The sequence below is a fragment of the Mustela erminea genome, chromosome 4, assembly GCF_009829155.1.
Source record: "Mustela erminea isolate mMusErm1 chromosome 4, mMusErm1.Pri, whole genome shotgun sequence".
Classification (NCBI taxonomy): domain Eukaryota; kingdom Metazoa; phylum Chordata; class Mammalia; order Carnivora; family Mustelidae; genus Mustela; species Mustela erminea.
This window is the reverse complement of record NC_045617.1, coordinates 31,971,037-32,043,125: the sequence shown is the minus strand read 5'-3', so window position 1 is coordinate 32,043,125 and position 72,089 is coordinate 31,971,037.

Genomic DNA, 72,089 nt, shown 5'->3' with positions numbered 1-72,089 from the left:
ACAATGTCAAACTTACCCAACAGTTTTGTGCTTTTTAACAAAATAAACAAATATTCAGCCAAGGCTATTTTTGAAGATTTTCTGATAAATTAAAGAATAATAAAAAATTATTCTTGGGGCGCCTGGGTGGCTCAGTGGGTTAAGCCGCTGCCTTCGGCTCAGGTCATGATCTCAGGGTCCTGGGATCGAGCCCCGCATCGGGCTCTCTGCTCAGCAGGGAGCCTGCTTCTCTCTCTCTCTCTGCCTGCCTCTCCATCTACTTGTGATCTCTGTCAAATAAATACATAAAATCTTTTAAAAAAAATTATTCTTGCTAATTAAGGATATGCAGTGTTACATATTTATCTTTCCTATAATGCCAAGAGTAATAGATTGGGTTTTCCCTGTTCATTCCTTTCCTTCAAGACAATCCATTTCTTTTCTTTTCTTTTCTTTTTTTTAAGACAGTCCATTTCTGGGGCGCCTGGGTGGCTCAGTGGGTTAAGCCACTGCCTTCGGCTCAGGTCATGATCTCAGTGTCCTGGGATCGAGTCCCTCATCGGGCTCTCTGCTCAGCAGGGAGCCTGCTTCCCTCTCTCTCTCTCTGCCTGCCTCTCTGCCTGCGTCTCTGTCTACTGTGATCTCTCTCTGTCAAATAAATAAATAAAATCTTTAAAAAAAAAAAAAAAAGACAGTCCATTTCTTATTAACACCTATGATAGGTTCTCACTATGGTACATTATTTGCTGTCTTGAGAATAACTCTTTGTCTACCTTCCCCATCACGAGCAGGTGGTCAGACCAGAGATCATCAAATTATCTCCATGCCACCTACCTCTCCTCTCTCAGAGGTGCTTTCCTCAGGAAGGTGAACATGGAGTGAGGGAGGCAAACAACCTTCAGAACTCTCTGCCGTTTTCCTAGCCATCTCGAGCCTAAAGACTGTACTGGAGTTACAAGGTTTGGCTTACCTACTTGAATCTGGTATTTGGTATCCGCCACCAGAGAGAAGTCCATCAGGAAGGTCAGTTCTCCTTAGGTCCATAGACTGGATGGACTTAATGTATTTGATTGTAACATAAGGGGCAAGAGAGATTGAATGCCTCTCATGTTATATGGAAAAAAAACTAGAAAATATAGTAACAGTGTGTGATATCCAAATACCGAAAACCTGGGGTGACCACTCGCTTCGGTTTATGTCTGTTTTCACAACATAATTGTTCATAGAGCCCCCTTTCACTCTTAAAAGCACCCCTATTTGGAAAATAAAGTATATGGCCACCCTCCCTAACCTGCAGAAAAGATGAGCAAAGCAACTGTGCATGCGACCCACTCAGGCCCATTGCCTCACTTCCATCCATCATACTCATAAAAGCTGTGTATGCTAACTGAATGCCGCAGAACCATAATTATGATTTCCATCGGGAAGTGACCATTGATTAGGAAATGGAGTTCTTTTTATTGGAGTAGTGTAGGGCTAGCCAGAGGTTAATGGGGACAAAAACAGGCTGGCCTAGAATCCTTGATAGATTAATACTAATTTGCATGGTGAAGGTTAAGTGCTATGTGGGCTGCCAAAGGAAATACAAGTGTCTCAGAATAATTGTGGATAAACAGGAAGGTCAGAACAGAAACAGGGGCAACCTGTGTTCCCTTCCAGCTCATGTCCTCAGGGGTGAAATGGTCACCTCTCTTGGGGGAGAGCTCCTCAGTTCTTGACAGCTCACCTAATGCTGATAGCCTAGGAGGATTAACAGGAAATCGCAAAACACATGTTTTTACAGTACAATCATCCTTGCCATGTCCTATGACCAGGATGGGAGTTTAAATATCTAACACAAGGCACAGATGAGTCAAATGGATGCTCGCTGGCAACAGTCGTGAGCCATTGTGTTCCATCTGAGAATCATTGCTGCCGAGGAAGGCAGACAAAGTCTGACCCTGCCCCTTGCTCACCACACTCCCCCACTCACTGTGCTCCAGCTACGTTGGCTCCTTTCCAACTTCTTAAAAAAGTCAAACTCTTGCCCACCTCTGAGCATTTTCTTATTTTCTCTGGCTGGTATGTTCTTTCTCCGGGTTCTGCAATGGCTGATTTTTTCCCTTCTGTCATGTGTCAGTGTAGAAGACAATTCCTTAAAGTGGTCTTCCAGACAATTCTATTTAGAGAGCCATCCTCCCAGAATATTCTCTACCAAGACTCTCATTTACTCCCTTCATTATATGCCATAAGGTGAAGTTATCTTGTTTATTTGATTCCTGGGTTATTGTTTGTCTCCACCGTGAAAACAGCCACTCTTGTTCTTGTTGACCGTTACAACACTGTGGCAGAGTTTGGTACACAATACTTGTTGAATGAGGAAATGAATGAATGAATGAATGAACAATGTCTACAGAAGAATAAACATGAGAGAGAGTTACCCGAAACCAACCCTATCAACCTCATCTTCATGGAGCCACAAAGCACTGAGCAAAGAAGAATTAGCACAGCCAAAGGACCTCCTTGCTGGATACGTAGCATAAATCCAGGGCTGAGAAGTGAAATAGGAATGAACTTCTTCCCAACATGTTCTGACCATGGATTAAAAATCACACAAAGTAAAAAAAAAAAAAAAAAAATCACACAAAGTCCAGCAAAATATGTCTACTGTCCCCATGTTGCCAAGGCTCCAGTCACACAAGAGAAGTGTTGAGAAGGGGAGGGTTGAGTCAATTACCAGAGAATTCATGAATGGGGGGTGGGGGCATATGAAGGAAAGGAGGGGAAGGAAGGGGTTTTAAGGAGTCTGAGAAGGATCGAGAGGGCAATGCTCTGAATAAGTCAGATTTACAGTCTATTCCAAACACATTTGTTGCCCCAGCCACTCCCCACTCTACACTGCACAGATACGCATTTTTTAAACCTGAGTAAGTCACTTGAACCCTTCAAGCCTTAGTTTTTTCTCATCTAGAAAATGATGATGGGGGCTACTTCCTCCAGGTCCTACCAAGAATTAGCACTCTGCAGTTGAAGAGGACTTGGAACATTAAGCAACAAATAGTCCAGTTAGGTGGCCTCAAGTGGCACAGGGGATAACCCAGGAAACTTCCGGAAGACAAATGCAGTTATCCATCACGTTACACCAGCTCCCTCCCAGCAAAGAGGGGGAAGTGCCACAGTAATGAGAATGAGCTATCTGACCTGTCCCTGGAGATGAAAAAGCATTTAGGTTTTAAATGTGAGATTTTCCTGAGAAGGAGAAACAATTTTAATCATATATCAATACAAAAGTATTCTATCTTTTGTCAGGATTTTACAGAAGTGAGTATGACAGTCCCAGCAAGGCTGGGTAACAGAATTGGACTTCGTGTCAACTGAAGAGGGGGCTTCATTCTGTCTGCATTTTCAGGATGAATCCTCACAGAGCTATGAAGTTGCAGGTAAAGAGAGGCGAGTTTATTAATGATTAAGTTTGTTTAAAAATGGAGTTCCACATACTTGCTTTTGAAGGACATGATCTGTCTTCCATTCCTTTGTCGTCATCACCATCATCATCATTGTCATCATCATTTCCAGGACATGATGACGAATTCTCCAAGGTCCAGAGTGACATGGCTGTCATCGTTATTATGGACAGCACGTGATCTTACAATGAAGTTGTGCTTGGGTACAAAGGGTATGATTTGATCTGATCATAGAATTATGAATTGAATCATTTCTCATTTAAGAGATGTTAGTGAACCAATGGCTTTTCCAACACATTTAAAATTTAGCTTCTGAATTTGCATAATGAAAAATGAAGCAGCATCTTCTCTCCCAAATGTTGACATCGCCTTCATTGACTCATGTGCCCCTAGAAGAATTTCTAGTGTGCCTTCAGATGTGCTTGCTCATGAATTAACATATAATAGAACAAAACCAATTTCAAAAGTCTCAACCTGGAACCTTAACTGTTTGGGAATGGAGGGTCTATTCACATGCTAAAGTCATCATACAGTGTCCTAAACTTGTGAGTGACAAACAGCTAGAAAGATATTCTGAGGTAAGCATACACCATTGACAATCTGGCCATGGTCTGAGGACTTAGAGGTGGGGATCTATCAGGGTATTCCCATGGTCCCTCTTAGTGGGTGCCTGTAAACTCATCTCTGTAGGTTCCCACAGCTAGCACTAGACCTTGATCAGAATCACCAGCACCTTCCCTCTTGGGATTTTCCTCATTGTGTGACATTTCTGCTCATAACAGCAAGCAAGGCTTTGCATTTAAGTATTTTGTTGGAGTGTTGTCTGTAGGTAACTGTAACCCATGGCTAACCCACCCCTTATCTATTGCACCAGGTTGTTTTCATTCCCAAGCCCTGTAGCTGATGGCTGGACCTGCAAATGCCCCAAACCACAACCCTTGCCTGAGGGGGTCTCGAATGTTCTCCCCGAGTCTGTGTGACAATGACATTTTCCCCTTCTGCTTGGAGAAAACTTTGCATTTGCCTTCCTTCTATAGGACACGGAGGATCTGTTAATAAAGACAATTCTCAGAATCTGTTCATCTGTGCTCATTGGGAGGAGGGAAAGCAGGCTGAACATGGGGCCCCTCCAGAGTCAACCCAGGGCCAAACCAAAGCTTGTAACAGCACATATTCATTCTAACCATCTCAACATTTCAAGATCATTATATAGCTGTCTCAAATTATACTGAACTTATTTTGTTTCCCGGCTATTGGTATTTTATTTTAAAATTGAAAATGGGCTAACATGCTTGCTTAAAAGTTTTAATTTTATCATAAATAATAAACTAATCCATTTGACATCTTATTCCAGTTATTTTATTTTTTAACTATTACTGCCTTGAAATGAAAATGCCTTGAAAATGAAAAATATATACCCATATAGAAAGTTTAGAGAACACAGAAAAGCTAAAAACCAAGGTAAAAATAAGTCACTCTGAATCCCACCACCTCAAATTGCATTTCGATGTATTTTCTTCCCTTCTTTTCTCCCTCCATTCATTTTAAGGTAAATAAACAAACTGGCTCAGAATCGAATGAAAAGCCCGCTGCATTGTAATCCTTTTATTGGAAAAGGAGCCACGAGAGAGCTCAGCTCCACTCACGAGGCCCTGCTGCTACAGCACGACAGGGATGCCACCCCTTTAATAAACATATCCTGAGCCCCTTCCTTGTGCTCAGCATGCTGCTCTGTGCAGGCAACAGGGAGAAAGGGCACGGTGCCTGCACGGTCCCCTGCGGGGGCGGAGGAGGAAAGGGACACCACATGGCATGAAGAGCCCACCACAGAGGTAAGCCCAGAAGGGAGGGAGAAGAAAAACTTTCTGGAAGGGATGGCACCGGGCTTGAGTCTCATAGGACTAGGAGAAGCTAGTCAGGTAATGAAGAATGCCACAGAGACAGAGCGAGCTGCACATGCAAAAGCTTTGCAGTAGACGGATGGGCAGATGCAGGGAACGGCATGTCCTTCTAAGCACTGGGGCAACTAACAGGTTGACGAGCGGGAGATACGGGAAACTCAGTAGCTTCCTTCTGAAGTTTGGAGGAGCTGAATTTCTTTTACCTGCATTGCTCTGTGTCAAAATGCGAGGAATTGGCATCAAGACAGTATTGATTCTGGATGGGAAGCTGTGACCTGGGGACTTTCTCCGAGTCCTCCATGGACCTGAATCAATCATTCTTAAGGGGGAAAATGTCCAGTTTGATTGAAGACATTTACTAAAAGCTGTCTTAAAGGGGTTCATGGGTGCCTCAGTCTGTGGGGCAACCAGCTCTTGATTTCAGCCCGGGTCACCATCTCAAGATTGCAGAATTGAGCCCCGGGTTGGGCTCCTTGCTCAGTGGGGAGTATGTATAGGATTCTCTCTCTCCCCCACTGTGTTCCCATCCCCCCACACTCCATCTCTCATGCTCTAAAATAAAAAATAATAATAAATAAATGCCAGTTTAGAAAGATAGCAATTTTGATCAGATTCTTTTCTCTGTTGAAATCTATTGATCTAATCATCTATAGAGCTAACACTTCCTTAGTGCAGAAGCACAGATTTCTAAATTATCCACTTTAATAAAAAGTCATGTAGAGGCAAGAGAATGAATAGTGTACCTAACCTCTAGTATATGTGTGGATATATTCCCTTATTTATGTCTCCACCAGCCTTCTGGTCAGAGCCAGTGCTGAATGCTAAGACTCCCAACAAATCAGTAACGGGTGACTAAGAGGACATGTGAGACCAGGGATGCCAAACAGGCTTCATTTTGCCTGCCAGATTCTGATGATTGGTAGGGACTGTCTACCAGTCAAGGGTCAGCAAACTTCTTCTATAAAGGGCAAGATGGTAGTCGTTTGGGATTTTACAAGCCATGGGGTCTTTCACGGCAACTATTCAACTCTGCAGTTATAGTATAAAAGCAACCACAGATAATACATAAACAAATGTGTCTGGCTTTGTCCCAATAACACTTTATTAACAAAAACAGGTAGGGAGCCAGATTTAGTCTGATGACTCCTGGCCCAGAGCACTGAATGGAGAAGGACCTAAGGCTATATTTCGGCTAAGTGGTAAGAGTGGGGACACAAACTTGCAATCTCCATGTTATACTAACTCCTTAGCTTGGGAATGGACAGTTTACTCCTAATTCTGGCTCTTTCTCGAGTTTACAAGGTAATTTCAAGGCAACAGATTAGCCTCTTAAATTGGTTAGTGTTCTTGGTTGCAAACCAACAGAATCCACTCTAACTAGTTTGAGGCTCAAGTCATAAACCACACAGCAGTTTCAACACAATAATTAAGGATCTCAGGGCTCCAACAGAGACCCCTAGAGGACCAGTGCCTTCACCCTGGTGCTGGGCAATGAATCCCCTCTCCAGGACACCACCTCAGGTTGTTCACTTCTGTGTCCAAGTCTCAGTTTCTTGTGCATTTGAATAACAAATCTACATCACGTATCTATTCCTCAGCTGAAGAGAACATCTGGAAATAAGGGTTTGGGATTTTGTTGAGAAAACAATACTCACAGAACGGGAAACCATCAAAATTTAGAAATGGCACATGAAAGGTGGGCAGCTAGGGTGGACAGAAGCCCACACGATCTCCCAATCTGGATCTCTTCCCTGTTACAACAGACTGCTCAGTATGGTCATTTATAGGTGACATAACAGTTTAAGTCCTGAAATAAGAAAAAATACTTGACTTTGACATAATTGGTTATTCTTAAGCTTCCAGGATTCCAGTGTAACGTGGGAGCAGTGTTAAAATGCATAATAAATATATGGCTTAAAACTTAAATTTATCCCGGACGTTGACTTGTCATTGATTACTTTTCTTATCCCACCTCAAAAAGTAGCTTCCCACATACTAAAGGATACAGGAAATTGGGGGAAATACAACTGCTCTTCATAACAGCAACATAAATAACAAGGACCTTCCCAGGTGTACTTTTACTATATCAGAAAAACAACTGATGGCATTTCGCTCTCCCTGTCATTTTTAAATCTGTCTTTTCCTTTTTCTTTTTTTAGCGTCAAGCAGGCCAGAGGTCCTGTTACCATGTGTGTCCCCTTTGCGTTCCTGGTAAGTGTGGTTTATACCTTGACAACTTTATCACCTACCGTCAGCCTTTTCCGTAAGCCAGACAGGCGTATTATTGGAAGGCGGTATGTCGGCTCTTTGTGTGCCTTGATTGCTGTTCTCATCTTTGTCTACAAAGGAGGCTCTTTTATGGTCTTGACTCACTAGACTTTCCTTGGGTCTTTCCAAAAGCTTCTCACCTTATAACTTACAATTGTAGGCGTCTCTCGCAATTCAAGCAGTCAGGTAATTGTCCAGACTTGGTGAAAGCACCTCTTCTCTCATTTTTTAATGGAGGCTTCTCTTCACTGCTCCCTGTACCGAGGAATTGCTGCTCCTACCATCAGTCATGACAGCTTCTGGGGTTAAAAATCCATCATACTGGCCTCCTTCTTCCAGTCTCACCAAACATTCTTCCGGAGCACATTTCATCAAACTCAGAAACCAGCCGCTGATACTCTTTAAGAAATCTGCAAAATACTTATCTGCTCCATACAATCAACCCTGCTTACTGAATTTTAGAATTGTGGGGAAATCACTCCACTTATCTAAAGACGCACAAAGATTATTCCAAATCATATCTGTCTTGCTCATTATTGTGTCTCCAGCAACAAGCCGGGCCTGGCACATAAGGCTCAATAAATACTTGTTGAAAAGATAAATAATGGAAATATTAGATTCTAAATGTCTATATAGATCATCCCAAATTGTTCTTCTGATCTTTTGTGTTCTCTGGCACAAATGTCCATGGTGTCCAGTATTAGATATAAATATTATGGAAAGAGAAATTACCATCAAAAATTTTTTAAATCAAGAGAAACAGAAAATTATTTACCAAAAGTCTAATGACTTGGTTAGAATATTGTATTTGTAGATTCACTAAAAGCACCATATCCAACTTATTTGCTATAAACGATTGAAACAAAAAGTGTCAGGAATCATTTGACCTGTCCTTACCACCCTCAAGTCAAGGAAACCAAAACTCTAAATAATTCATTCTTTTGCCATTGTTTTTGAGCCACTAGATACAGGGTATGGATTGTTCATTTTATATTTTGCAGTCCAATGTCTAGAATACCTGCATTATTAGTGAAAGTTTGTAGATGGGTTTCAGAGTTTCACAGGTTAATACCCAACATGTTTGTATCTGCAAACTATGCCAACAGGGAAAGAGTCCATTGTTGGCATCATTTTCTCAAGTAAGATAGTGACCAAAAAAACCTCTGACCTAAATGTAAAGAAAGCTAGCTCTACCAGGTTTTCTCTCTGTTTGAAGTGACCCCAGCCCAAGGTAGTTTGAAAAGAACCGGCAATGGATAGCATTTCTGGCTTTTCTGGAATTCTATAGTTTAGTAGTTTAGAAGCATCAAAAGCTCGAGATGTTAACTAATTTAAACTAGTCACCAAAACCAGTTCTCTGGAAGGTAAGGTGCAAGAAATCATGAATCCAAGTCAGCCAGAAAAAAAATGACCTTTCTAAGGTGAGATTTAATCTAAACCTAAAAATTCTGCCCAAAGTGCCAAACTTTCCAGGTGGCCCCCTGCACTAGCCAAGACTGTGAACGTAGAAAACATCAAGGAAGTCAACAGCTGAAGGCACAGTTTGGCGTGTACGACGCGTGCATTTCAGTCCATGCTGATGGCGCCCAGTGGGGTTGTTACAGGAGCTGCTGGGAATCACATGACTCTCCAAGGACATAGAAAAAAGGACATGCCGATGTAAAATTTCAAGTAAAAAGGAGAGCTGATTGTCCAGAAGGAAAAAACAAAAACAAAAACAAAAACCCAATAGCTCCATACTTAGTAATGGCAGTCCTTTTTGAGTAAGTATAGATAAAAGCTCTTCTCTTCTTAGAGGTACACTGAGCCCTTTCCTGTTTCCAAATGGTGTCAGCTTGTCTCTGCAACCGAGGTGTGTTGCAGAAATGAACCTCATCTCACTCTCTCCAGCTTGGATCACTGTACTCTCCCATCCAAGGTAGAGGAAATGTGTACGACTCTTCTTCCCCGATCCTGCACCAACCTACAGCTTCCAAAGAAGGCAATTGCTTTGGCTGGAATTGAAACATATCTTTCTCGTGTCCACATTCCCAGCCAAGAAGTGCTCCTTATGAAATATACTATCTATAAAGATTGGGGGAGCTCAGAATCGGGTTTTCCAAACGTTTGTTTTAATCTAAAATAACACAGAGGGAATAGCCCATGCGTTTTACTACCTATCAGGATAGATGTACAACATGGTTTCCTCAAATAGAGCACATTTTTAAAAAATAAAACCTCAGAGAGAAAGAGTTTCTCCTCCTAAACAAACACAGGCAGCGAAGTACAAAACCCAGTATTTCTTTCAGCAAAAAAAAAAAAAAAAACCTAGGGGTCACACTGAAAGGTGGAGAGTGAGCTCGGAAGAGAAGGAGATACAGAACAGGTAATTCTTGATTTGTAAAATGCAAGACAGGTAGAAAGACAATTTGGGAATGAAGAGGTCAAAGGGCCTTAGCTGGAAAAATGAAAACCAAAGTTAACTAGTATTTGGATAATTAGCCCAAACAGAGTAGTTCCTGAGTACAATGAGGTTTTATATTTTCGATTACCCAGAAAATTGCCTTAAATTTCCATTTCCCGCGACAAGTATAGATACGGGCAAAGCTGTTTACTGATGGGGGTAAGGGGACGAATGAATAAGAGAGACTTAAGAGTGGGGAAGTTTCTAACCGCTTTAAACAATCATTCTGCATAACTTAACACCAAGAGGATAATTTTGTAAGTGGAATATTTCTGTAGCATCCCATAAAATTCAGAGGGAAAAAATAATAACGGTGAGTATTAAAAAATAAAGCTAACCAGGTGTCGTTTCATTTTACATAAAATAGAGATTGCATTCCCAGCCGGCTCGAAGTTAAGACAGCTATTTTCCATTTACTACGCCCCTTAAAGCAGTTTTAAAAGTGCAGCCTCTCTGCTCAATTGTAAAATGCCTCCTAGTTTTTTGAAGGAGCGCTTTGGAGGGTGAGAAAGATTCAACTCTAAAATGGCTAAAAGACAGTTTTATGAATCTCACCGTGTCTACAAGATGAGTATTCAGGCCATTATCATGTGCTTATATTTCCAGGATGTGAACGGACAGCTCCTGACTCTGTATTGATGACTGCTTACTACGAAGGCCCCTTTTGTGCCACACAATAGGTAACACATCTGCAAATCCACTTTCAGAAGCAGGAAAGGCAGCTGTTCAAATTACACTCTTCCTGCAGTAAAAGCGCCCCCCCAGTCGTGAGCCCTGTGAGTACCGCTAAGAAGTCATCTTCCCTGATCCCTGTTGATGAGGTTCATACATATGTGTGGTCTTCTGAAAATATCATTGAGGCGTGTTGCCAGTCTTCTATTATTAGCAAGAATTCCACCTCTTGTAAGGCAACAGAAGCTAAACCATTACAGCTTATAGACCCCCCCCAATTCCTACCTATTAGGCAACCAGTCTCCCATTGGGTTGGAAAAGGCTGAAATTTGCATGCACATAGAGTTTAACCAGAAATATTTCATTTCAGTAGAAGAGGACATCTCAAGGTGGTAAAAATCAAAAGTTTCCCATTCCTATTCAATCAGCCTCTCCTGGGACAAAGGCCTTCCATCTCTCCCTGGCCCACTGCCCAGCAGGTCACCAGGATCCTAAGGGTCAGTCCTGACTGTGCTTAACGTTACCATGCAGGAGCTGGGCACCGCAAGTGTCCCCAGAAGAAGAACCTTCAGAGCAGCAGGTTCTCTGTAATGACAGGGGGGCCCTTGGTTCAAAGCAAGGGTCCAACACAAACCTGCGTGGAAATCACCTGCTTCCTAGGAAGTGGGTGCCCAAACAGCAGCATTGACAAAATGGTGGCTCAGGGATTCCCTCCCATGTTTAATTTGAAACCTGTACTTGTTTTCTGTGGTTGCTATAACAAACTGTCGCAAGTTAGGGACTTAACGCTCTAGAAATTTATTTTCTCCCAGTTCCAGAGGCCAGAAGCCAGAAATCAAAGTTCCAGGGGAGAATCCTTTCTGTTCCAAATCCAGCTTCCAGTGGCTCTCAGCCTTCCTGGACTTGTGGCTCCATCTTCGAGTCTCTGCCTCCAGGATCACAAGTGCTTCTTTTGTCCATGTTATCCTTCCCCAGTGCCCTCTCTTATGAGGACATTTGCGTGGCATTGCAGGATTCACTCAGATAATCCAGGATAATCTCCTCACCTCAAGACTCTTAACAATGATATCTGCAAAGACCAATTTTCCGAATAAGGTAACATAAACAAATTCAAGGGATTCAGATTTGGTAACAATATCCAAGACCTTAATTCTTTCTCTTTTTGTTTTATTTAGTTATTTGGTCTTTTTTGGATTTTTTGTTTGTTGGTTTGTTTTTTGGTCACAGAAATAGAATTTAGTAATTCATCACTTCCATATAGCACCCAGTGCTCATCATAAAAAAGTGCCCTCCTTAATACCCGTCACCCATCTAACCCATCCTCCAACCTCCTTCCTCCGTCTACCCTCAGTTCATTTTCTATCATTATGAATCTCTTATGGTTTGCTTCTCTCTCTTTTTTCTCCCCTTCCTGTATGTTCATCTGTTTCATTTCTTAAATTCCACATATGAGTGAAATCGTATGGTATTTGTCTTTCTCTGACTGACTTATTTCACTTAGCATAATACACTCTAGGTCCATCTACAACATTATAAAAGACAAGATTTCATACTTTCTGATGGGTGAGTAATATTCCATTGTGGGTATACACCACATCTTCTTTCTCCATTCATCTGTCAATGGACACTTGGGCTCTCTCCATAGTTCGGCTATCGTTGATAATACTGCTATAAACCTCAAGGTCCATGGAGCCCTTTGAAGCTGTATTTTTGTATCCTTTGGATAAATACTTATTAGTGCAATTGCAGGATCACAGGGTAGTTCTATTTTTTAATTTTTTGAGGAACCTCTGTACTGTTTCCCAGAGTGGCTGCACCAGTTTGCATTCTGATCAAAAATATAAGAGGGTTCCCCTTTCTCCGCATCCTCACCATCATCTGTTGTTTCCTGTGTTCATTTTAGCCATTCTGACTGGTGTGAGGTGGTATCTCATCATGATTTTTATTTGTATTTCCCTGATGATGAGTGATATTGAGCATCTTTTCATGTGATGACACCTTAATTCTTAAGTCACCAGAGTTTTGAGATTTGGTGCAATTGCCAATGTGACATTACTGATTTATTTAACATTTCCCTCCAATCTATGAGAAAAACATTGGGCGCCTTGGTGCCAGGTGACTTGAATGAGTTTGGCTAGGCCTTGTCTTGCCTTCAATCCTGCCACTCACCTTTACTCTCTCCCCCATTGCCTTCTCTTTGCCCAATACACCAGCACCGTTGCTGTTACAAAGAAGAGGAGACCCTATAAAATGCTTCACCCCTTTATGTTACTTCTCTCCTCTTTAAATGAGTAGACAAGGAAAGGAACCATAGTTCACAGAATCTGTATGCTATAGTAACTTAGTTTTACTATCAATCTGGCAATCTTGAAGACCAAAAATTTCTACTGCCTGTCATAGTCTGTTTCATCTTTGTTTAATCTTCTTTCTTCTTTAATCTCAGATGAACCAGACTAAGAGAATGTGGCCACTATGTTGTTTGAGCCCATTGCTCTGCCAAATCCTGGAGAACTGGTAGATACTGGTTTTGAGGAAAAACATAAGGCCACATCTCCCCCCAAAAAACCCCCGCAAGGAGTAAACAGAAAAGGATATTGTCCAAATTTAAAACTGTGTCCAGCTGAAATATGAATTCAGGGTCAGGCCTTGCTTTTCAACACTCATACTACAATAAAAGAAGAAAAGGGAGTACAGCTCAACAACACTGCATTAGAAGCACTACATAACTTAGAAGAACTCAACTTAATGCACCAGGCTGCACATAGAAGGAGAGAACATTTACATCATGGTGATGTTTCCACCTACCATTCCACTGAGTCAACATTTACCTCAATTAGCATGAAATGGGAGATGCTAATTTCTATTTCCTCAGGTAGTTTGGTCTCAGTATCCTATTACCTCCCAAAACACGAGTATCTTGCTACAGTGCACATAATTCTAGAATTGAAAGATATGTATTGTCATGCAACATCAACCCTTAAAGACAATCCAACTAATTTATTTTAAATGCATATGTAACACATATGGGATTACATATTATATTATTATATTTATTTATTTTCTTACTGAATTTCTCATTATTTTCAAGGGTAATGTTGAAAACTCGTGATTTTTCATTGACTTTATCACCTTTGATAATTACAACTCAACTTTGACAAAAGCAAAAGCATTAAATAGCTACAAGCAGAAGATACCAGAAATAGTATCACACAATTTAAGAGCTTTTTATGAAACTATTTAAAGTATTTCTAGCACCTCAGCTATAGAAGTCATTTTAGAGGTTGTTTCACCCAGATTACAGCCTGTATCAATCAGGATAGGCCATTCTGCTACAGCAGTACACAACCTCCATCCCCCTGGACCATCCAGGGTTTGTCTCTGCTCATGCTACATCTCCTGTAGGAGAGCTATGGTTCTCTGTGCCATGTTCATTAGGGCCTAGGCTGACCACACATTAATGGTATAGTTGTGGCAAATAGAAAAGAGGCAGCAAGCTATGCCTTTTCTCTTGAAATTTCTGTCGGAAAATGGCAGATGTCACTTCTCTTCACATCTCATCGGCCAGAGTAAATCATATGATCACTCTTGCGTTCAATAGCTCAGAGAGGTGTAACTCTCCTGTAGAGAGAGGAGAATGGAAAACTTTGCAAACTTCCAAAGATCCCTTCAATATTTCCCCCAAATGGCCACCCAACCAACAGTTAAGACCTCAACACCTCTCCAGGAAGCCCCTTCTACATTCAATCAGTTCTAAGTTTTAGAAAGTTCTTCCTTAGGTTGGTTACAAATCTCCTGGGAGCTTACACCCCTTGGTCCTCTTTTGTGTTTTGTCAATGGGAACAAATTTATTTATTTTCTATGGGACAGCTCCCCAAAATCGGAAACAACCAAACGCTTCTACTATTTTTCGTGTAATAGGACATCCCATCTTTTCTCGATAATTTTATTTTTCCAACTCCCTATTCTGATAATAAATTTCCTTAGTATTCCTTCTGTCTTGTAGAACTTTTTACACATTTTGGCTAGAAGTGATGTGTTTTAACCATCAAATTCACTTCAGTCAGTTCAAATACCTGTCATAAAGCCCATGGTCTCCCTCCCAATGTCCAACAAGCAAGATTCAGCAGGAAGATACATGGTTATGGCACCCTAGGTATCCGTGTTCCGTGGCACTGTTTGTACCTCATTAGTAAACATTTTCTTGAAATTATCTTGGATACTCATTAAATATTATCAGCTACTTAGAACAAAGGATAATTATGAGTTTAATGAAGCGTGCACCAGCTTGCTCAAGTCTAACGTTTGTTTCTCTGCTGGGACCCCATTTTACTTTGCACTTATCCTTCAGCAAAGCTACTCTACAAAGTCACTTTGGCAATAAGAAGTATTTAATTAGATTAATGAATTTTTATCGCCTCTCCTAGGGATTAGGCTTGTTAAATCCTGGCGACCAAAGAACAACAGATTTTTTATTACTGAATGTTTAGGGATGCACTGGTTGAGCTGCTGTGTCGGTCCTCATAAGTCAGCCTGCTCTGGGCAGTTCTACCTGGCATCCCTCGGTAGGCTGGGGATATTTGGCAGAGACAACCTATGCCTTCAGTTAAATCACAGAAATCAAAATGCAAATGAAATCATGTGCACCCCAAACAGGGCTTTCGGCAGCTGTCTTTCTGTCAGAGGCTTCTGACTTATTGTACCCAGACAAAATGGACCCGTCTTCCTCCATTTGCAGGTGTTTGGGAGGAAAGGGAAGACCCTATGCCCAGTACATCGTCTTCTTGAAGGCAAGGGAATCCACTGATATTTTCCTAAGTCGTTGGAGTCATGTTTACTAATAAGGCAGGAAGGGGGTAATTTTTTTCAGGAGAGTTGTGTTCTCAGGTTGGTAAGCAATATACATACATCAAACAGTGTGGTGTCTTTCATAACTAATCCTTTGAAGGATGGTAATATCATTCTTCTAGAAACTTCCAAGCACTGAAAACAAAGTCAGCCACGTTTCTCCCCCATTGCATTCCTATGAGGCAGTTCTCCAGCATCGGCACCTCCACTTAATAAATGGAAAAAATGAGGCACAAAAGCACAGAATTGGCCAAAGTTGTAAAAACAAGTTGGTATCACAGCAAAGGAACAGTCTTTTGACGGCAAGACTGATGTTCTTTCAGAAGTGTGTAAATCCAAATGTAATCACAGAATCCTCTCTCAGGCCTTATAAGGATGCCTCGGGAAAAGAGAAAGGAATCGACACAGGGCCTAAAAGGAGATCAGAGACTCCCTGGAGTGACCATTCTGGATTAGCACAGAGAGGGGAGACTAGAAACGTGGAGGTGTGGAAGGGAGGCTTCACAGCAGTTCGGAGGGAAATTCAACCAAATTATAATCACGGAGGGCATCTTTAAATTTCGTCAACTTGTAAACATTTAGGTGACCCTATAATTCAGCACACAAATGGGGACATTTTTAAGAGAGATGAAGATTCCATTAATAATACACCAATTGTGCCTTTGTCATTTCTTTTCAGTTAGCCTAGAAATTAAAGTTTTATGGTCTTTTAAATAACAGTTCTCATTTAAACACTGTTCGAGTGTTCCAGAAACCTCACATCTTTTGAAGGAACCGGAAGAGAAGTAAAAAGATGAGCGGAGAGAAGGGTTTTTGGTAAGAATAAAAATGTGAACCAGGTTCAGTGCCAGTTCTCTCCTAAGATCAGCCTTCTTTCCTAACACATCAGGTAGGAGAAACTGCCTGGGAATAGACTGTACAAGGCTCATTTATAATCTAATTTCTCTCTTCTTTCCAGTTATATTTTTTAAAAGCCAGTGTTCCCTGCCAACCATGTGCAGGTGACCTGGCTAACGCAGTCACGGAAAAGGCAACATTTAGGGACTGGACGTCCCTGCAGACACAGACATTTATCACCACAGCGTCAGGAGTTTACTCCCTCATGGAGAGAGTTGGACAGGACGCCGGCAGAAAGGAGGAGCTCCCTGGTGAGGTGACTAATGGAAATAGCCCCACGGAGGGGGGAGTCTTTTTAAAGTTTCCCTTAAGGAGCCCAGAATAAGGACCCACACCTGCCTCTAGACAAGTTCTGTTCAATAGAATTTCCCAAGATGACGGAAAGTTTCTAAATCTGTACAGCTCGATACAACCGCCACTCACCTAATGTGACTATTGAGCACCAAAACACGTGTGGTGTGACCGAGGAACTGGGCGTGCGGTTTTGTGTGATGTTAATGAATTTCAAAGTCACGTGTGGCTAGTGGCGACCGTGTTCAACAATACAAATCTAGACACTCAAGTCTGTTTTGTAGGAATCAGTAGATACTGCACTGGTTCAAGTTTCTAACGCCTAAGAGCAGTGTTGCCCGTTGGAAACCATCTTGTCCTTAAGTAGAATAAGGGTCGAGTCTGGAGCTCAGCCCGCTAAGAAGGGAGCAGGAGACGGGAACCTTTCCACCCTTACGATGATGACAGCTGATCGGAACAATGATCTGGGGTCAACATCACAACCTTAAAGAACAGACTCTGAAGGGGGGAAATAATGCGGTGCAGACACGCCCGCGAAACCAGAAACATGTGGATCTGCCAAAGCACGGAATGCTTGAGCAAGAGACTAAATGCTGTCTTTCCTTTCTTTTCTCTGCAGTTAAGACACAGTTTAAAAGAGCAGAACGGTTGCCTTTGTGCTAATATCATTTAACGTTATGTGTGAGTGGCAGGTCTGATTCATCAAGGAAGCAAGATCTGTCCTGGTTTGGATGGCTCTTCTTCCAGTGAAGACAGCTCAGTGACCACGAATTGAGAGCACCTTCCTCGCCTTTCAGAAACAAGGCTGGTGTCAGACTGCCCCCTGCTGGACAGAGAAGGAAGGAACATTAGGTACCCTCTAAAGGACCACCACCCACCCTCCTACTTCCTACAGGAATGTTCTGTTTCACTCCCAGTTCAGGAAACCATCGCTAAGAGCAGTTTGGATAAAATTACAAGGCATTTGCCTTGGTCACATCTTTTCATTTCTTCTAGCTCTTGGAGAGGGCACAGCGCTGCTGAGGTGACCCACCAGAGGGAAATGTGGACCTGCTTCTGCATCTTTTTATGGAAGGCTTACCCCTCATTACAGTGTCTACTGCTTGGAAAAGGAACAGCACGTGCTTTGTGAGAAATCAAAGCTAGATAAATTGTGGGGGAGTTGAAATTAATGCAGCTCATCCACACACATTCAAAAATCAGTGCAACACATGGGCATCTGTGGATTGACTACTGGACATACCCATCCCCCCCCCCCCACCCAGCCGACAAACTAATGCTATGAATGCAGGTATTGGGACTTTGGGGCGCCAAACCCACATTTGCAACATTGATACAAATACTTTGCTATTAATGCAGACTAAAGAGACAAATTTCCTTTGCTGTGAAGGTGCTTCCTAAAGTCCAAAGTAAAGCCACCTGGATTCCTGCACTCCCCTGACCTACAGGTCATGATAGACACTAAATGCATCACAAATTCAGAAACAAGGGTTGGGTTTGACTTTTGAAACTATTTAAATTTCATTCAACTGTTCTGTCTTTCAGAATTATGATATTTTCTTCTCTATTTTTCCCATTTCCAAAGTGGAATAAGATACAAAATTAAATATAAACTCAGTTAAGTTAGAAATAATTCGTCTTATTACATCCTTACCACGGAGAAGCCACCGCTAGGATTTCATCAGAATAACTCACATCTGTGTGAGCAGCACAGATGTGCCTGATGCCCTTCAGCTTCATTTACCTCACTCCTGCCCCTGGCCCTTAATCATATGAGCCACATGGCCCTGACCCTGGGGTTAAGGACAGGTTACAGTGAGAGAGAGCAGTGTCTGGATACCGTTTGAGTAAACCTAGCACTAATTAATAAACACTGGATGAATTTCCCATTTTGTTCTTTTCCCTGATTTGGTGACAATTAGACTTTGACTATATCCCAGACCACCACTGCTGGAACCCTAGCCTCATTTAAATCAAATTTAGTTTCTGAAAACAGGACACATGGCTAAAGCCATCACAGACCAGCCATCAGACCTGCTGCAGGGTGTGAAGGGGACAAAGCAGAAATGAAGTAATGCTCTACTTGTGCCTGCGCTAACAGACCCCCAGCCGTGCCGCCTGCCCCGGTCCTCACCGGGTGGCAGAGCCAGACAGAGGTGATCTCTCTCATCTCTGGGCTCTGTCTTCAGAGAAGCGGGGAACACGGGGCAGGCAAGGGAACACACAGATGATAACAGTAAGGCAAACGAAGACACCAATGCTAACTTCAGAGTTACTGCTCCTTTGAAGAATAAAAGAGAAGTCACCATAGATGAATAATCCTGCTAGAACACGAACGAACCTCAGGAAATGCCGAACTTCACAAAGGGTAGCTCTCCCCCAAGTTGTTCCAACCCCTCTTAGCTCTTGTCTCATTTGGACCTTCATGGATGGGTGCTGTTCTCTGACCTGAGGCCCACGCGGACACCCACGGCAGGGACACACACCTATGTGTGCCCAAGGCTCCAACAACCCTGTTCATCTGACCCAGTCCCACAGGAGGTTTTGAAGGTTCCTGAAGCACGTCAAAGTATCTTTGGGAGTGGTCATTTAGTCACTCGGTTATAAACTCACACACAGGTAATAAACTAAGAAAACCTACAGCAACTGGAAAGGGAAATGTAGAAAGCAACCTCTCCCCCATTCAGAAACTGGCTCCTCGGCCAGCGTTAGCACAGGTAGGCTGGGTGGGAGTGAGGTGAGTCTCTTCCTTCCTTCCACTTGATTTCCTTCTGCATGAAACCAGAACAGGAATAGCTACTTTCCTTGACAAACATATTTTGCTATTGCTTGGAAAATGCTTTGATGGTGCAAAGTGATAGGAGGTCCAGTGACAAAGCATTACAGGATTAGACAAGCCAGGACAGGGCAGGCTTCCTGCTTCCCAGAAGTCAGTGGTGCTCTCACGTGTCCTATTTGGACCAGAGCACTAGACCTACTCACATGCCCCTCTCACTTCCACCCAGATATTCTATCACTAAAAGAAAGAAAGAGGTACATGATCATGTGTGTCAGGAACAAATGCCAACAGCCAGTAGGAATAAGACCACCGCAGTACACAGACAGCCTTACCCAAAGGTCCGGTAAGATATGCTTAAAGAGTAGCAAGCTACAACTTGTTTTCCCACCAAGAGCTTTTTACTAATGAAGGCTATTTACCTCTCTCCAAATACATTAATCAAAACTATTGTTCATTTAAAAATAAGCCCTCCAAAGGGGAAAGCATCCAGAAGAGAAAATATTGTATTCACCTCTTTAAGATCTAGGGTGACAATAAGAAGACATAAATTTTTAAGGTGTTTCGATAGAAATTCTTGAGATAGATTTAAATTCATGAAATGATAGATCACTAGCTAACCAATCTATTATCCTGGCCACCTTAATGATTGATGCAGCTCAGTCTGGTTTTAGCTGGAGCACTTAATTGTTTTTTAGGGTTTTTTCCCCCCCAAGACTGATTTCCAGGGACCCTATGAACCTCAGTTCAATTCATCCACTCTTTACCAAACTTTCTGGTAATGACAACTAGCATTTCTTACATATTTACATTTACATATTTAAAATAACACATATTGATAAGTGTTAGCTTACCAGGCTAGCACTTTACATATATAAATACATTCGGTTCTCAGGACAGCCCTGTAAAGTAGGGTTCATAATTATCCTGCTTACAGAGGAGGAAAAGAGGAAGCTGGCCAAGTTACCTAGTGAACACAGGCAGCGTCGGAACTGAAACTCAGCGGGTTCATACGTGGAATCCAGTTATCATTAATATACAGATGTGTGTATACTCGGACAGTCAGGTCTGTAGTACTTAAGAAATGTGGGTGACCATTTCCAAACCCTCGAAAGGAACGGACAGTCGATCTATACGCGTTGACCATCCTAACAGCCAACATAAATCTGATCTGTTTGCTTGTACTTGCCTGTCTCCGGAAGAAGAACAATTTAATACACTGAACATCCTCGCTACCACCCGTAGGCATATTTGCCCCCAACACAATCTGACCCGATGTACGTTAACTAAGGCGTCTTAATGCCTCACACCAGTCTTTGACAAACTCTGCCCTTGAAGTTTGATTTAGTATTGCCGGTTTCTGATTTAATACCAAAAATAATTTCAACCCAATAAATCTGTTCAGAGAGGAAGACTGAGGGGAAAAAGAAAAAAAAAAAAAAACAACAGGTTATGAGGGTATCTTCAATGTCTGATATTACAGATACAAGTTTAATCAGACAAAGTTTTCACTCAATTCGCTGCAATGGACTCACTGTCAATGTTCATCTCTTCCGCTGTGACTGGGATGATGTTAATTTCTCCTGAGTCACGTGTGGAGTGACCAGGGGCAGAAATACAATCAATCCACCCAGAAATTGGATCCGCAACGGGACCTGGTCCTGGAATGGAAATACCACAGACCCTGCTTAGAGCTAGGGTTTGGACAACATCTATTCTGCTTGGCGCTGAGACTCCTTTTCCAAAGAGTGGAAAGGGGAGAAAGATGAAGTAGAATCTAATTTTGAGAAATAAGGATTAACGGTTCCATTATTCATGCTGTTTTCACTGTATATATTGAGTTAACAACGTGTGATTTTACTGGATGAAAATGTGGGCCCCATGCAAGGAGACTGTGGCCCAGATCAATCCCCACCGCGACAGTAATGAGTGAGGGTTCGTGTCTTGTCGGCGTGAGGCTATAAACAGTCCTGGGTTTTGAGCTGGTATAATAAGTGGAGATTGTTCCTGGACTTACTGGGGAGCACAGATAGTTTCTGCCACAGGAAAAGCAGCCCCCCCCCACCCCGAGGCAGAGAGGCTCCGCGGCGCTATCTTCCCTGCTTATCTCCTGGTAATGTGCGCATTGCAGGCCCCCAGTGCAAGCTCCTGGCGGGGAGCGGGGCTGCACACTCCTCGGGGTGGGCCGCCTGCCTTCCTTCAGTTATTTATTTATTCTTGCTCCGCACTGTTTTGTCAATACTCCAGAGGTGGGCGTTTCACCGCCCCAACCCCCTCCACAACCCCTTCCTTTCCCAAGGGCGAGGGGTCAAGGGAAACAGAAATAGTTCACAAGCAGAGGAAACCTGAGAAACTCAAAGGTAGATCAATCCATGGTGATGGGACCAGGAGTAGAGAAAAACAAGCAATAAACTCACTTCGGAGCTCTGTAATGAGTCAGGATCTAAGTCACCCTCCCCAAGCCCAAGGTGAGCTCGCTAAAGACAGGCTGAGGACAAGGGAAGAGAGGTGGCAGGTTCGTCTAAAGCTCATGAATGCACTAGGTAGCTGGGAGGGAACGGGGACTTCACCTCAACATGAATTGGCGTCCTAGATTAAGAGAGAGAGAGGGACTTTTCACTTTCAAAGCTACCGTTGGCTATCAAGTACACACATTCTAAAACTTAATGACGTTTTAAGTGCCTAGTATTTACCATTAAAAACCCTGCCCATCACCATTAAGGTGGAGATCAGGTCAGGCAAGATCATCCCCAGAAGCTAAATCTAGGGGAAACTTCCATGTGGGACAAGATGTTTCTGTGGCTTCAAAGGGCTCACCCACAGACCACTTATTAGTTGCAAGGGAAATTCAGTAGTTACATGAATGGAGAAACCAGGTGATATCTTGACTGAGTGCTCGAAAGGAACATCGCCAGCAAGGGGAGATGCCATGGTTTGCTTCTGGATGTGCCCCCAACATCGTCTAGGGGCCATTCCAGCCCGGAATGCAGAGGTAACCTCTGACCACCTGAGAAATGTTCTATCGAGGAAAGATAGGAAAGGGCCTGCCTTCTTTAAAAATGCCAACGTCAGAAAAGAAAAAAATAAGTAAATAAGGCTTTGGAAATGTTCTAGAGGGAGGCTAAAGAGATACAACAACTCATTGTACTACCTCTCCCTGCACTGGATCCTGTTTTGAGGGGGGAAATGCTATCAAGGCCACAACTGGGCCAATGAACCAAATTAAAGTATAAGCACTAGCTTGTATCAATGTTAAATTTCCTGAAGCTGATAGTTGTCCTGTGATTATGTAAGAAAATATCCTTGTGCTAAGAATACATGCAAAAGTATTTAGGGATAAAGGACCATAATATATGTAAATTACCCTTAAATGGCTGAGAAAAAAAATAGTCTGAGTATACACACATTTACATATATCATATTACAGAGCATAAATGCATGTACACGTAAAGAGAGAGCACAAAGAAGACAGTGAATGGGGTAAAATGTTAACAATGGGTAAATACCAGTGAAGACTGGATTGTGGGTTTTTTTGTAATATTCTAATTCTTTCAAGTGTTTTGTAAGTTTGAAATTATTTCCAAATAAAAAGATTTTTTAGAAAAGTTTAAGCCTTGGGGAGCCTGGGTGGCTCAGTGGGTTAAGCCTCTGCCTTCGGCTCAGGTCATGATCTCAGGGTCCGGGGATCAAGTCCCGCATCGGGCCCCCGCTTAGAGGGAGCCTGCTTCCCCCCCCCCCCGCCTGCCTCTCTGCCTACTTGTGATCTCTCTCCCTCTCTCTATCAAAATAAATAAAATCTTAAAAAAAAAAAAAGAAAAAAGAAAAGTTTAAACCTTCAAGTGAGCACTGCAACTTCCTCTCTTCCTTCATTTGAAGAGATGCTCCAACCGGAGGAAATTCCCCAGAGATGCACAAGCCCATTTTACCCAGTTTCCTCTGCCTCTGCTCTACCTGACCCAACACATCCTGTTCTCAAAATCGCCCCCAATCTCCAACCAATAAAGAGGTTATTGATAGCAGGCATGCACTATCCCGACAAATTTTCATGCATAAAAGAAAATCAATAAAACAAAACTGCATGCTATCTTAAGCTGCATACACTTCAACATGGGGATTCTCAAGCCATTTTACATTTGGAAATTTCCAATGATGGTCATATATGTCTTACGCCAGTATCCGAGCACAGACATCAGGCATCCAATAGACAGCATCCTGGAAGCATTCAGTCTAAGACATTCAGGGCAGTTTGAAGAAACACATTCTTGTACGTTATCTTACCATGGCTTTTTGATTTAACTAAAAATGTTTTTAGTGTCTCTTCACCAAGAGAAATATCCAGGTGGTTGGCAACTCAATCTAGACTTTCACTTAAGTTATCGAAGCTAAATAAAAACCTAGCATTAGTTTCCATTGGACTAAATGAATAGATGTCCATCACCAGTTCGTATGGTGAAAGCAAGAGCACCAGGGAGAAAGAAGATTAGCTTTAGGGAACCCCGCTGAAGCCCTGGGGTGTTTATCAGATCTCCCCCTCCTGGTGGGTCCTGAACCTGAACTGTCCCCACCTGCACGAGACTGCCTGCTGTGTGTTTCCCTCTGCTCTCAATCTGCCCTTTCTGCTCAGGCTCTTAGCCTCCTGGTCACCATTTTGCAGTAAGCAAATACCTGACATTCAATGTCAGGTGCAACTTCCTGGACTTCCCCTCCCCTCAGGATCTTGGTCCCTTAAGACCTTGCGGCATCCGTGATTCTGCAGGACCTTCCAACCAATGAGTATTCACATGTGTGTACCTGTCCTAGGTATTGTCACCGGAAGAGTTAATAAAATAAGACGCTCTGCCATTGCTGGATGCCAATGCTTGGCCAGAGAGAAATTTGAATCTTGTTAGGGCAGGTGTGAAAAAAGAAAAATCAAAGATGGGAAGGCAATGACTTTTACAGACATGGAAGCAAACGTAGCTTAACAGCAATAACAACAATGTTGGCAGAATGTAGTCCATTGTTCAACCTGTGACCCTGGAGCTTTCTTCCTCACACTCTTCCTCCTCCAAACAGTGGGATGAGGCTTTTGAACCCTACTTAACTTTAACTTTGCACCCCCAAGGAGGAGAGAGAGAGCCTCTCAGCGAGTTAAGGCAGCTTTTCTAACTGCACAATGTCAATAATAAAAACAGACATTTCCTAGTACAGGATGGTATGAAATAGCATTTCTTGAGCACCTACTACATGCTGGGCACCATGGAAGCACTACCACTTTTAATCCTTATGCAAAGTACTATTAGTATGTCCACTTTTACAGAGGAAGAAACAGAGACAGTGTCTTTCCCAAAAAGCACAGAACCCACAAAGGGCCAAGCCAGGCTCTGCCTGGCGAGGTAGTGAGGTGCCTAATTCACATCTTGTAATGGTGAAATCCTTAGCCTTTGGTCTCCGTCAGCTGGTCCCCTTGAATAGGGCCCTCCCTGTGTGCTGGTGTTTGGTCCCAATGTCCACTCGCTATGGGCTGCCAGCCCATGGCCACTTCCTCTCTCTTCTGCCACCCCAGCACCCCCCCCACCAAAAAAAGGGAAGGAAGTGACACGTGACTCCTTGTACACACCAGATGCTGGGACTGGCCCTTCACACCCTTTATCTCATTTAATCCGTGCAACCTCCCCATGAGGCTGGTTTTATTATCACCATTTAATGGTTGAGGAAACAAGAGACCACATGGCTCGATAGCTTGCTTCTGTCTCCCTCCAGAGCCTATCATCTGTTCACGGAATCGTGCTGCTCCGCTTGGGGTCTAAAAGACAGGCCGAGCTTCCACGAAGGACTATTTCTGAGGTGCTCTAAAATCAGTTTCTCAAAAAATAAGAGGTCAGGTCCTTGACTGGCAACAGATTCTCATGGGAAAACCCCTTTTCAAAGGGAGCTTTTCTTTTGTAAATGAGAATCTTCTGGAAAATGATGAATCCTGCCGACCGTACAACAGAGTAGTCCGACCTAAAATTCACCTAAGGAAAGGCTTCATTGCTATTTCAGCAAATGATGGAAAACCAAAGATTGGTATAAGACACACTACATCGTACTGGCTACCAGAAGACGGAATTTAAGGCGCGTGGCGCGAATGATTCCTTTCCCCCGAAGCTGCCAGCGCGGCCCCGAGGACAGAGCCTGCTGCTCTAGACTAGACTGTCAGGGGCGGCTTGGATTTGTTCTGCAGCAAGCAGGTATCAGGACTTCCCTCTCAGGAGGCTGAGAGGAGCCTGAACAAATGTAAAGAAATGGGAATTAAACTCTTTTCATGCCTGGTTATAACGAGTGATGTCTGGGGACTCTTTGACAAGGAAATTAAAAATCTTCTGCGTTTCATGGTTTAGTGAAAAGAACACTCACTTTCAAATCAAGGGTGGCTCCACCTCTTACCCGCTGTGTGACCTTGAACAATTCGCTTAACCTCTCTGTGTTTCTGTACCGTGCCTGGTAGTACTCTCACTATAAGGATACTATGAAGATACCGAGGGCCGGGGAGCCTCACCTGGCACATACAAGTCGCTGAATAAATGCTGGACTGCACCCTCCCCTCCTTGTGCTAACCTAGCAGAACAGAGTCCCCAGAGTCCTAAGAGCAGGGGTTCCCAAACTTGACCGTGCAAAGGATCACCCAGGACACTCTTCGAGACAAACATTTCCTGGCTCTGATGCAGTAGGTCAGAGGGGAGGAGGCCGAGACATGCAGGCCGACAACAGGCCAGATTCCTAAGGTCCCCCAGTCGGAGGGACAGTGCCCAAGGCCTTTCTAACAGGGCATCTTCTGGGGACAAAACCACACCTGAACTGTGCCTCTCTAAGGTAAACACAGGAGGCGACATTTTCTCCTTTCCTTATCTATCTGTCTGCGTCGGTGAGGGTACCCGGCAGTCCCTGCCGGCTTCATTCTGGAGTGTTCCGAGTGACATTGGGGCACACTGGCCTGCAGAGTGTCCTGCCAGCTCCCTAGCACCCTCCCCGTCTGGCCAGATTTATGCCATCAGCTGCTTCCAAAAAGCTAAATCATGCCTTAGACATGCTGTGTAAAGGAGACCTTGAGGCAGAAAAAGTTAAGTGGGAAAGAGAATCATTCTGTGGCAATTAAAGCCCTTTGAAATGACTTCTACTTCTCCTCCTTATTCTAAAGGAATATTATCATCCACCTCAATGCCTGGGACCTTTTTCTGATGTTATTTAGAAAATAAACATCGAGGTATTAGTGAATGCCTGGCGTTATCCCGTCATCAAGTTCTGTTAAAAAAAAAAAAAAATCTGTGTTTCATTTTGGCCAAAGATTTTTGTTTATTTGCTTAACCAAACAGCTGGTAAATTAACATAGTCGACCTCCTTTACTTATTCTGTCTTCCATTCCCTCCTGACTGGTAAGAAGGAAAATAAACAGTCGCTAGTCCATGACAGGCACAGGGAGATGAGGAGGAGGACGAAGGGGAGCCTGGGCGAGAATGTCAGAGTATAGATTCCTCCTGATTACAGAGGCAACACGCAGGGTTTTCCGCGTGTGTGCAGCTGCAGACCACTTACAGATCCTGCTTGTATTTCCAGATCTTCGTCTTGACTGGGGGTTAAATCAATACACTGAAGCCAGAAGCGCAAAATGAAGGGACCACGTCAAACCTCGGCCGTGGATGCAATCCCTCCAACCACGCACCTGTCGGCCGTCAAGCAATGCACTGACCTCCCTGATTGTTCTTGAGTTAATTCCACCTGATCTATGGGTTAGCTGGTCAGCTGTTGCATGATGACTAACCCAGGACTCTAACCAGCATCTACGACAAGGAAAGGCAGCGGCCCCGAGGAAAGCAAAACAGAAGCGCACCGTCCTTGTGAGACTCCCTTAAGTCACAGAGAGAGAGCCCATCTCCTAAGGACCCGAGCATTTTTTTCTTTCTCTCGATTTCTCCTCCTCCCCCTCCCTGCCCTCTCCTCTTGCCTCTCGCATTCACACGTGCTACTTTTCCAACAGAAATTCCTCTTGTTCCAAAATGCCCAAATCGGCGCCAACTTCTTCGCTTTTGTTCAGCCCCAGTGCCTTCTCATGTCCATCCCTGAAATCGTACCCTGAAGCGATCACTTGTTGCTGCAGGACAAAGGCAAGCGTGGAAAAGAATGTAAAATGAGGTCTGTGAGTTCTCTGAAAATTTCAGACGCCTGCTGAACGCAGCCCTCTCCGGATTGTAGGCGAGCAGAGAGCTCCCCCTGACGACCAGCTCGGGAAGGGAAAGCAAGGCGAGCAGGACGTTTCCCAGGTGCTGCATTTCCAGACTGGAAAACCAATCAGTGCACTGATCAAACGCTGATCTTACTCAGAAAGTCTTGCCCCCCTTGTACCCCCTCCACTGTCACCCGCAAATCTCCCTCCCATCACCAGCAGCCCCTGCGTGAGAGTCCCACTTGTCAAGGCCACCCGCTGGAGTGCCCTGGCCCCCCAGGAAAGCCCGTGCCTGTGGCACAGGGAGGATCTTCCACGGGGAACCTGGCTTCGAGGGCGTCTCCTTGTCAGGAGTGCCAGACTGCCATGGCCGACTCTTGGGAGCTGTTTGAAAAATTATAGTTTGGGTCCTGAATTAAAGGATTGCTTTTCTCCTGAAGGCCAGCTGTTGGCTGACTCCAGTGCCAAGAAGGCACTCTTCGAAGTGTTCTCCCGTGTTTCTTTAAATCATCGCTAATCCTCTGGCTGAGAAGCAGCCAGCAAGTCTCACTGGGGATTTGTTTGCTCACTGATAGGGCAGGACCCCGATATCTGCTGCGCTCAGGAGCACCTTGAGAACCAGAGAAAAGCAAACAAGAGCAGCTTCCACATCCAAGGAACACGAGTGTCATTTGGCGAAGCGGACAGAAGCCTCCGAGTCACTCAGGGTCTCATCCCAGCCAGAATGAACGAGGCCGTGGCCCCCATCCGGCCTTCCTCTGCCCCTCCTCCTCTTTCGGACCCGACTCCAGTCCGGTGGGTAGGACCCGAGGCCCCTGCGCCTGACGTCCTGCCTCAGGGGCCCATGTCCCACGCCCCAAGCCTCTCCTCTACTCCAGCCCTCCGGCAGGACATTCAGAACAGTCACCTGCTCCCAGAATGGCCACTAGGGTCCAACGCAACTAACGCACGAATCCAGAGGCCAAATCAGGGTGGTCAGAGAGATTGTTTTTTGAAGAGCATGCAGTATTTTCAAAAAGTCTGAATGATCAACATTTAAAAATCAAGACACTCCAGATAGCAATCCTTTTAAAAAGAAGGCAAACCAGCTGCCTGGAGCCCGATGTCTCACACTCACAGGGTCTGAGTGGCAGCTGGCCCAAAGAGGGGCCTGGATCGCACCACTCCAGGCCAGCTCTGCACTCACCTCACCCTCCCCACCTCCCTCCCACCACCGGCAGTTGCCGGCCCAGCCTGGAGCTACTGGCCTGGCCCCTGAGGCACTGTGTTTGCAACCATGAATTAATCAAATATATAACACATTAACACAGATTAGTTTATTTGGCACCTCTCCCAGGTAACATCTTAACCCAGTTAAAATGCCTGTCTACCGAAGATTCCTAAGAAGTGATTCTAATGAAATCTGATAATGGGAAGGTCAATGGGGGGGAATATTCTAGCTTCAGAAAGCTTTTCAGCACCTTCTAATTTCTCAGTGACATTTGGGTGCTTGCCACATTTTCAACATAGGACCCACTTTGTATTATCTGGTTGATTTGTTCAAAATTAGTTCCACGTGAGAAATAAAAATAGGGAACACAGAGTCACCTAAAGTCCTTTTTGGAACGAAGCAGGCTGTATCCATAACTACAAAAATGTTGAGATGGGCCTGCACCTGGGGACTCAGAGAAATCAGAATGATTTGTTTGTATTTTTTCTGTGTTTTTTGTGTTTTCCTTCTGATTGGCTTTTTAAGGGAATCCGTATCCATAAGTCAAAGATGTTGTCTTCGGGCAAATGTTGGGTTGTTTTCAGCTAAGAAAATAAAATCCATGCAGGCCAGCAGTTACCGCAATGACAATCACAGGGTTCAAATACAGACAGCCAATGCATTATTTTGGAAAAGAAATTGCAAGCCTACTATTTTATGTTTTGCTTTTTAAAATAAGGGCTTGAGGATGCCTGGGTGGCTCAGTCAGTTAAGCGTCCAGCTCTTGATTTCAGATCCCATCATGATCTCAGGGTTGTGAGATCGAGCCTACAGTGGGCTCTGTGCTGGACATAGAGGCTGCTCAAGATTCTCTCTCTCCCTGTTCCTCTGCCCCTCCCCCATCCAACTCTCCCCTCCGTGCACCCTCTCTGTATCTCTAAAAAATAAAATAAAGTAAAATAAAAAGAGGTTGGTTGGATGGGTTTATTTCCTCAGCTGATAGAGATAGAAGTAAGTAAATATAACTGTAGACATTATAAAACTATATAGAAAAAACAAGTCTTATGTTCTAAGGAGAGAATGTACCAAATTTTCATTGTCTCCCTCTGAGTCTCCGGCCCAGAACTCAACACCCCAGGAGCACGCTTAAATACTTGATGCCTGACTGTGTCCATGAAGCCATGCTTCTCAGCCTATTATACTACAGCTTGTCCTGTTTTACCTGAAGGACTTTTCCAATTAGAATGTTGTAATCAGAAGTTAATCAGGCAGAACATTCATAATACTGTCTATAATTTTACCAGAAAAAATATATTTGTTCTAGATATTAGATTCTTTTTTTAATCTCTCTACCTTTTACAGCTTTATAGCACTGAGTTTTTTTAATTTAAGTCAAAATTTTAAAGCATAAATTACAAAAATGCTATAAAATAATTTTCATAAAAATTACTGGAAAGTTATTCTTGATTTTTAAAATCTACCTTTTTTGAATCCTCAGCTTGGGTAAAACCTTCATTGACCTAAGCACTCAACTTATCAGACCATATTTTTGTAATTTTGTCAAAAATAAGCAACAACAATAGAAATTGTTCATTGGAAATGCAATTTTTGAACAGGATGAATAATTCAACTGCTACCTCTTTCCAGAGAGCTAGGGGACTACCTAAGTAAGCAGTTGTGATTATAACCTTACAACACTCAGAGATGGTAAAATCTCAGACAATACCAGAAACTTCGAGTTTATTCTAACAGCCTTCATTTCACAGGTGAGGAAACAGAGGCAGCCAGTGCTCAAGTGAATTGTCGAAGAAGTTACCCTGTTTCTCAGGATCAAGAGCAGGGTTGACCTCTGGTCTGGCGTGTTCGCCATCACTCCAGGCCTTGGTGAGGGAAAAGCCAACTGTTTGGAATGTCCTGCATTAAATTAAAGCAACCAGGAGAGTTCACAATCATCCCCTCCCAATGATGGATTCTAGACTTTATAAGCCTTTCCTTTCTTTTAGCATTTTTCTAAATCTTTTTTATTTTTATTTTATTTACTTATTTATTTATTTATTTTTGAGAGAGAGAAAGAGGACGAGAGTTGGGATAAGGACAAAGGGAGAGGGGGAGAGAGAATCTTTTTTTTGACTTATAATGTATTATTTGCCCCAGGGGTACAGGTCCGTGAATCATCAGGCTTACACAGTTCACAGCACTCACCATAGCACATACCTTCCCCAATGTCCATAACCCAGACACCCTATCCCTACCCCCCCCAACCCCCAGCAACCCTCAGTTTGTTTCATAAGATTAAGAGTTTCTTATGATTTGTCTCCCTCCTGACCCCATCTTGTTTCATTTTTTCCCTCCCTTCCCCCCATTACCCCCTACACTGTCTCTCAAATTCCTCATATCAGGGAGATCATATGAAAATTGTCTTTCTCTGATTGACTTATTTTGCTCAGCATAATATCCTCTAGTTCCACCCACGTCATTGCAAATGGCAAGATTTCATTTCTTTTGATGGCTGCATAGTATTCCATTGTATATACGTACCACATCTTCTTTATCCATTCATCTGTTGATGGACATCTAGGCTCTTTCCATAGTTTGGTTATTGTAGACATTGCTGCTATAAACATTCGGGTACATGTGCCCCTTCGGATCACTACATTTATATCTTTAAGGTAAATACCCAGTAGTGCAATTGCTGGGTCATAGGATAGCTCTATTTTCAATTTTTTGAGGAACCTCCATGCTGTTTTCCAGAGTGTCTGCACCAGCTTGCATTCCCACCAACAGTGTAGGAGGGTTCCCCTTTCTCCGCATTCTCGCCAGCATCTGTTGTTTCCCGACTTGTTAATTTTAGCCATTCTGACTGGTGTGAGGTGGTATCTCATTGTGGTTTTGATTTGTATTGAGAGAGAATCTTAAGCAGAATCCACACACAGCACAAAGTCGAACACAAGGCTCTATCTCACAACCCTGAGGTCATGACCTGAGCTGAAATCAAGAGTCGAGTCAGACACCCAGACGACTGAGGCACCCAGGCGCCACAAGCCCTTCTTATAAGAATTCACTGAAGACCCCAATAGCCTTTTAGAAACATGAGCACTTCTGGATTCAACCAGAATCTATTGCCTCACCTGCCAGCATGCACAAGGCCTCAGACAAGGCTCAGAAAGAATGACAAAGAAATGGAAAACTCTTCCCTGCCCGCCAAAAGCCTCCAGTCTCTTAGAGGAGACAAGAAATAAATGTGTGAAATAGTTAACAGAAAATGTACAGAGTCCCACCCAATCAACGGTAGGGCCAAGTGTTACAGAATTAGCCAAAGAGCAAGACCAAATGTGGACAGGTGGCATCGGGACACACCCTTTATGGAGCTGAATAAACCATTAAGTTAAACCATTAAATGGGGCCAGGGCAGGGGGAGTGTGGAATGTGGAAGAGGGAAGAGGAGGGCAGGGGAGGAAAAAGCAGGCCTTCAAAAGACAGGAGAGGGTGGATTTGCAGAGAATCCCCTCCCTGGAAAGGAGAGCTGGTCCCTCTGCATGGGCACAGGGTGTGGAACATCCTCTCGGGCATCTGGATAACCTTGAGCCAGCTCCACAGCCCCTAGCCAAGGGGATAAAACCACCACTAGTGCACCTCACCATGCCACCGGCACTGTCCACACACAGCTCTCTTAATGCTCAAAGCAAAATGGCGATGTGGATACGCCATTATCCTGGTTTGTCACCTGTAGGAACCAAAGAGGGGGCAACAACATGCCCAGGGTGATACCAGAAGATAGTGTGAAGGTTGGTGCATCCAAGCACTTGGCTTGGGCATCTCTGCCCCCCTGACATTACTCAAGGTGAAAGGGAAGCAAGACTAGGACATATTTCTTTCTATCAGAGCTCCAGCTCTCAGCTGAACCTAAAGAACTTAGCATCAGTGAGTGGCTGGGTGATTCAGGAAGCGATTCCTGCTGATTACCGGGTAGAATTTGGACTTAGGGGAAGTCTGACTAATTGTTGACTCTTTGAGGTGAGCGCCAAGTCATTGTTCTATCCCCTGTGGCACTTGGGACAGCACATTTCCTGTCCGTGCGCCACCAATCTCATTAGTTGCTTAAAACAATGAATCTGCTCGAAAACTTTGCTTCATGGTATACTTATTTTATCTATACTAACCTTTCTGCTTGCCTTTCTCTCTCTCTCTCTCTCTAAATCTCTCTCTCTCTCTCTTTTTTTTTTTTTTTCTGGAGTGAAACAAGATGCCAGTGACTTGCGAAAATTTGACTTCAAGACCATTGTCAGAAAGGTTCATATCTGGTGTTGTGTGTGCTATAAACAAGGGGTGCCCAACAATTTCCAGTGTGGTAAAGGTCTGTGGTAGAATGAGGGGCACATTGGTCATTTGTAGAGTCTGCCCTGAACAATATTCTTTCCCTGGAATGGATCATTGAATTCAATATGGATTCCAGTTAAAGTTTTCTCGCCATACCTGATAATCATCAGGCTGGTTGAGAGGCACCAGGGTGTGTCCTGAGATAAGAACAATATTGTAAAAATCCAGGTCTACCATCAGGACAACAGAATTTTGCTTGTTCTGCATAGGTTTAGATGATCTTTTTCCTTTCCCCCAAATTTTATCAAAAAAAAATGAAAATCCAAGTATTATGAAAGAGGAAACAATATTCTACCAGATTAAAAAAAAAATGACTTAAAAACACTGACAAGGGGCGACTGGGTGGCTCAGTGGGTTAGGCCTCTGCCTTCGGCTCAGGTCATGATCTCAGGGTCCTGGGATTGAGCCCCGTGTCGGGCTCTCTGCTCAGCGGGGAGCCTGCTTCTCCCTCTCTTCTTTCTCTCTCTCTCTGCCTGCTTCTCTACCTACTTGTGATCTCTGTCTGTCAAATAAATAAATAAAATCTTTTAAAAAATAAAAAATAAAAAAAATAAAAACACTGACAAACTATTTGCAACTTAACTTTCTACACAGATAGACAATACATGTAACAACTTATTAAGGCCATAATGCTGAAGCTTGGCCCTAAATTGTGCTCCTATTAATGTTTCTTATATTCTGCTCATAAAATCTCTGAAGACTGAGACCTCATGTAGGTACAGTTACTGCTATTTCAGATAAACCTGTAATAAAGTTAATCAGGCACACATTTAACAACATACATGTGGTAATTGTTATGGCCTTGCATAGTAATTGGACATTAAGACTAAATGGTTCACATAAATTATAGAAAAATGGAAAAGTCACATCACCCCTTCCTCTATACCACTGACTCCTGAATGCCTTGTACAAGCCACCTATATCCAAATGATCCAGAGAGCTGTTTGAAATTGTAAACTACCCCCTCTCCCCCCGGAGAATCAGATTCAATACATTTGTTACATAGGGAAGCTTTGCATCACACCAAGGACCTCAAGTCCAAGTGCCTTCACAAGCAAGGCAAGCAAATTTGTATATAGGACAATGTCTTTTAATAGGAGTAAGTGTGTGTACAAGTGTGTGTTCTATCCAAGGCATTTACTCTGATAATGTTTTTTAAGCTATTTTATTTTTATTTCTTTCTTCTGAAAGAGAGAGAGGATACACCTGCTCAAGGTGGACTGGGGGTGGGGGAGAAGTGGGCAGAGCAGAGGGAAAGGGAGAGAGAGAGAATCCTAAGTAGGCTATACATCCAGCCCAGAGTCCGCTGCAGGGCTCGATCCCATGACCCCAAGACTAGCCAAAGTCAAAAATCAACTGGCCGAGCCACCCAGGCACCTCTGAGAATATATTTTAACTGTTAGCTGCGTCTGCCACCCCTTCCCTATCTTGCACCCCTGCAAGACACATCTGTGTACTAAATTGAGGCTGACCATTTGCCACCTCTGTGGACGACAGCACACTTCCGTTATCGTAAAGGTTTACATTTGCTGCTACAATTAAGTAGAAATGGTACACAGAAGCCCGTCATACATGGCGGCTAATCCTAAGTCACTGTTTACTACCCACATTTCATTCACTAAATCTTCACCGGGCATCTAAGACGTTTCGAGTGCTTGCCTCAGCCCCGGAAACACAATATTAAGTAAGACAAGTAGCTCACAGCGTGGAGGGCTCTGTTTCAGAAACGATTCTGATGGTCAGAATTGCACTAAAATATTGGTCAAAATTGCACTAAAATATTCCTTTAAAACCAAGTGCAAAACGGATTTCTCACCGTCTGGGCGCTGAGGGACCAGACCTCTAGGAGAATCTGTTCTGAAGGATCCCTCCCCCACCTGTATCCCAATATCAACACAGAGGACAGGCCAACATCTAAAAACTCTCTGAAGCAGACGTTACCTCATGCTACATGTCTTCCTTGCTCAGAGTGGCTCCAAGAGAAAGGAGGCTTCCAGGACATTCCATCCTGCAGGCCGCTTGGTGATGTATTTGAAATGGCCCATTTCTGGAGCTCTCTAATGAGTGACATTTATAGGGTGTCCTTCTCTCCCTTGAACCAAAAGATACTGAGGTTTCTTCTGATCTTTGGCTCTCTCAGCCTGTGCCTAGTATTTCTATGGCCAAAATGTTGAGCAAGTCACTCAATTCCATTTCTGCACTCACTCTTTCGCTACTGAAATGCAAACTCCCCTGGGTAATTCCAGGCAGTTTCTTTACCCAGAGATCATCTCTGGTCACAGAGCAGCTCAGCTGCAACCCGCGTTGTGTGTGCTGCATAATACTGTAACATTTTCAGAGTCAGGGAAGATTTATTCAGTGATCAACAGCTTCAGCATCCTGAATCACTCCAGAGACAGTCTGTTAAAGAGGGGACCTTGAGGGAGCTGAAAATGTAAGCAAGAAGTGAAATAATCCTCTCTTTCCCTTTTAACCCCTTAAGCCCTGATAAGGAAATCACATTCGTTGTTGCTTTTTTTTTATATATATGCATAAGGGAAAATATCTGGAAGTAAATCCCTCAAAATATTAAGAATACTTATCTGTAGATGGTGAAATTAAAGGTGATTTTTATCATTTTCTTTTTGCTAATCTATATTTTCTACAATAAACTTGAACCCTGTAGTAAAAAAAATATTTTAAGACATATTTATATACTGTTCTTCAAAAAGATCTTTCAAAGGGAGAAAAAAAAGACATCATTGGCTATCTCAGGAACTAGGTCAGAATGGGGAAGACTAGCACACTATTCACCAAAAAAAAAAAAAAAAAAAAAAAAGATAGAGTGGTAAAATACAACCAGAAAGTAAAATCTTATAGAGCTTTTACTATTTGAAGTCAACACAAGTCAGGAACGGCTAATAATTTTTATTTAACACTACCCACTGGACCAAAGCTGTTCAACTTAGCCCAGTTTGCTTAGCAATTTGGAATTAAAGATGTCCTCCGAGTGTGAAAGAACTGAAGTGGGGGGGTGTGACTAGAGTTTCTACACAACTCTCTAAGACGCTTCAAAGTGAACAGCCACTCTTCCCTGTGAACTCTGCAAGAGAAATGGTCAAAATGGCCTTGTTGCTAATTGAACAGAAACCGAGGAAGCGGATAACGGCATTCTCCACCTACCCTAGCCTGTCCACTTTTGGAACACCAATGGTTTTGTGGCTGAAGGAAAAAGCAAGCCACGACTGAAATGATTTTTGAACTCAAAATCAAGGTGAGATATATCTCTTAGAAGTCCAGACACACCTTCCCTCCCATTCCTGCGGTCAGGCCGTATCCATGTGTACAACTACTTTGTTTATTAAAGAAATCAACTTATAGACTAAGCCCACCTGGGGCATTTGTTTACCTGACAGAAGGATTTTTAACTTGTGGTCATTTGAGCTTACATACACACAGCCAAAACCAAGAGCCTGAGAAAATGTAGCTTAGCACAAACACCAGGGAAAACAGCCACGAACAGACCAGGTAGACAGACAGCAAGAAGAGCGCATTGTGAACAAAGACCACCCATTCGACGGAAAGGAGGGGCCGGATATCAGACGGTAAGAATGCCTATGAGTGCTCAGGTATCACCAGACAAACCTGCATATGTAAAACCACTAGATAATTACATCCACGCACAAATTGTAGATTTGGGTTAAACTTTTATTATGAAGGAGGATATTTGTTACTTTCAGTTTGAAACAGTGTCTCACTATGTCAATTCTACTTCAGTTAAAAGAAAAGAAATCTCACGATAAGAAAATGCTTAGCCTGGATCCCTCTAGTAAACACAGTAAGAATTAAATTTAAACCTATTTATGAAAACTCAAGTTAATTATTTTTACTGAAATAATAACTGACTTTGATTACATACAGTAGAAAAAGCTCTTCAATTAACTCGTTCTTTGGTTTTTATCAGGAGGACATTAGCCCATGTTCGGTCCTTAACTATGACATATACAATCAACTCACCCGGGCAGCTTAAAATATGGATGTCAAAGCTTCATTTTCTTCTATCAGGAATCATAGGAAAGAAACATTAAAAAGTAAGAATTAAAAGTGTTTAAAACACAGACAAGGCAAGATAAAGGGAGAGATCCTCATTTCCGTAGAATTATTGTGCTTTGATAGAATATACACTTTCCTTGGGCAAATTTGCTCTTTAACCATGCCCTGAACCTTCCTTCCTGTGATGGGAGAATTGTGCAGTTATCTCCTGATCTCAACAGCAGCACCAAGGGCGATGCTCAGAATCAATGTGCCTTCTGAAATAGGGTGACATGAAGATTTGAAAGCTAGGTGCTTATACTACATGGTTTTAGACTTTTTTAAAAAATACCTTTAAAGGTTTGTTTCACCAATGTGAAGTGATGTTATTTTCTGTTTTCTTAATCATACCGCATAGTGAATTTGAACACCCATTTAAGATAATTTTTTTAATAAAGAAAGAAAAAGAAAAGAGAAACAGAAAAAGGGAAGGTAGGTGTCACTTAAGAAAAATGCACACAGAGACCAGACCTTCTCCTGGATGGTAGGAGACCATCCCTGATGAGAATGAGGCCTTCTCTTTCTCTGTCTCTCCCTGTCTTTCTCTCTGTCTCTGTCTCTGTCTCTCCCACACACACAAACACCAAGAGATGACACCATGGAAAAATCCCAAGGATATGCCTTTATTCATTTTTGAATGCTGCATGATTTCATTTTAAGGACAATTAAATATGTATTTGCATTAATTGATGTATGCTCTTGGGTGATGTGTTCAAGCCAGACAAATTCTGCAGAGGTTTGCCACCAGAGGTGTTTCCAAGTCTTTCAAATCACATCAAATATATCCTCTGAAAGACGCTCTTGATCTTCGAGATCTCCCTTATAAATTTCGTACTTAATCGGGATGTGAATGAGATATTTTTCTGTTTGTTTCTGAATTCCTGTCCCAAACAAGCTATTTTGGACACATGCATTTCACTCATCTACCAAGCTGTGATTCTAACTTGCGTATAAGCACGTTCACAAATAGGACCTCATCTTCTCAGCTTTAGCAGACATGCGTTAGGTGACAGTATTTCCTCTTCTTTCCATCAGCCCACTTGGCAGCCGTTTCACCCAGCAGCAACACCCAGCCGAGTGAAACCACTCCAAGCGTTGTCCTTAAAACCAAGACGCACTGCAGCCTTTCACAGTGAGGCTGGAAGCACTGGGTGACCCGTGGCATAGCCCTCAGTGAAGTGAAAACCATTTCACTAGCTGTCTTTTCAGCTGTGACGGGCCTTAGTCAAAAAACCAGGGAGTGTGACCTGCCAATCACGGGAGTGAGAGGCCCGAGGGCCATATGTCACATGACTCTACAGGCCCCTTCTGACTTCCAGTGTAAGTAATTCCCAAACAGCAGGCTCCTCTCGCCCATGAGCTGTGAACACGAGAGCTTTTCCATCTATTCTTGTAACTCGTTTGGTCATGGGCTTGGGGGACGTCAGTGTGAAACTTATTTCCCTGGCAGTATCTGTCATTGGTGGAGATATGTGATTATGGGTCTGCTAGATCCACAATTCCCCAGAAAAGATCGCTGATCCAAATCTCAGAGAGAAGCGGAATCTGTGTGTGGCTCTGGCGGACTTTTGCCTGTCCCCACTCTCCAGGAAATGTGGCCTTGGAGCAGGGGACACATTTCTCCTCGAATGGAAATGAGGTTGTTGAGCTGCTAAGCCCCTACCCAGAGCACCAGTCTCTCATCCTCCTCCCGAGAGCTGCCAGCTCCAAGGCTCAAATGAGAAAATGAGGTAAAAAAACATGGATATATATAAAAATACCTGTACATGTGTTGTTACTGCTTTTACTAAATAATAATGATATCGGATGTCACATTTCTGCAAACTGGTACCTGGTCTGCTTTTTGCAAACTGGTCTACAGCATGAAGGTGCTTAGGTTTAGGGAAAACTATGGTCTTGATAGCTGAAAGAATTTGGAACCAGCTGCTCCCCAGTCTGTTAGAACTGCCTGGAAGGCTCGTCAAAACACAGATTGCTGGCCTCCCCCGAAGGAGTTTCTGACTCTGGGGATCCAGGGTCAGGCCTGAGAATTGCGTTTCTAGTAAGTTCCTAAGTGACGCTGCCATTGCATGTCCAGAGACCACTCATTGAGAATTGAGGCTATAAAGAGCATTTCACTTAGAATATTAATAGAGGTGTGGGAGAAGTAAAAATAAACGAGTTATATGGAGAACATGTGGGTGTTGGGAAAAGAGGGGATCCCAAAGAGTTGTATTAAAGAATTACCAGCCTATCAGATATAGAGATCATCTGGTTTTAATCTCACTTACAGGTGAGTTAACTGAGGCTCTAGGTGATTTGGTCATTTACCCAATGTCGTGGGACTGACCCATCCATACCACAACTAGAACTGAAATCCAGTTCTTTCTTTTCCAGCTCTATACTTTCTCGTGCAACACTGCCCGCAGCGAGCATTCTCGCTGTTTTTGACGAGGAAAGAAATTTCACGCTTGATCTCTTAAAAAAAAAAAAAAGAAAAAGAAAATAAAGGTGCTCAGTAACCGACTCTAGTCACTCAAACTGAAATGGGAGGGCAGAAGAGGAAACATCACGAAATAAAATAAGGTCCAGCCATGCACAAATAGATTTTCAAGGAACGGCAAATATACTAGCCAGGTTGGGTGACTTAGTAGTTGACCTGGCATTGATTTTGAAACTCTCTGCTCTGTGTCTGACTCCATCATCCAGGAGGTTCTGGAGAAGCCTCGTTCCCTGCTTGATTTTTTTTACCGTATCGGCTTTCCGCATACATTCTGGTTTTCGCTTGTGTCTGGCAGAGACGAAGGCAGCACTTGCCCTAGAAGCATGGGCCAGCTCCCAGGACAGAAGGGGAATTTTCCACTTTCTTTTTAGGAACATCTCCACATTAAAACTGTCTGGTGACTGACCAGCTGCCACCCAGCGCTGTTTAATCCTCTCTCTTTTGACCTGAGGGCATAGAATCTTCCCTCTCTAGTTTGTTGTAAAAATTCTGAAGAGGAGAGAAGAGAGAAAAACATTGTCACCGAAAGCCTGTGCATGGACGGCCAACATGTTCGACCCGCATTGCGTGACAAATGAAGGTACACGAATTTGTTTTGGATTTGAAAAAAAATGGAAGACATGGGGTTCTTCTTCATATTGTTAGTTTAGTTGGGCTCCTATAGTCCCATCCCTTAGACATAATGGGCTCTTGATAGGTGTAGGTTGAGGTGGTTGGATTTTAATGGCACTCTCTGTCTGGGAGAGCCAGCATCACACAGGGCCATCTGAAAGTGGGCAGAGCAAGAAGCCACAGACATCCCATGGAGATGTGGTGAATTTAGAGTCCTGAGTAAACTTCTTTCTGTTAACATACATAGTCACATTTCAAGTATTGTGAAACAGTGTCCATATTAGATAATAGTAGTGAGACAATTCTAGAAAAATCTAGAAATAAGTATTCCTACCCATCTTCAATTAGGTCCCACTCCTAGTCCCAGTAATGAAAATAATAATGCTGTCCGGCTATGGTTCGGTTAGCACTTATTTGCTAGAGTGTCGTCTATCACTGGGCTTTCCCCCGCAGAAGTACCAAACTCTAGCCCTGGTTTCAATTCCCCTACTGGTCTCAGGAAACACAAGAAGGTGGGAGGAGGAGCGGGGATGTGTGGTTGAACAGCCAGCCCTCCCCGGGAAGGGCTCCCCTGACTTGCTAGTTTGCCAATTTCTCTGGTGCAAATACTCCATCAAGGTCAATTTAAACCTGTCAGCAATTTAACAACTGATACGCAAAATTCCTACAAAAATGAGCTCTCATGAGCTGCTACAGGCTGGGGCCAGCACACCATTGGCTAGGGGGGAAATTACATGTCACAAAATTATCCCATACTAAGCTGAACTGGCAGGATTTTCTCCACTCTGTAGGAAAAAGGAAGAAAGAAGAACAATACGGGAATGATGGGAGCAGACACAACGATTCTAGGAGGTGGGTAACATGAACTGTGGTTACTTGCCAACAGCCAGATAGGTAAATGGATCCGTAACAGGCAGAATCTACTAAAATGAACTCAGAGTAACTGGAGACATAAAAAAGACATAAAAAAGAGATATTAAGAAGCTCTGGCAATGAGTTTACAGAGACAAAAGAGAAGCCTCAGTTGTCTGTTGTGGCATGATAATATTGGAATGTGTTACCTAAAGGCTGGGCTTTCAAGACTTCCGATCCCATGATCTCACGAGTTCCACTAGTACATCTCCCTAGGTTACCAAGCACAGTATGATTCAGTGACCTATGCTCCCCAGACCTAAAGGGACGGGCGGGGGGTGGTGGTGACCAAAAAAAACACTCACTTAGGATTGCTAAGTGATCCACTTAGGCTATACTGCATAGCAGCCGTATAGCCTTTGTCCTCTTTTGAATGACTTCAGGAAAATCATGTAACTTTTCTATGTTTCAGGTTGCCTCGTGCATAAAGTATAAATAATCTCCTCAAGTCCCTTCTGGCTCTAAAATGTCAGGCTTCTAAATGGAATCTTTTAAATCACTTCAGTTGTTTTGAGTTTAAAACTATGTTCGCTGCAAAATACTGGTAGGAAGCAACACCGGCTTGAATATAACACTACTGTCATTTGGCCTCTAGCTCAGGAGCTGAGCACACCACTGGCAGAATTGTCAGTGAGAACCAACGTCAGGGGCAGGACAGGGAAAAGCAGCTCCTTGCCTTTTACTAATTTCAGCAGTGGAGGACTGGAACTTGCCTCTGAACTTCCCCGCACCCACCCCACCGCCGTTCCTGTTAATGGCCAGCCCTGCGGACTGCACAAAGGCCACTCCTCCCCGGAGCCCGCATTGCACGAGGAGGCTGGCCTTGCTCTTTGAGGTCCACATGGGCTCCTCACCAAAGCAGGTTAAGTGGCCTCCCTGGCATGAAGTGCTAATTTTAGAAGATGAGCGGGAGCAACCCTTTTATTACTCCAACCAGAAATTAAAATCATCAAAGATTCAGTGATGTGCCTATTGAAATAACATCCCACTCATTCCTGAACCTAGTGTGAGGTCTTCCAGAGACTTCTGACTAATGGATTCTGTGTATGTGTGTGTGCATGTGTGTGTGTGTGAGAGAGAGAGAGAGACGGCGTGAGCATGTGAGAAAATTGGGGGGCAGGGGGGAGAGTGGAAATCGGGTCTGGAGAGCTGGGTATATAAGCCTGTGAGCTTGTGTGTATGTAGATATTTCCAGAAACGCGGTCAACAAATGATTTTACAAAAGAGAGTTCGGTTCTGTCGGAATTCTAGACGACCCCAAGCACTCGAAAGAGCAGCTTTAATCCAGCGTTCCTCAGGTATTACTAATCTGCGAATTAAAACTATAAGTTTTGAAGATGGATGTAGTATCTTTGCCTCCCTGATTCAACATCAAACAATCCAGTCACACTTTTATGCATTGAAAACAATGCAAATAAACACCTTATCAAGCATAATTACCAAGCTTGTGCTCGCGCAGGCTCTGTAAAGCCCCAGAATGAGAGGGCATACAAGAACATGTGACTGAGGGCATGGGGAGGGAGGGGACGTAGCCTCTGAGCAAAAGTAAAGACTGCAAACTAGGGGTACCTCGGTGGCTCAGTCCTTAAGCATCTGCCTTTGGCTTGGGTCATGAGCCCAGGGTCCTGGGCTCCCTGCTCCGTGAGGAGCCTGCTTCTCCCTCTCCCACTCCCCCTGCTTGTGTTCTTGCTCTCTCTGTCTCTCTCTCTGTCTCTCTGTCTCTTTCTCTCTCTGTGTGTGTCAAATAAATAAATAAGACTCCAAACTAAAAAGTCAGCTTTCGGAACAACTCGCCGTGTTTGATTTTTCCTGGAACCCAGAAAAAAACCCTAGCTTGGAGTCTTTGTGATGATTAATTTTTCTAAGAAAAAAGAACTTTATTTAAATCAGGCCCTTAGGTTGGCTGAGTGCGCTGAAGCCTCGCTCAGCCCGCAGATGTCTGTCTGGGCTGCCACATGGCAAGAACTGGCTCTGGGGGGTCTCACGAGCCCAGCACAGGACCCAGAACTTCTGATTCTGGTGCAGGTTCCAAAACTCCCCGTCCCTTTCCAGTTCATTACAAACGCCTATTGTTTGCCATATTTATCTGCCATCACTGCTGTTTGTTAGCAAATGGAAAGAGAACTGCCAGGACTAAATTTCAGCCTGCCCTCAGAATAGTGCAAAGACGCTACTGGAATTGCACGACAGATGGTCTTTGAATGATATACAGAACCTCTGCCCTTGGGCCCGCTTTGGAGGGCTGTTTTGGATTGTTGCTCGTAAGAGTGGGAGGTTGTTGTGTGATATGTGATTATTCCATAATAATTTTAATTATTTCGCCTGTTTTCAAACAATAGTCTCAGCCTTTTTTAATTTTTACACTCACTGAGTTGTGACACGAGCATTCTTTTCTCTGTGTTAGCAGGGATTAAAATCAAGCCCTGTATCCCTTCCCGTTTTTTTTTTTTTTTTTTCAAAGATTCCGCGTTTAAATAAATTACCTCGGTCTGGAAAACCGAGTTACGTGGCGTCCTCCTGGCATGCACACCCCCACGCACACGAGCAAGGGAAAAAATTCCTTATTGTAGTGTCTGGTTTGAGACTGTCGCGGTAACAAGTTTCAAGAAAAGCCTGCTCTCTGCCTCCTCGGAGCTGGGCTCGGGCTAAGGGAGCTTCATTTACATGCATGTGGGGATCCCATCGGATCTGCTCAAAGGTACAGTCCGGCAGTCAGACGGCTTTCGATGCGCATGCAAATGAGGCTCCCCAAGTGGGGTGTAGGCTTCTGGAGATGCGGAAAATATGCCATCTCTGCCTCATCCAAATCCAATAGAAACTTCCGAATGTTTTTCTAAAGCAGCGGGAGCCAACGAGAAGCAGATGCTAAACTTTCAAGGCATCCGAATGCATTTCTCTTTCCCAGATAGATGTATTGGCTGAGCCCCGACCGATGAGGTTTGGGGTTAGAACCCGGGCTTTTAGGTTCTCAGCCCAGTGGGCCGGCAGATGCCAACCTGCCTATCCCAGGGGTCCCCGCCAGCAGCCTCCGGCTTTCACCTAAAGGGAGAACACCTTTCTGGTAAATGCCAAGGCTGCCAGGCACTGTATAAAAAGAATCTACAGTGAGTCTAAATCACGGGAGAATCTGGGAGCGAGTTAATATTCATAAGATGGCCTTTTTACCGCCCAGAAGAATGTGTACCTCTACCTGGAGGTTGTTGCTTATGAAATTCTCCCCTACAGTCGAATTCTATATCCCCAAAGAAGCTGTGGTTCCAGTCCTACAGCCCAGAGCCAAAGCAAGCTTTGGATGATTTCCAAGCCGACTCGTCTGGCACCTTGGTAATAAGAAAGAAATCCTGCCTTTCCTTGGTCTCCAACTAAGTGATATAGTTACCTTGAAAACAGGCATCTCTGGTGAGCGGGGTTACTAGAAAAGAGAAGAAACAAAACTCTGACCCTGCTATTTGATAGAGAAATCCCCCACGGAGTCTTAAGTGCTTCCCAACAACTGTGGTTTTAATCCAATAACAGCCGCTCCTCTAACAGAGAGAAACCCAACTCACACAGCAGTTAATACCCAAATGAAATTCAGATAACTCCCACTGTGTTGACAAAAAGGATTGGAGAAACGTCCTCTGCTCCTTCCCAAGGAAGACGTGCCTTTGGTGAGATTCAGCCCGCCCACCCACCCAGAGAACAGCCACGTGGCTCTCTCCCCAGCAAGGCCGGTGTGCAGAAAGTTCTGGTTATTCAGAGCACAAATTCTCCAAGAAAACATATAAATTAATGTTTGGCACCTGAAGGAGCCACAGCTACTTGTCTTTCAAAGCACAAAGGATCGTGTGAGGGGGACTTGCCCAGCTTGCCGAGGTGTGGGTGCTTTAGTAAGAATGCTGTTGCTGAAAATTTTCACTAAGTCCTGTGATGGAAACGAACAGCTCTGACAATATCAACCATCCCACACGATGTAGATCTAGGCTCTGCCTCTATCTGATGTGGGGAAACCCCACTTCGAACATATTTATATCTTATAATCACTCATTCAGTTTCTATATAGGTCAGGCCCCATACAAGGTAACTTGACACATTATTTCTAACACCTACAACAGCCGGGTAGGTATTCATTGCCCTCGTTAAATAAGGCAAATGAGGAAAAAGGGTCTCATGTTGATTAAATGACTTAACAAAGGTAACATAATAAATAGCCAAGTCAGGATTTGAATCCCTATCTGTTTAATTCCAGGGACTGTATTCTTTTCATTGATGTATGTATGTATGGGGAGGGGGTTACATTCCCATATGGCATATAGCCTTGTGAAAATGAATGCAAATTTCAGCATATTTTGGATTACTGAAGGAGGAGAGTATGTATATCCTCAGTATCTGGTGTGAATTCTCAAAAAAATACTTGTTAACTGGAGTATTCCTTTATAGACCTACAATTGGCAAGTAAGATTTAGTCTTAATCATATTGACTTTACCTGCTACTTCCTTTTGGCCATTTCACATGATGTTTACCCCAACTGGACCTAAATTCTGGAAAGTTTCCCTGGCTGGGTCAGGGGAAGGGCTTCAGCCAGCCTAGGTTCCCGTTGAGAGCGACGGCCAGTACCCATCCCCGAGATGAAATCAACAAGTATCTAATAAACACCCACAACCAGCTCAGTTTCTCTGACGAAGAAATACGGTAAAAAAAAATTAATTAATCAATCAATCACTTAATTAAAAATAACCTCTTTGAAGCATGGAAAGTTCTGATAATGTCACTGACCAAAAAAATACTTTATTTATTGAGTGTACAATAGGAAAGGGGGCAAATGATTCTACATTCAATGCCCTACTCCATTTTGTGTTTTGTAAATAAATTTTCCCGTGTCTTGGTATCTAATTCACATGATTTAGAAAATTATGCCATTTTAACACAAACATGCATCAGGAATAACAGTGATTTGCTTTAAGACAACCACCGGAAGTTTCCGTTCAAGATGAAAAAATAAATGGCCCAGATCAATAGCAAAATGATTATCTCTGAAATAAATACATATTTAAAAGAAAAGCTATTTATTTAAATGTAAGCTGTTTTGCCACATTTCCTGAGAGCTCCTTTTTTAACATTAGCAGTCAAAAGAGTGTCTTCCTATCAGGACCCCAAGACCTCAATGGATGGCAAACTTAACAGTGAAAAGATTGCACAAAGTGCTTTTATTCTGATCCACCTGTGAATTAGGCTCGAGCATAAAGGAAAAATAAATGGGAATTAGAGGGCAACTCACAGAGGCATCCCAGTTGGGGAGAAAATACCACCATTAAGTCCCAAATGCAATTTACAAATACAGCATTTGAATTTTCTAATTGTTTCTACAAAAATGAGGCTAATGGAATCACATTGGAACCAGCCATTTAATCATATACAATTTTGCTGACCAATGTCTCTGTACATCCAGTCCTGAACTCCTGCTCACATCTGTAACCTTGCCAAACCATGAGTCCAGAATGAGAAATCTTTTTCTATTTTGCTTTTTTGTTATTGTTTTCCACTCTGGGTAGGAATGGAAGAGGCTGACGATTCCAAGTCCTCCATGTTTCATGGTCAAATAGGATCGATTTGATACAGCTGCCAGGGACATCTGAAGCAGAAAGGGGGCCCTAGAGATTTTCTGTGCCAGTAGTTCTCCAATCAACCAGAACCACTCAAAATCTACTCACCACACTGTCTGCTGCTCTCCCCCTCCAGTGGCCTAATATGCCCTCTGCAGAGAATAGGAGAAAAGGAAGTCTCCGTTGGATAAGCTGCCAGGCAAGTGATGTTAAGTATCTCTGAAACACATATAAATTAGTATTTTCTCCAGGAATGCATGAATACATACTTTCGGATGACAATTTTTAAACGTTGCCGTAGACAATGCAGCAAACCTCCTAAAGGCTTTTACCTAAGACTAAATACGTATGTCCCCTCTGCTTGTAAAGTTCTATGGGTACCACACTCTGAAGAGTGAAGAGAACTCAGTTCAATCTGATGAATTGAGTCATTCATTCATTCACTCATTCATTCCAGTATTTGTTAAATTTCAGGTATGCCAAGCAGTGGTTAGTCAGAGTCTCTTTTCAAAAAGCATACTGTCTAGTGGAGAGACAAACATGATAACAATAACAGTTCAAAATAAGAATCGGTACATAGCAAAAGTTCCCCCAGTTTGACTGTCCAGATGCTTCCTCACAGAAGCTCCCCCCAGTAAGGCTTCCTCCAGCTTTCTCACGGAGGCCCCAGGCAACTCCTCTTCCACCAGGCACAGCTGCCGCCATCACTCTTCTTCTGGGAACCTCATTCCCCACGTGGTTCCTGCTTCTCTGGCCCTGGCAGAGCAGGCCACTCCTTCATACCTCTAATTACCCTCACCCCTTATTCCTCCTCCAAAATCTTGCAGCAAGGCCAGCCTGCAGCCTGTGACAGAGTGGAAGGATACAGCCCTCTCCTCTCCATGCTTTACCATGTAGCGGGTCCCACAGACATGTTACAGAATGTTGTGAAGTAGCACTCTCAGGCCTTCCTTACATAACCATGGAATGAGGCTAGGAAACAAATCCAAGCCTCCCAGGAGGCTCTTTGACCTTCATGGAAAGGCCTCGAACCAGTCCCCCTGTGGGCTCTGCAGGTATCACCAGTCCTGCCTGAAAATTGAGAAAAGACAGAACCTGGGATTTCTTTTCCCAGGTCTCTTAGCCTCAATGTCAACACATTCTTGTGAGGTCTCTCCCACTAGATCATAGACATGTCTTGACACACGTAACTCCAACTTCAGCTCCGGTGAGGGCAGCACCAGTAGAGATGTGTAGGAAGTGCCCTTGGAGCCTAGGAAAGGCAGCTGAGTCTGTGAAACGTCACTAAGGAGATAACGATTTGGAAGATGACTCACATTTGATTAGACCATCATTGCACATGTAGGAGGAGAAAGTGTCAAGAATGCAGAGAAATGGCCAATTCAGAGGCTTTGAGGAATGAAGAAGGTACCTGTTTGCTTCCTAAAGCACAATATCTGATGTTGGGAGGGAGAAGCAAAGGACAACACCAGAAAGTGGTATGGGTTCGATCGTAAGGGTCGTAGATGCCAAAGAAAAGAATTTGTTTTATCCTGGTTTGGTTGGGTTGGGTTGGGCTTTTTGGGGGGTGGGGCGGAGTGTTTGTTTTGTTTTATTTACCAATCCCTGAGGAAGTGAGTTGGATGATGATTCAATCATATTTATCCATTGGAAAGATCACCATGCTCATAGCACAGAAGATGGATTTGAGGCTAGACAGACCCAACAGGAAGAGGCAGGAAGACCTCTATGAGAGAGGCTACACCATTCAAGGCGAGGTAAGGAGACATTGTGGAGGCAGAATACTGAGTAAACCTCCCCACCCTTGAATGTGGGTGGGGCCTGGAGATGTAATGGATTTCACTTTTATGGTATGGCAAAGGAGAAGGAATTGTGTAGATGTGAATGAAGTCCCTAATTGGTGGTGAATTAATCAAAAGGGAGATCCTGGATGAACCCAACCTAATCACGGTGAGCCCTTAAAAGAATATTTAGAGGTCGACTGAGAGTCTCCTGCTGGCCTTGAAGAAACAAGCTACTCTGTTATGAGAGGGTCCTATGATGAGGGGCATGCCTGGAGTCCTGACCCATATAAACTGAGTGATAATAACTGTGAGTTGTCAGGGCACCTGGGTGGCTCAGTCAGTTAAGCAACTGCCTTTGGGTCTGGCCATGATCCCAGAGTCCTGAAATGGAGCCCCACATTAGACTCACCACTCAGTGGGGAGTCTGCTTCTCCCTCTCTTTCTGTCTCTCCTCCACCCGCATTCTCTCTCTCTCTCTCTCTCAAATAAAAAAATTCTTTAAAAAAAAAAAGTAAAAATAAATAAATGTGAGTTGTCTTAAGCTTCTAAATTTGGGGTGATTTGTTATGCAGCAATAAAAAAACACAGATATAGCTAGCAGGGGACAAGTAAGTAGTGTATTTAGGAGAGAGAACTGACAGGAAGCAGAGTTTGCATAGGTGGGGGTAAAGGCAGAACTCGGGAGTTACTGGCCTGGGATGGTGGATAAACAGATTTCCTGTGGTCGTTTGGAGCTTCCTGTATCTGCAGGGCATTCAGGTGGCCATGTGTAGAATGCAGTGGAATAAAAGGGTTTAATGCCATAGTTAAGCCAAGGTTCAATCCTGGCTAAACAAGCCAAACTTCAGTGCCCAAATCTGAGGGGCCAGACAGAAAGTGGCAGCCAAGGGCTGGAGCCAAAGTGGGCAGAGTAGCCACGGCAGCCATGTTCTAATGAGCATGCAGGATGGCACCAGGCAGATGGAAAAGGGGGCCTGCGGAAGTTGCCTGCAGGTCCCACAGGGACTCCACGTGCTTATGTAACTGCTCCAGAGGGTTTCGGTCATTATATTTAAGAAGCATATCAAAGCAGGCAGGTCCATGGTCAGGGTGTGATCACCAGGGAAAACTCAAGGAGAAAGGAAAGAAGAAGACGAAGGAGGAAGCTCTAGGATTCATCCATGTTCAGATAACAGGAAGGTGCCCAGGAGCTTGCTCTCGGACTGAGAAGGAGAAGCCTGAGAGGTAGAAGAATGAGGAGAATCCGATTTCTCCCTCCTCACCCAGGAGAGAGGACGTTTCCAGTGGACATGCTCACCGGTCTTGAATGCCAGCATACATGAGGAAGGCTGAGAACACCCACGAGATAAGGCAATTATAAGATGAGTAGAATTTAATGTTAGCAAAATTTCAGTTGAGTTCTTTTGCTCCTTTGTAGCCAATGCTGTAGTTTTCTCATCGGGAAAATGAGAGACCAGTGAGAGTAAAATACCGGCCTCGCTTTCCTCACAGGGTGAGAAGTTGTCCTCTTCCGTCCGCTCGGCTTCCTACAGGCTTGGATGTACAGAGGCCAATCTCTTCACCTTCCTGGGCATTGGGACACTGTGTCTCCTCCTCGGTGAGGACACAAACCTGCCCTGAACTGCTTTGTCAGGTCCCACATCCCTGCAAGCTAATTCCCTTCTGAAAGGAGAAGCCTGGAGACAAAAGTGCTGGTCGATTATCTCTAACTGACCGGAGATACAGGAAATTAAAAGGCAGAAAAAGAGAACCTCACTTCTCTTTAAAGACATGTTGTCACTTTGTTTACTTGGCATTTGTTTTATCAGAAAACAACTGAGAACCAAGAAAGAAACGAAAGAGACCTCAGAGCAGCCAACATCTACACGACAGAGCCCACCATCATTAATGAGCTCTACCAAAAAGGAATTCCTAGGGTCCTTATTTGGGGTCCCATCTTCCTCGTCAGAAATTCTAACAGGCTTGGCAATATGGTTTCCAAATGAACAGCCCAGTAAGAGTAGCAAATTAAAAGAAGAGGAGAACCAGAAGAGACACATCAATAACAGTAACAAGTGACAGCTGATGGCTTAACAGCAAGGATGGAAACGGGAAAAATAACTATAGAAGCAAACAAAAGAAGTAAAAATCACAGCAGTTTAGGATCATTTCATGCAGAATAAAAACATTCTACATACTACAACAGACCCTTGAGGACACTAGAGCCCAGCATGATGGCCTAAGCCATCATTAGAAAAAGTTAAATTACATTTGGTATAGTCTAAAGAGGCAGAGACATTCATAATATACAATAACAATAAGAGAAGACTTATGGCTTGTTCCATTTATTCTTTAAAAAATATTTCTTGAGAACCAGCTATGTGCCAGGCAGTGTGCTGGGCACAGAGACACAAAGGACCAAGAATGAGATGACATCTGTCTTGCATAAGCCTCAGTTATCTGGGAGGCTCAGCTACTCAGAGAGACCAGTTCCCTGCAAGGTATCTTTGGGAGAGCCCTTAGAGAGAACATTTATTAAAATGTCGGGTTTTGGAAAACCTAAATGATTCACAATTTCCTCATTGACAAAAGCAGATCTGTTCTACCTAGATTGGATTGATTACTTTTATTGAAAAACAACAAGAATATTTAACTATAATTCTCCCAGTAGTGGCTACCATTTATTGGTTATATATTTAAAAAAACAACAACAACAAAAAAAAAACCTTGAAATGTGATGACAATTTTTAACAATAGCTTTTATGTACTTAGAGTATATAATATTTGTTTTAAGCCATTAATGTAATCTTAAGTGTTAAAAGTTAAAATGAAGAGATAGCTTAGATCCAGGGGGGGAAAACATGGCTCTTTCTCATTAATATCCTACACCATTTTGGGGAATCCCACAAAATAAATTCTAAACCAGTGTTTCCAAACTATAGGTAGACCAGTTGTATCAGAATCACAGATTTCTGGGCCCTAGAACAGATCTGCTGAGATAGAATTTCTGGGATGATACCTATATTTTTAAAAACCTCTCCAGATGATGCTAACAAATAATCAGAACCACTTAGAGCTCTGAAATTCCATCATTTTCAATGTCTCTTATACCAAATCAGTATGATAACTTCACCATAAATACAATAGCCCAAATTTAGTAACAAGAAAACCCCGAATTTTCCATTTTAAAATTTAATCTTGTAATTAAAGTGGAAAAACATTAGCAAGAGAAATTAAAACCCATGGTATCTTTTTCATAATTTTGAGGTCTACAAATAAGAAAAGTGAGAAGCTAAAAAATTAAGCTAAAAAACTTTCAAGCACACTTATATTTTGGCTACATCATCTTTATGTCATCATGCATGAACCCTCAGGGTACTAATAATAAAGTCACAGGAAACCTCACATTTTTGTTGTAAAAAAAGAATATCAAATAAAGCTTGTCAGTCTTTAGAAATAATGCCAAGTCTCTTTCTCTCTTCTTTCTCTTGTGTTGTTTAAGTTTCTGCTTTTGCAAACCCAGATATAATATGATGATGAAAGAAGAAAAATGTTGAAGCCACAAATAGTGTCATTAAGGAGGATTTAGGGACCCTGTGGAATGTAATAGGTTAGGGAGAGTAACACTATATGTAATTAAGAAGTTGAGGATTTATTTCAGCCCCCAGGGAACCAATGCAAAATATATAGCTATTAATAACAATGGTTAAATAACAATAACCCAACTTCTTGGAGCCCAGAGGTTTGGGGATGGGGGTTGTTGTTGTTTTTTTTTTTTTTTTTTTTTTAATGCTAAGTGACTGTTCCTTGGAAAACTCCATGAACAATTTAAGTGAAAGGAAGGTTAGTAGGACCAAAGCTTAACTTCCAAACTGGAAGGCCAAGTGATTCCAAGCATGCTTTCTGCCTCTTTCACTAAGAGAAGTCTCTCTGCTCTCTTTTCTCATCAATAACAAACTGAAAGATCTCCAGACCCAGGAAGCTGTGGTTACTAGGGAGCACATGCAGATTTTTGGCAGGCCGGGAAATCTAGTCTGTCTTTTCCTTGCTTGGTATAAATTCTTTGTAAGATATCCCTGGACATTTGGTGTGAGGAACAAATTGGCGAACCAACACGTACCCTCTATACACAGAGCATTGTGTTAGGAGCTGTGGGAGATGGTTATTTTAACACTATACAAGCAAGACTTCTGTCCTCAAGGAAATTAAAATATAGCTGGGGAAAAAAATCTACAAACATCAATTAGGGAATTGTATGCCATAATTCATGATTAAGTAATAAAGTAATGTCATAGCTGCTTAGAGAAGGGAAATTAAAATGAGAATAATTGGGAAAGACTTCATGGAATTCACACACATGGGCTTTGAAGGACGCCACCAGAGCTAGTCCCAAGTGGATACACGAGGGGAAGAACCCGCCCTTGTACACAGAATTGCATGTGTAAAAAAATCACCTATGTGGCTGTCTTTTTCCTTTCTTTTTGTTCTTCTTTATTAATAAAGAAAAGGAGTATCTTTGCCCATGGCCATGACTTACAAATATGTAAAAAATGAGGTTGCCAATTTAACATATTTGGTGTTCATATTCTCCAGACAATCTTCTGTTCTTCCTAAATTTCAGGAAGGAAAAAATTTGAAACAGTAAGTAGGAAAAACATGGGGGGACTAGAGTGGGGGGAAGTGCTGCTGTAATTAAATAAGCTGGTAACAGACAGGAGTGACTACTAATAATGATGGTTGAAGCCGAACACCAAAGGCTCAGCAGGCTAGTCCAATCTACTGCTGAGAGAATACAACCATCCTCTTCCCATCCACCCGCTCCTAGAGCCCCAGAATGCAGCATAGCTACTAGGAGTATACTTTCTCTTCTTTCTTAGAGAGAGAAAGGAAGGAAGGAAGGAAAGAAAGAAGGAAGGAAGGGATGGATTAGAAAGGAAGGGAAAGAGGAAGAAAGAAAGATAGAAGGGGGAGGGAGGGAGAGAAAAAGAGAGGGAGAAAGAAAAACAGAGAGAGGTAGGGAGGAGAAAAGAAAAGAAAAGAAAAGAAAAGAAAAGAAAAGAAAAGAAAAGAAAAGAAAAGGAAGGGAAAGATTAAATGAGGGAAATAAAAGGATGAAGGTCATTTTATTCATTCATTCATTTTGTTTCCAGAGATTTTGTTTTTGAGGACTACTGCTGCTTTAGATGTTAGACACAGCTGTGAACAAAAGAGACCAATTTCCTCTGGTTTTAGAGCTCTATGTATATGGGAATAAAAATTCTTGATCTTATGATTATTTAAAAGCATGAGGTACACAAATCTTTGGGTATACCTCAGCTTCAGTTTCCCATGAGTTCGTGAAAGTCAGCCTCGATTTAAAAGAAATCCAATTCCACGCGGAAAATGAGCTGCTTTCTCAGGCACGGAGTCCAGATCTGTTGCCTGTCTCTGCTATTCCCTTTCTGGAACTGTCCTCTCTTTCTTCTGGTTAGCTCTCCAGTTCTCTTCTATTTTATGGCGCTAGCCTGCCTTCCCTCCTTCTCCATCTCTCTTACCCTGGCAGAAGCCCTCTTGCCCTTGCTTCTCCCATTTTGTTTTCTCCAAACTCCAAAAGATCACACACTTGGGCAATTGTGAAACCCCAATGTCAGTTACGTGATTCCTTCCCCAAGAGCAAGGGTCTGAGGAGCTAAGAACGAAGGTCCACGTTTGCCTCTTGGGGAATGACATTGCTCACTCATGGCCTGTGCCCTTCGGAGGCTAAAGACATGTGCTCTGGTTTTCCAACTTGTTCTTTCAAAAGAGAAACCTAAAACCCTTTTCTTCTCTTTAATGAATTATTCTAGTTTTGCTCTGAGACCGCAGCTCCTGTTTTATTTTCAGTTGTCTTTTTCCATAACTCCTTTTAGAAATAAAAATGGGAAACGTTATCTAGCCCCTAGGAAGAAATATGTACATACATTCAAAAAGCAGTTTCGTGCAACCTTAATAACCTGAATTCTATTTCCCTTTCTGTACATGATGGATGAAATTACTTTGATTATGCTGGCTTTCCAATTACTCATTCATGCCAAGAAAGCTAGCCCTTGAAACCTCGTCACCTTGTTTATTCCTTTCCCACCTTGCCCTTCACAATCAGAAAATCAAAGAGCACTGGAGCCGAAAGAAGCTTCCGTGATCCCCAAAGGAAGGATTAAACTTAAAAGTCATACATATTGATTGACCCGAGTTTTCTAAAATTAAACCTAAGTAACTATTTCAATACCAATTTTTAAGCTGTAGAAACTGATTCAGAGTTGCTGAGTTTTGAGTCATACGAAAGGCTTGGTAAATATATAACTTGGTTGCCAAAGGGTTTCTATTTAATATGTCAGGAAAAGATTTAGTCCCTTGTATTCATTTGATTCCTTAATCCAAATCAGTGGTGTTCAAATCGTGCTCCTTTGGAGTCTCAGAACCTACCACCCGCAGAAGAGAAAGGGGACCAATTTGAAGCCAATAACACCCTCTGCCCTGGGTTTGACCAAAGACCCTCCACGTTTTCTCTCTTAGGGTTGGGTTCTCAACCACAAGCTTATATAAATAAAGCTTCCTGCTACTACCCCAAAAGGGAAAAAAAAAGTTTAAGAAAAGAATGAACTTAAATAAAATGGTACATAAATAAATAACAAAAAGTCAACCGAATCATCCTTTTCTCACAAACACATAGACTGGGGCAAACAACAGTTCCCTGAATCAGCACTGGGCTGACCTTCCGGTATGTAATTCCCCCCTGACTTCATCTTCAGCATCTAGAACCAGTGCTCACAGGGAGCCAATTCAGAAGTCATAAGCTCTTCTGGCTACTTAGATAGAGCTCTTTCAACATGCTTATAGTTTACAGTTCTTGTTGACCTATTCATCCAACGAAGGACTCGACTATGGACACATAATGCCTGGAAGTACAAATTTTAGTCTAGTGGGGAGACAGACAAGCAAAGAAATTAAATTATAGTATGTAAAAACAGGAAGGCCATTATTTTCATGGGAGTTGTACAAAGTGTAGTGGGAGCCCAGAAAAGCCACACCCTAGAAGATTCAGGGAAAGACTGACAAAGAAGCCTCAGCACATTCCAGGTCGAAGCACAAAATGTGAAAGGTGGGATGGAGGGAGGTCTAGACTGGACAGGTAAACAAGTTCCACATTATGAAGGGTCATGCCCCATGGAGGACTTCATAATCTATGGCATAGAAAATGAGTAACCAACAGTCCATTCACCCAGCATTATTGAACAATGGGTAGTGTCCTCATTTGCCCAGTAGTGTGGTAGGTTTTTGTTGTTGTCGTTGTTGTTGTTGTTGTTTCTTTCTTTAGCTCATTCATGTATTTAACAAATATTTCTTGAGTACCAACTCTGGGCCAATCACTGCTCCAGCCATAAAGAAACTTTGAAGTCATCTAAATGCTCTGATGCTTTCCCTTGCAAAGCCAGCTACTCCTGCCTGGCTTTGCAAGGGAAGCCATCCTTGGATATTTGCTCCAACTGCCCAGTCATTCCCTGAGCAAATACTCCTACCCAGGATGGCAGCTGACATCTGGTATGGGGACTTTCCACCAAGAATCAGCAATAGAATCTTTTTTTCAACTGCAGAAATAGATAACACAAGTAAGGAAAAGAGTTAAAAAGGAGGCTCTTAAAAACATTTAAAATAGCTGCTCAGCATTGAAAATCAGCTTAAGGGATGGCAAATGCAAATGTGAGCTCAGACAGGCCCAGCTCAGTTTTGCAAATCCTTTGGTAATGAAAATAGATCCGCACTTTAATTTTTCAAACCATAAACCTCCCCGAAGCAAGTAAGAAAAGAGAAGAAACAGAAGGGAAATGTTCTACAAAGAAAGTGAATTTTGGGTTTGATGTTTTGACAGAACTCAGTCAGGACAAGACTCCCCAGTACTGTGTGGTGGGCTCAGTCATTGCTGGTATCTGAAGTCCCGTTCTCCAATGTCTGATAAGGTTGGGAGCATCCCTTCCCAAAGTCCTTAGCTGTCCAGGATAAGCTCATCTCCTCTCCCTCCCAGCCCCAGCTAAACCCACCAAGCCCCACTATCGGAAAAGGAGACCATACCTTCATGCACACTAAGGTATGAACGATTGGTAACAGCTTTAAAAGGCCATTTCTTCTTTATGATATTTGTATTTTAACAGGGTTCACAAAACCTCAAGCCGAAGGGAAACTACCAATAATATGAATATATGAGAACAGTTTGCAGTGGTGTTTTGCTCTCTCTCCACAGACTCAAAACTTACCTGGCAGGAAGTAGTAGCTGCTTGATTCTTTAATAAGGGAGAAACTGAGATTTACAAACCAACGAGCTCATACCTAAGTGTCGCTCTCGACCCGCAAGAACGACCCGTAGGCGAGGTGAGTGGCAAACTTCTTTATTCACAATCTTCAGCCGGGGACCCCCCCCAGTCTAAGACCCCCAAGTATATCTCCACCAAGTGCGAACTATATCCAATCAGAGTATACCACGACCAACAAAACTACCAATCAGAAGGACTATCTATGTGCACGCATCGTGCTCGTGAGCACGTATGTGACTCCATAGGTTTTCTTTGTTCTACAGATCATGCGCCTTTCCCTTGACTCCTGGTATCTATCAAACGTCACCCGCGAATGCACTCACAGTCCTTGGGTTAATCTCTCACTCCTCCCACTCTACTGGCCTCGCTTAGTACGTGACTCCCTGCATCTGCTCGCATTCCTTAGGCAAACTATCTACAGCCTTGGCCTCTCATGCCTTGCTTAGTACGTGACTCCTTGCTCCTGCTGCATGGCTCTCCACACCTAAGAGTCCTTTTTTGGTGGAAAATAAAATGGCGGGCAGGACACATGGCTCCTCCAGTGTTAGACTCCCATGGACTCCCCCAGCATCCCCTTCAGGGGCTTCACAGCAACTTTTGAGGGGCTGCCTATGGATACTTCTCCCTGCATTCCAAGGGAAGGGTTTCCAGCAGGCTCTGATGACACAGCATCTCAGCAGCTGTTCTGCTATCCACAGACCCTCTCTGACATTACCTTGAACTCAGCCCTGGGGTGGAGGGATGGGGTGAAGGCGCAGGTGCTTCCCCAGGTGCTCTCTCTAGCCCCTGGAGGAGGAAGGAAGGCTGCTCCTTAATTCTGTTATTCCTGTATTCTTTAGGGTCTCTTAACATCTCATCAGCGAATTCCTCCTTGCTTCAATCCCCTATTAAAATTAATAATTATTTATATGTAGCTTTCCCAGTTCAAATTGATAATAACATAAATAAGAAATAAAATAAAATAAATAATAAATAAATAAAATAAAGCAATTGAATAAAATAAAGCAAAGTGCTTTTTCTTTTGCCTGACCTTGGTAAGTTACCAAATTTTTCTCCCCTCCCACTACTCCCCTTCCCTAGTCCACCAACATAACACACTATTGCTTCTGCCTAATGATTAGGATAAAACCAGAACATCTACTTTCAAGGCCCTCGTACAATTTTCTGTCATATAAGGTCACCAAAAGGCACTGCCTCAAGGTACTATTTCTGAGTGTTTTACCTTCCTCATGGCTTATATAGACCTAAATGGATTCAAATATCTTAAATTTCCAGGATCAGGGGTGGGTGTAAACTGACTTACTGGGTCAGTTCCTGGCCTTCCTATGTTGCAGAAAATCTAGGGAAATAGTTTAGGGGATAGGAAAACAAAGTAAAACAAAAAGTCCAAGTTTATCCACCTAAGACCTTCAGAAGAACTCAGGAAATGAAGAAGACAGAAAAATAAAATTGAGTATTGGAGAAAGTCATGATGAAGAGAGTTATTTAGAAATTTGGAGACTTATAAACTTCCAAGGAGATCCTAATAAGTAGTACAGTAAATAATAAATTTAATTTCTCTTTAATCCTTCAAGAGATACAAGCAAAGATTGAAATTACTTTTTCTCATGGTTGCCAGAGGATTTCTTAAAATTCAAGGCAAGCCACATGGGTTCCTGTCATACTCAACAGTTCATCCACAATTGTTCTAACACTTTAAAACACTTGTTCTTTCAAGTAACCCTACAAATGCATCCTGAAATTCGTCTTCTGAATCTAGGAAATTAAATGTCCTAATAGTGATCATATTTACCCTCACAAACTGAACACAAATACCTGTAATCCTTCTGAAGGCAGAGCCTGCTTTCAAACCAATGAGTCTATGCACACCAGTCAAGGATCAATGTTCAGGATTCTTATATACCAGCCTGTACACTATCTCTAGAGTGTTGATGGGTTTCTTCAACATGACAAATGCCTTCTCAACTGATCAGTAAAGATTACTGCCATATAACAAAGATCATCCTATATGTAACCACCAGTGAATCATCCCTCCATGGCGGATCTTGCCATTGACCCAGGTTTATTCAAACTAGTTCCATGAGAATAAAGTAGGTCAGTACACATCCAGCTCTACCAAGAACAATAATGGAATTTGTCCTACTTACCTTATTTCTAAAAGCAAATGAGAAGTGAAACACACACACCTTGGTACCTTTTGCTTTTTCTCTTTCCATATTTGTTTCCTAGCCTAATACCCAAGCAGGTGTTCTGCCCATGACCTCCAAAAGGGGGGACGAGGGCCTCTCCTGCTTCACTTCCATTAGCCCTCAATAGCCACACGGTCTCAGCTTTGATCTGACATTCGAACCCTTTCAACCTAGTTCCCCCAATATTGGGTTCTCCAGTCCATATCACACCTTTGTGGATCATCCACAACCTATTCTTTCATTTGAACTACCTCTGCTGTATCATATTTGGACTAGTTTTAAAAGTAAATTATCCCTCCCACCATTCTACCTGCCAAGGAGGAGAATTTGTTTTGTTTCTTACATTCCCACTAACCAATGTTCTCCTCCGCCCCTAGCATAGAGCCAAGCCATTATTGTTAGTTTCCTATTATGTTTTATCATTTTAAACCAACAGCTCTCATTTTGTGCCATCACTATGATTCATCCATTTCCTCAGAACTCCTTCACTAAATAATATATACTTTTCCTTGAAATTATTTCTACCAAATTTCTGCCTTCTTTCAAATCAGAGGAAACCATGGTAGCAGTTAAGGATGGAACACAGGGAAAGCTTTGAGAAGTCAATGCATTTTGTGGTCCTAGTGCAGACATCCCTGTGGCAACTCCTACTGATTGGCTGATGCAACATCTATACCCAATTTCTTACTCCTTTACTCCTTCCCACTATCAAACATGGAGTGATTAAGCATGCATTTTCCCAGGCTCCTGTACAAGTAGAGATAGACAAATCTGTCCAATAAGATGTAGCAGAAGTCTGCTGAGGTAAGGATAGTCCTGGAAAAGCTTTCTGTTTCCTGATAAGAAAGGCAAATATAGCTGGCCTTGCCCTATACTCCTGTCTTTCTGCTTTGAAGGTGAGGGCAATGCCCAATACTGGAGCAGCCATTTTGTGATTATGAGGCAACAAGTATAGTAGAAAGCTTGTCCTGACATTGTTAAACTGCCAAGCCAACTCTAGAAGCTATCTACCTCTCTGAACTTTTGTTACATGAGCCACTATAAACTGGGTTTTCTGTCCTACACAGATAAAATGTTCCTACTTAATGTACTACCTGTCTTACCTAATGCCACTACCTGTTCCTACTTAATGCCACTACCTGTCTTTCCAGAGCAACCCAAGCAACCCAGGAGTCCAACAATAGATGAATGGATAAAGAAGATGTGGTGTGTATGTGTGTGTGTGTGTGCGTGTGCATGTGTGTGTGTATGCTATATATATGCTATATGGAATGATACTCAGCCATAAAAAGGAATGAAATCTTGCTGTTTGCACAACATGGATGCATCAACAGGGTATAATCCTAAGTGAAACAAGTCAGTGACAGAAAGACAGATACCATATGATTTCACTCATATGTACAGTTTAAGAAATGAACAAAGCAGAAAAGAGACCAAAAAAACACACTCTTAAATATAGAGAATAAATTGGTGGTTACTAGAGGGAGAGGGAGGGATGGATGGATGGATGAAGGGGATTAAGAACACATTTGTCGGGAGTCCTGGGTGGCTCAGTCAGTTAAACGTCTGCCTTCAGCTCAGGTCATGATCTCAGGGTCCTGGGATCAAGTACCACATCAGGCTCCTTGCTCAGCAGGGAGCCTGCTTCTTCCTGTGCCTGTAGCTTCCCCTCCTTGTGTGCTCTCTCTCTATTTAATAAATAAATAAAATCTTTTTAAAAAAAGATACATTTATCATGATGAGCACTGAGTAATATATATAATTGTTGAATTGTTATATTTTACATCTGAAATTCCTATAACACTGAACATTAATTTTATTGGAAATTAGATAGATAGATAGATAAAAAGAAATTTCTTCATCCCTTTCCTACTTTGAGAAAGACCCTCTATTTAACAGTCTTTGTTTTTCTAAAGAATAAATTTATCTTTTTTTCCTTTTAGCACAATGCCACAAAAGCATGAATTTTTAGATTTTGCATACTTATGAATGTAATAATATCTATCACAATCTGACATCATTATATAATTACTATGATTATAATATATTTATTGTTAATAAGTACATCAAAATTGTTGCCAATACATTGATTAGTTTTACTATACCATAAATATATTTTACTCAACAAAATTAATACCATATTTCATATATTGCTTATATTTTATTGATAATGCACCATTATATTATCACATTATATATTATATTGTCTATTTGTTGTCTTTCTTCCTCACTATAGTCAAGACAGTGCGTAGAACACTGTCTCACACCAACTAACTATGTAGTAAATATATGTCGAATAAATAAAAAACTTACCAAAAAAAAAAAAGGTCCTTATTTAAAATTAGCCTGTTTCAAGCAAAAAAAAAAAAAAAGAAATGTCAATGAGTGTGTTATTAAGAGGTCAGTTTAAATGAAGAATTCATCTTGACATCCTACAGGGGCAGCCTTTTAAATGCTGGTAATTAGTTTTAAAAATAAATTACATTATTTTGTTATTTAAATTCCCCGTTGGCAATTAGACTTCTGTCTTTAAAATGGGAGTCTGGGAAGATAAGTCACTTTAGTAGACTATTGTCCTGGCCATGGTCCATCTTAAACACCCTGTCTGGGGCATAAAGTCAAAACACAAGGAGTTCTCTTTAGCCTGAGGGATCAGGAGGAAGATGCTGACCCATACTTTTGCCAAAAGTTAGTTTCCAAACCCCATTCAGAACTCCTCTTATGATTAGCATCATCTCAAAATTTGTACCCTCTGTTTTACTCCCTGCTGAATAATTTAAATAAACCAAATCTTCATGGAAGAAATGTTTAAAACCTCTCTGTTGAAGGAAAAAAAAGAATATCTGGTAAAAAAAAAAAAAAATCTGGTAGCATGTGATCTTTTTCACATCAGACAAACAATGTTAAAAATTACCCATGCTTCTCTTAAAAACCCTTACCACTTCTGGAAAACGAGCAGATCTTTCAACATGGATTCTGGTCCATTCTAGAAGTTATGTACAGAGGGAGGATTATGGCCCCTTCATCAGAGAAGAATTCTTCACACCCAATGCTGGATCAGTAACTGGGCTCTGCCTGCTAGATTCATATCAGCTATCACTCTTATCCAGATTTGCCCAATAGAGCACTGCTGACTACTTTCCAGAAGCCTGAGGGCTTCACTTAGTGCACACAGGAAAAGCAGAGTGCAGCATGACAAGCTCTGAGCTACTCACCTGTCACCCAGAAGGACAAGCCCCTACCACAGATTCCACTGTGGAACTCGGCTCAGTAGACTTAAAAGCCTGTCTCCAGCCAACTCAACCTGAAAGGTAGAAAGGTGCTCCCTAGGGCTTAAAGGCATGGATTTGTTATCTATTACTGCAGAACAAATTATAACAAAGTTAGCAACTCAAAACACCGCAAATTTGGGATGCCTGGGTGGCTCAGTTGTTAAGTGTTTGCCTTCAGCTCAGGTCATGATCTCAGAGTTCTGGGATCAAGCCCCACATCAGGCTCCCTGCTTGGCAGGAAACCTGTTTCTCCCTCTCCCTCCCCCCTGTTTGTTCTCCCTCTCGCTTTGTCTCACTCTCTGTCAAACAAATAAATAAAATCTTTTTTAAAAAACCACACACCACACATCTGTTATGTCGTGATTTTGGTGGGTGGGGAATCTGGGCACAGTTTAGCTTGGTTCTCTATTTCAGCATCTCCCAGGAGGCTACCATCAAGGTGTTAGCCCGAGCTGGAGTCTTATCTGAAGTCTTGACTGGGGAAGGATCTGCTTCCAAGTGCTCATGGTTGTTGGCAAGAGTTAGTATGTTCTGGGCTGCTGGACTGAGGGCCTCAGTTCCTCACTGGCTATCAGCCAGAAACCATCTTCCATTCCTTGCCATATGGCTTTTCCATAGGGCAGTTCACAATATAGCAGCCTGCTTCATCAAAGACAGCAAGGGAGAATTTCTCAAGCCATATAGCTCCTTTTCGAGCTTCAGTTTTCATCTTCTTTGTCCCCACATCCAATCAGAAAGTACACACCACCTATCTTAACAATAAAGTATCTCTCCAATCTGTCTCCTCTCCACTCCAAGTGCTCAGATTCAAGCACTCTTCTTCTCTCTACAGAACTGCTTCAATTGCTTTCTAATCGGTCTCTCTGGCCCAGTGCTGTGCGAGTGAAGGTTTAACAACTGACTCCCCAGGGGGTGAATAAAGCCCTGATTTGTGGATTCTGCAGATTCCTGTGGTATGAATACTCCCACCCTGGCTCATTTCAAGCTACTCAAGAGACATCACTGATGGCAATATGAGAATAGATGCTCAGTAGTAACACCACTCTGTTTCCACCAACAGCTACAGTAGATGTAAACAACCCCAAGAGCATCAATGATAGTAAAATGTAGTAAAATAATTGGTAAGCTTTACATATTTATTGTTTCTCTCTTTAATATAATTTAATTGTTAAGTTTATCTAATTCAACATGTAGACTATCTATGTTCCAAACCTATTCAGAAAATTTCTAAGAACCTAATAATTGGTTCTTGCAACATATCAATGTACCCACTCCATCACACCACAGCCCTGTTCCTGGTCTCTGCGCACAAGTTGTTCCTCAAAGCATAGTAGACAGACATTTCAACACAGATTGGATCATGTCACTATTTCTGCTCTTTCTGATGGCTTCTATGTTTTGACCATATCAATGGCTCTAACTGTAGGTCGTGCTCTGACCACACCTATGGCACCAACTGCATTTTAGTTCAAATAATAACAGTTAACAGTAACAGAATCTAACAGTTATTGACCCTTACTCTGTGCTAAGTACTTAGCATATGTGCACTGTATCAATCTGTATAAAAATCATATGAGCTAGCTACTCTTCATATCCCCGTTTTACAGATGAAAAAATTGAAGAGTATTTTCGGTGACGTATAAAAGTTGTAACAGAGCTGGTCTAATAACAAAGTCCAGATTTTTAGGACTAAGACTGTCTCATAAACAGTCCAACACTCCCCATATGCACTATGTTCTTCTCATCCCCTTTCTATTACACATGTTGTTGTTTTTTTTTTTTCCTCTATCTAGAATGCCACTTCACCAATGACCCCAGCAACACTTCACTCTGCCCTTATCTACCTAAGGGGCTGCTGCTCTATTTGCCCACTTCAATGGCACTTTAAACTAGGAGGTAAGTAAAACCAAGAAACTTAAGGGTATAGAGCCAATGGTGAAATTCAAGTAACTCTGGGATCGGTGCTGATTTTGGGACAGTAAAACTTAACCAGTGGGAGAAAAGCTTATTTTATCCAAGTGTCAAGACATAAAAAATTGTCTTAGAATTGAAAAATTGTCTTAGAATTGAAACAGTCCAAATTTATTTAGTTAAAATAGGATCTAGCTAACTGCCGCTTTTTAAGCTATCATTAAATTAGCTAGAATAAAAAAGACCAAAACAGAAAGAGGAATGAGAGAGAGAAAGAGAGAGAATATGAGAGAGAGAGAGAACTCACAATATCATCCAAAGCTAAAAACTTAATTTGTAGATAGCTTACTGCCAGGATTCATGTGGCATGGAGAAGTCTAGACCTCAAGTAGTACTTGAAGAAGTAGTAATATTCCTCAATCCCTCTCCTCCCAAATCTTTTTCTGCCATTCTGAGATAGCAAATTCCAGAAAACAAGGCAAGAATTGGAGAGAAACAGGGAGGAGAGATTCCGTTGGTCCCGGGAAGCTTATTGCATATATGTAAATGAGGCGGGCTGGACCACAGAGAGAATTCTGAGTGAGGTGATGTGGAAGAGTTTAGATTTTGTTTGTTTGTTTCTTTATTCCCTCTTTTCAGTTGATCAAGGAACACAGAAATGGAGAGTAAAAATGATCCCAGTATGGTACATCCGAGGTGCCCAAGAGAAGAACTTGGAGAAACTGGGAATTAGGCTAGAAGAGGAGCATATCAACTTTCCCCACAGCTATGACTTTAAAAAGGCTGTTCACAGTGTACATGTGAATAACAAAATCTATGTGTCTGACTGTTAATAAACACTGAGGCTGAATTAATCTCTCCTCATGAAAGCATGAGTAAGGAGAAAAAACAAGTGGTCAGTAATTAGATCCACCCTACACATTTTAAGATTCTCCAGTGGAAGTTTAGAACAATTTGGTTAGAAGCAATAAACAAAAATATATTTTTTAAGTAGGTTCCAGGAACCCAACACGAGGCTTGAGCTCATGACCCTGAAAGCAAGACCCCAGCTGAGATCAAGAGTCTGACATTTAACCAACTGAGCCAACCAGGCGCCCTAACAAAGACATTTCTTTAAAAATCTGAGCTGAAAAAAAAACCTGAATGTACAAATTAAAAAAGGATCAAAATGTATTATTCAAAATAAAAGACCACATCGCAACACATTCTGGCAGTCCTTTAAAGTACAGGCCGGGGACAAGAAAAATGAATCCCTTAAAAAGGAAGATGCAGAGTATCTCTAGTATGAGACCATTTATACAAATAAGGAAAATACGTACACATTCACAGCAATACCATATATTATTCATGGATGTATAAATATGTATGTACAATTATAAAGAAAAGGCCTGGAAATTACATTTCAAAATCTTCATAGTGGCTGTCCTTGGGTGGCCATGGAAGAGGCTAGTGAATGGGCTGGGAAGTGGGGTGCTGGTTAAAGGATACCTTGGCTATATCTGGGATGTTTTGTTAGGAAGATGGGGGAGGGAGGAGGGACAGAAAAGAGGTGAAGCAAGTGAGACAGACTATAAATAGTTGTTCCTTCTGGGTATTGAGAGCATTAAAGTTTGTTCTATTCTTTGTACTTTTCAGCATCTTTTAAACTTCTCTAAATAGAAGAAGGAGAGGGAGAAGAAATCCTACAAGAAACCAAATTTAGGAAGGGGGAATTCCTACAAAGAAAAAATAAAATCCATCTGAGCTCAGATGTCGCCTCCATACACTAAATCCAAAAAATAGTTTTGACAAAAACAGAAACAAAAAGTCCTAAAATTATATACCCAGCCAACTTGTCATTCAAGTGTTAAGAGAATAGAAAAATATCCTCAGGCATCCTGGGCCCAGAAACATACCAAACTCTTCTACTTCTTGAAAAAATAGTGGAATGCCTACTTGAAATCAGAATAAAGAGCTGGGAGCTGTGGTGGAAAATATTATCAATAAATATTGTAAAGAGTCATAGGCAAAAAATAATACACAGATACAGATACAAAATCACATACGTATCTCTAGAAAATTTCTTTAAGGGGGAGATGTGAAAAGTTAAAGAATAATGACTTAACAACAGCAATCTGGGTCCCCAAACCCAGCGGGAAGAAACAAGAGTGTGGAAAGTGGTGAGTAGCTCAGATTGGAGATACAGCAACATCATGCTCAAGGGCCCATCTTACATGGTATAAGAGCAAGGCAAAAGGTAACTTAAATTCTTTGATCCTGAATGAAATGTGAACTGAAGAAAGTTTTTAAAAAACAAAGAGACACACATTATGAAATCGGAAGCAGGATGTGAGCTAAGCACATCACAGAAGGCAGGGGGACAAACGAGAGACCCCAAACACAGCACAGTTCTGAAAATGAAGTAATAATAATAGTGACTTAAAAGCTAAAAGCACAAACCAAAATGATATAAGCAAGGAAAAACATATTCGTAATCAGGGGCATAAAAATTAAAATAATGAAATTTCATTTCTAATGGCCAGATTGGCCAAATCCTAAGAGATTAAGAATATCCAATATGGACAAGTGTGTGAGGAAGAATGGATGGAAGGGGTATCAGCTGGAACAAACTCAATGCAGACTAAATTGCCAGTGTATAATAAAGGTTGAAGTGAGTGCGTATACTATAGCAGTGATATACCACGACAATAACATATAAGTCAAAAGCATAGTGAAAATAATGCATATGTATACTTTTTTCAGCAGCATTGTTTATGGTCCCATAAAAAACTGGAACTAATCTAAGTGGCCACCGGTAGCATGATAGGAAATAAATTGTGTTATTATCACTTAATCCATTAATACCCAACAATTTAAACAATGGGATGAACCTATATGATATGACAGGGAAAAATCTCTAAGACATTGCAGTAAGTTGGGGAGGGGGACAATGTACAGAACAGTATTATAAGATACATGCATTTTATTTCAGTCCTAACTCTGCATTAGCGTATATGTATGTTTATGTAAATATATACAAAAAAGTCTAGAAAAATATAGATAAAACTTTTAACAATACCTCTGAGAGGGAAGTAGTTTTTCCCTTCATATTCTATATACTCTATACAGTTTGCATTTTTATGCAGCAAATGCATCTCTTGAGTAATTGTTTTTGTTCTGTTTTGTTTTCTTACTAAGACTCACTAAAATGTCAACCCTGTAATCTTCCCCTGATTTCCTTTGACTTTCCTCCATGATGTAAATGCATGCTACACTAATCTCCACATTCATATGTGTACTGTTATTTAGTAAGTAATTGTAAACATATGTCTTCTCCCACATAGAAAGCTCCCTTTTTACTTGTCTCTGAATTCCCTGCACCCAGCACAATGTCTAGCACGGAGGGGGCTCCCCTTGTTTAATCAAAGGAATGAATTAACCAATCAGTCAAACAATATAGGAGTAGGACAGTTAAGCTTTCCAAGCTCTATGGCTAGGTGATCTACACCATACCTGATTTCATGGCCTACAGCCTATCAAGGTAAGCTCAGAACTCTTCTTGAAGAAGTCGTATGATCTTTAAGAGCAAGGATTCAAATCCCAGCCCTCCACTTACCAGCTGGTGACCCCAGACACATCACTTACCTGTCTGTAATTTAGTTTCTTCTTCTGTGAGATGGAACTAGTCATAGTTCCTTCTTTACGGAGCTGTCGTAAACATAAATGACTTACATGTGTTAATTACTACTGTTACTGTTAATAACAGAAGACATTTCTAAATAACAGCAGGGAAGAAAATAAAAATTATTAACAAATTCTTCAAGGCATTGGCATGAACAGATGTTGTCCTGTGGGGTACAAGAGAAAGAACAAACACTCACCAAATCTTTATGCATGTGCCTCACATTAGCAGTTCGAAACACTGAGCCAAGGAGCAACCTTCCCTAAATGCTGAAGACGCCTCCTGGCCCTTCTCTACCTGCCTGTCTCCCATCCTGCCCCCACTTTCCCTACCTCCACCATATATTCCACCACAGCCCTGGCCTGAACTTGATCCTACACCAGATCATGGGGGAAATTCAACAAGCCCTTGGCCAACTCAGCAATCATGAAATTTCAAAATCCTGGAGGGAGAAGTAAAGGCTCCTCTCTATTACATAAGATTCTTTTTCTAGAGAAGGAAGGTGCAATGTTTAAAGGAAACAATCACTATCTTGCACCAAATGAGAGTTTCTTGAAAGCCAATCTTAGAGAATGAGAGCAATTCAGAGAAGTGAGAGACAGGCGGTCATTTTTCAGCAATGACGAGAGTCAGGACAGAGAATCATTGTGGGAGCATCATGGCACCTGATCCCACGCCCACCCCCTGAATCACTTCCAGACCCCATCTGTGCCATACCACCCCTCTTGCCCTCTGCAGCCTCAAGAAATTAATGAAACCTAAATGCACTTCCATGGTAAAAACCATAAACTGATCAGTCTTGGAATCTCACAGATGCTCAAAAGTGAAACAACAATTCCATGGGTTTCTAAACTGGCTGAAGCAGGCCATGACTCTTAAGGGTCAGTAGAGAGAGGGGATGCTGAGGCAGGATTAAGCAGAAGGGAGGCCGCTACAGGTTTCCCGTCCCTGTGGATGGAGAAGACTGGGTTCTGCTCTCTAGCAGGTGGCCAGAAGCCTGGATACTAGGAGGGATCTTAGGCTATCCCAATCACAAGAGTCACTCCTGGCTCAGAAGAAAACTTTTCAATATTTGGGCAGACGGACTGGGAGCCACTCTTGTAAATTGTGGAAAGTCCCATTTCTGAGCTCGTGTCTCAGGCCAGAAAGCTAGTTCTAGGTGGAATTCATTTCCTAGGGCCCCTACTCATCTCCTGAGGAAATCAAACTGGAGAAATCATTTTGGAATCCTATTCCCTATGTTTCAGAGACTGAACTGAAGGTCAGAACTGATGTGAGTCTCCACCCAACCTGCCACAAGCCACATTTCTAAAGGGGAAAATGTATAATATCTTTTCCTTTCATTGGTTTCTGGTAAGATTTCAGTCCCAGGACTAAGGTAAAACACGAGGCCAAAGCACGGGTGCCACAAAGCTCTTGTGGAAGAAAAGGACCAACCAACCAATTGGCCCAGATGATGGCCGGAGGGGGCTTTAGGTCTAGGTCATGATTTCAGGTGACATGATTTGACCATCTGAATCCATATAACAAGGGATCTTGTTTTGTACAATTTAAGCAGACGTTCATCAGGACAAACAATCCTGAGCAACAAAGGGAGGAGGAGGCCCAGGAACCACAGGACCTTGGATGAGTGCGTCTCAGGCGCCGCAGAATCCAACAACCCACGTGAGTGTGTGTGACCATGAAAACTTTGAATTAGCTGCCAGACAGAGTAAGTGCCCTAAAACCAAGATACATTTTAAAATGCTTTTATTCCGAATATTTATTCATAGGTCAAGCCTCATTTTTCATTCCATTAATGCATTCATATTGCACCTGTTTTCCTCTCCCTTAGGTGCTTTACATATCCAAATGAACAAATACCGATTCACTCCGGGTTCCTGCGCTGTCTCCTAAGTCTCGGGCTCTGACGCCCCCTCTGCCTCCTGCCTATGCTGCTCTGAATCCTGGGCACCTGCTCTCTCTCCATCCTTAGTCTCCGACCCACAGTCCCACGCTCTTCACACTCAGTCTCACCCACGTCTCTTTTTCTGTTTACCCCCAAAAAAGATGCTGGACTGGAAGTAGTTTTTCTCTGAGTTAAAATCCAAGCATAAGAAATCTTTATTGGGGAGCCTGGGTGGCTCAGTGGGTTAAAGCCTCTGCCTTCGGCTCAGGTCATGATCCCAGGGTCCTGGGGGATCGAGTCCCGCATCAGGCTCTCCGCTCAGCAGGGAGCCTGCTTCCTCCTCTCTCTGCCTGCCTCTCTGCCTACTTGTGATCTCTGTCTTTCAAATAAATAAATAAAATCTTGAAAGAAAGAAAGAAAGAAAGAAAGAAAGAAAGAAAGAAAGAAAGAAAGAAAGAAAGAAAGAAAAGCTTTATTAATTCAGTGTCAGCCCTTGGTTCTAAAGAGAAGTGTGATTTTTATATCAAGATTCTTTAAACAACCTTATATCACTGAGCCAGACTCAACTGATCAGACTTACTGGTTTAAAAAAAAAAAAGAATTTCCCCTTGTACTCAGCTCAACAAGTTAATTTCCAGGGAAATCCACTGAACAAGGGATCAGCAGACATGAGGACAATCTTCCCTTTAACAAGGCTGCAGTTGGAAACGGGACATGACTCAGCTCACCCGAAGGCTTCTCCACTAGCCTGGAAAAGCAACCCATGATCTGTCTCCAGATTATTGGATAGCAGTTATTTTTATAAATATTTGACTTTAAGTGCACACCTAGTGAGTTTTTAAAAACTGAACACCCTGTGTTCCTAGCACCCAGATCAAGATATAAGATGTTGTTGATATCCCAGAAGCCTCCTGCATAAGTCCTGCCAGTCATTAACTCAGTCAAATATAACTATAATTCTGACTTCTATCACCATAGATGAACTTTGCCTGGTTTTGAGCTTTATATAAGTGGATTCACACCATATGCACTCTCTACTATCTAGTTTCTTTTGCTAAGATACTTATGTCTGTGAGACGATTCTACATTGTAGTAGGAATCATTAATTCATTCTTTTCCGTTGTGGTACGGTGTTACATTGTATGGATACGCTGTATTTATCCATTCCACTGCTGATAGACATCTAGGTGTTTCTCATTTTGGTGAGCATGAATAATGCCACTATAAAACATTCTCGTACATGTCTTTTGTACATACACTTACGAATTCCTATTGGGTTTATACCTAGGAGTGGAATCCCTACATCATAGTGTACATGTATGTGTAACTTCAGAAGATACCATCAGTTTTCCAAACTCGCTTTACCAGTTTACACTCCAACCAACAACAGTTGAGAGTTCTGGTCCTCCACATTCTCTACAACACTTAATATTGCCGATTTTGTAAAATTTTAAGCGTGGTTGGTAGTAGCTCGTTGTGGTATTGATTTGCATTTCTCTACTGACTATCAAAGTTGAACATCTTTTCAAATGCTTATTGACTATTGAAAAGTGCTAGTTTGAGCTTTTTGTCCACTTTCAATAGGATTTTCTCCTATATTTACTGATTTATAGGATTTTTTATATAAATCCTAGATGCTTCTTCTTAGCCTGATATTTGTGATGTGAATATCCTCTTCTGTCATTTGCCATTTCACTCTCCTTAATGGAATAAGAAGAGATTCTTGATTTTAATCAAGTAGGTTTATCAAACTTTCATTTTATGGTAGTTTTTCTGTGTGTCCTATTTAAGAAATATTTGCATATTCCCAGGTCTTCAATACGTTCTCCAATGTTATCCTCTAGAATATCTTACTTTGTATTAAGGCTTATGCTCCACCAAGAATTTATTTTTGTGCATGGTCTGTAATAGGTGACAAAGTCCTTTTTTGCCATATTTATCCATCTGTTGAAGAAAGAAAGACAGCTTTTGGCACTACCACACTGTGGCATCTTTGCCATAAATCAGGTGGCCAAGAATACATACAGGCCTGTTTCTGGACTTTCTATTCTATTCCTTTAATCAATTTTTCTATCCATAAGCCAACAAAAGAGTGTTAATTACTGTGGCTTTATAAGAAATCTTGATATCTAAAGTCTACATCCTCCAACTTTGTTCC